Below are 72089 nucleotides of genomic sequence, written 5' to 3' on the forward strand. Positions count from 1 at the left end.
TCATCTTTATACTTGATGATTTTTTATAAAAAGCGACCTTGTAAACATTTCTTGGAATATTATTTCCACGCATGTAGTATGGAAACTTCTTTGAACAGCTTCTCAACGTATCAACAAAGTTGTTCAAAATTTCTTGTCGAGATACACCACTTGTTATCGTCGGGTCTTTGCATGATTCGCATACTTCTATCCATGAAGCAAACTCTACAGTGGAACTGCATAATCCTTGGCACAATTGTGTGGCGATTTTGGTCGGAAAAGAGAAGAGTATGCGTTACCAAGTTTCCACGAGCACGTTTTCACCCAACATGGTGAGAATAAGTTCTCTTTATCTCTGAAATTACAAACTGGGAATCACTGCAATAACTAAATTTTCCGAACGGTGATCTCCTCCTAAACTTTTATACTATTATCTGTCTAGATGGGCGGAAGTTACTTGTTAATGACAGGCTAAGAAGTAATTAGTCGTGGTAGTAAATTCTTATCTTTCAGTTATTAAGGATGATCACTCGTTTTCGAGTTTTTTTGGGTGGTTTATTGGGAGAAGCAAACCGAGATATAGGAATACCCTATAAAATCCTTTCGTTGGTACATCATGATATTTCTCTAACGGGAAATCAAAAAGCATTATCGTACTTGAATTATTAGCGGTATATGAGAACTCATAATACACTGGACGAGAATATGCTTTGATTAGATAAGCTTTTGCAAATGGAATAAAAGCTCAGTCTGGTCAATGTATTCATTTCAATGTAAAACTCGTTATTTCCGTGGTGAAGCAATAAATTCTTCCGAGGAATATTCATCAATCGACCCCTGTAACTATCTCCCACTATGTCTTAGATATTTCTTTTGGTCGTCATATACCGCTTGTCTTCTCTGTTATGAAATAGAAACAAGGGAGTATGATCGATATAAGTAGTCATAAGGGTAAGAACAAGGGAAAGAAAAATAGGTTGAGGCATGCACGAGTTCTTAAGAAGCAGTGATGGCTTGCATGAGGGTGAAAAGAGAACTTGGATATACGGCTGTCAAAATGAACCATCTGCGTACTGTCATCGCCTGAAATATGTCTTTAAGCTATGAAACTACAGAGCTTGAGTTATTGGGAAAATGTGGCAAGGCGTAATGAAAAAATACTGTCACAGGTATCGAAATATGCGGGGCTGTTGTCAGAAGCCCTTCCGCTAAATAAATTTATCAACGAAAACAGTCGCAAACTGATAAATGTATTTTATAAAATTCCTTTGGTAATAAACAATTCTCATATAATGAAGAATTATTAACCAAGTATTTTTTTATTTCCAAGGCTCGCTATTTATTATTATTTTTTTTTAAATAGAAATCTATATTTTATATGTGCATAATACAGAAGTATTGTTACTTACTTTAACAAGAGTTTTATGTACATCAACAGGATTCCTGTGAGCATTGTTTCTCAGTCACTTTTGTCTATTACAAAAGCTGAAAGGTCTTTCATTGATTATAGTTGTTAATTAACTAACATTAAGTTTCAGTATATTTCTCGGTGGACGCCGAAGATCAGCTTTTAGCATGATGTTATGTTTTCTGTTTCGAATTCGCTTCATTTAATATTTAATTTACAGACTTTAAACACTATTCACTGATATTTAATGATGTACTATTTACAATTAGTAAAATCGTTTGTAATCTTTAACATAACTAGAGCGCATTATATTTTAAAATTATTTCTCTACTAATGAAAGCGAATTTTTTTAATTATGTTCTAAAGGATTTTTTTATAAAAATATTTCGAATGAAGCTACATTAATTTCGCACCACAAACCCTCTAAATGACAACTATATTTACAGAATCGAGTTAGTATATCCACTTATGCAGGCCACACAATCTTTACAATCTGGACCAACGTTCAAATTTTGTACAGGAAAGCCACAGGCGTACATTAGCTGGTTCTTTTGTAAAAGATATTAATAAAATAGCGTGTTTGGCTGTAATTCATATTGTGCGTGTCTCTTTGTTAGTATCACAACAATGTCGAATATCTGCTTTTGTAGAGAAATAAAAAGAACGTAGGAAATAATATATTTACAGACCAAAGAAGGTGTGCCCTACAAGATTATCCATTGAGTGGTAAGAATTGCATTTTAATATCCATTATTGATCTTATTCACGTGCAGTCTTAAGTGCACTGGACACGCGGTCTAGTGTAAAAAGAGTTTTATTATAAGAGGACAAGTGGTAGATAATGTTTTATTTAAAATTGATAACATCGTTCTTTTCAATCAATTTAATATTGAAATGAAAGCTTTTGTAAAAATTACTACGAATGAAAATTAGTAATATTATTCAAATATTAATGGATATAAAGTCTTTATAGCAGTTTTGTAGACGAATTCTAAACATTTCTTTCCGTTTATTAAAATACTATATTTTTTTATGGTGTTCAATATTATAAATACTAAGGTGTTGAATCAATAAACACTTAAAGAATTTTATTACTAAACACTTTAACTTTTTTGGATTCATAGTGAATGAAATGACAAAAATGAAATAAAGCAATTTACTTGATTAAAAGCTTTTAGAAAGAGCTTTTTGACTTGAAATAAAATTTCTCATGAATAGACTGACCACATTTGTAAGTTGCGATTTATCCTCAGGTAGAGGTCGATAGCGTCGTTAAGGATAAAAAAAATGTCTATTAATTTCAAAGTGACAGTGAGCATTCAATTATCGTCAGTGTGGCCGTTTTAGCATGAGAGGCATCGCTGGGTAGTGGTGCATGGACGAATGAGATCGCGTTCGTGATGTCCATGTACTCGCGTATTTCAAATGTAGGCGTGGCTCTTTACCATTGATTGTATTTAGTAAATCGCAGGGGTTGTTCGATAGAGGGGTGACACGCGGTTGCTCAGACAAAGGGACAAGATAGATAAAGAGGTATATTTTTTCAGATTGGATGTCACACGGAAAACGACCAACATCATCATCTTCCATTTGAATTGGTGATATTGTTTTTTATTGTGGGGTCTAGATGAATCAATTACCTCTTATATTGCCATTATTTTATAATCGTTTTTTCTCGAAATCTTTATGCTTAAATAAATAGCAAGCATTTTTTATATTTTCCCCCACAATTCTAAACAAAAATATTCATCATAAAAGTTGTAAATTTTATTATATTCATCAGAGCTTCAAATGAAAAATAATTGTTATGAGTTGGCTTTAATAATGCAGCTTATTCCCTAGTTTCTCTGTCGAAAGAGCTTATTAGCAAGCGTCTTAATTGGAAAATTTACAAAGCAGTCTATTGTAGTATAGACAAACAAAGCAAACATAATCTGGCTCAAAATCATTATATTTATTATTTTTAAATCATACAAATGCTTTCATTTTCAGTTTAATTCACTACTTATTGACTTTTATTATTAATTTATCAATAAAAATGATGAAAGCTTTATTTTTTCATATGCAAGTAGATGAATGTTATCAGGATTAGATTGCATTTCTACTCGACAAAGTGAGTTAGAGATTCAATGGACATGTGTAAAAGCCAATAGGAAGAGCTAGAATTACATGTGAAGAAAATATTACCAGCATAGCATTGTAACTATAGGACAGTATTGGCAAAGCCGGCCATTCCATCTAGCAGGATGGACGTGGAACAATACTAATCGCATCAAACCACTCTCTGAAGCGTATACATCGTCGTGATTTACTAGCACAGGCCGCCTATTTAATCTAGATCAAGGGATATATGCTATTCAATTTTTTACGTTAACGTTATTCGGAGACAACATCAGTGGTTCAAACAAATTTTACACAAAAATATCTAAAACCTTTGCATAGAGTTATTCTCTTTGGTACGTTTGCATTAAATTGACTCATTTAAAATTCACATAATTATTAATTAATCTCTTTGAATAATTTAGTGTGTATTCTTTAATAAGCTTTTACAAAGAAATAATTATTGTTTTTTCATGTCAACGTTAGTAATTGATTGTGAAATTTATCGATGTAAAAAATTATTCAGCGATGGAAAAATGTTTTATTATTATCAGCTAATTTATATACCCAGTAAATGTATTCAATGAATGCTATTGACAATAAAATTAATCAGAAATCAATGTTTGGAAAAAGAAGAAAAGGTCGTGCTGATATATAGTTGACAATTCTTTGAGAACTAATTTCGTGATCTCTGATGTCTACGATGAGTCGACAATCGACCAGAGTAATTGAGGACGCAAATAGGAATTGAAAAGTCGATTTACGACGAGTAGAAACCTTATTTCATGCGTTGATAAATATTTATTCATTGAAGGAAAAAAAAGCATACCCTTACGAGAATTTGATTGTTAAGTATACTTAACATAATTAACATATTATATTTTCTAATAGAATAATGTCAATAACTCGTCAAAATCATTTATTTCTTTTCTTGATAGCTGAATAATTGAGTAATTTAATCACTAAAGAATGCAATCACCAGCAATTTCTAATCATTCGCTTGTAGGTTTATTGTTGTTAATAGTAGCGATATTTTGGCTCTAGAGAAGTTGTACGCCTTCGCACCACTAAGCATAAGATAGCCCGAAGCGACAAAGATATTTCGAGATTCCGTACGATTCAAGAGTATGCGTAAATTAATATTATCGTGTATTGCACGTCAGTTCTTCCGGCGATACAGTAAGGTATGGTAGAAGAGAAGGAGGAACAAGAGTAGTGAGATAGAGGGTGCACGCCCACTCTAAAGATATGCATCAAGGCCTGTAGGCTCCCGCGCCTACTGTTGCCCCTGTATCCCTTCCCTTAATGCTACATACATGTGTATATGCACCGTAATTGCAGATCCGATCTTGAAATGCATACTGACCATGTCGAGGATGCGATCGACCGTTTCGAAACTGGGTTAGCCTTCGGCTCTCAACTACTCACTTGCTTCTCATCTACAGAGTCCGTAATGAGAGATAATTTCATTCTATGCTTTGATTTTTTCATCCGAGTAATCCAAGGATATTTCACTTCAATGTAATCTCATTTCGCTCCGATGATCTTATCGGGAGGTAAAAAATTACTACGTTTTATAGCTTTTTAAGCACTTGCATGATAAATTTTATCTTTATCATCTGCATTATGTATTTAGACAGCTGCAAGAATTTTTTAAAACACTCGGATGAGATATTGAAAATTATTAATAAGCCTAATCATTATTATTATTAACAAGTCAAATTTACTTTGTAATTTTTCTTGCAAATTTTAATAACTTGTTCTAGTAATACTCGTTTTTCATTACACATTTTAAAAATAACTTGTTACCACTATTTTGTGGATAAATATTAAAATAAATTTCTCTAATACAGGGAAACTCGGGACGAGACGGGTTGTTGGGGCAAAACAGTTTTTTGAATTTTAAGATAACTAATGCACATAATAACGTCCTTTGAGCAACAAGTATATTTTCATGTTAGTGCCAACTTTTGTATCAACAGCTTCATAGAATCTGTTTTACCTCATTAAGTAAATCAAAAAGATCCGTCTTGCCCCATGAATCCGTTTTGCCCCAAGTTCCTTTATTCCTGATAATACCTGACATGAATCAATAATGAGCGGATATAGCACATTGCCTAAAATACTGTGGGAAATATTTTAATTAGTAATTTCAGAAGAGTTAACTCTTTGAATTTTTTCTTTCATTCCCATTGGAACATGTGAATCTACAGTTTCTTGTAATTACACTGGCTTGGACCTAATTAATTGTTAATTGTAATAAAGAGATAAAAATACGAAAGAGTTAAAGATCACTTGGTGAGATTACACTCATGATATTTGTTTCAAACCAGACCCTATACATAAATACTAATGATAAAAATAAATTATAAACTAAACAAAAGTTATTAGATGAAATTTAATGTGATTTGGAAAAATCAATTCAATGTCAAGCAATTACAATGTCTCAACATTTGAAAGAAATTGGAAGAATAATTTTGAATAAAAAAGGTATCTCATACAATTCTCTGAATAACATCACAATTTCGAATAAAAATATTTTTTCCACTTTTGAATGTAGCAGTATTGGTGTCAGTTGTGCCAATTATGTGTGAAATTTGATTTTTATCTTAGTCTGCATGGAGTTTCGTGCGCGTCCAATACATCGCAGTGTTTTTTTTTACCAAGAACGTTTGCTAATTCTGTGTTTCACTGAAGATGTGGAATAAAAATAATAAATGATTGGAACTTTTTATAAGTCATTAATGGCAAAAAATAAGTTGAAAAGTGAAGAAAGATATAGTTTGGAGCATCATCATATAAGCAACAATATTTAATTAGCATAATTCACGCACGAACAACTTGAAGGGAACTAGAGCCGTTAACTCTCAAACGTGAAGCTGGCTTGTCCAAGCCCAGCGGGCTGCATTTCAACATAGCTCCGATATAAATCTCGAGGGTTCACTTCCTCCGGCAGACATTCAACGAACCAGAGAACAAAAATATTAGAAAACAATATTGGGTTCTGTGAATGGCCGTGCTTCATCGATGGGAGGTTATTGTGCTTCAAGTGGAGTGAGCTCGTCTATGAGGACCAATTATATCGTACCTATAGGTATGTAGTATACGATTCACCTCGTGACTAATGCCAAGCAATACTTGAGCATCCGTTGTACTCTCTTGCAAACACAAAAGAACATTTTATTCTTGTCTACCATCTTAGTAGGCATTTATCCCATTAAAAAATATAAAAACGTTATTCTTTACTCAATTCCTTAAGGAGCAAGAATATACAATGGCTAAATAATTAGTTAAGCAAAGCAAATACTTGAGACGTAAGAGAGTTAACCCCTCATTTCTGAGGTGAGTTTTGAACACGAGGTGGTAGTCACTACATACACAGAGAGGATAACGTCTTAGTCGGCAAATTGGTATGTGGACGAGTAAAGGTAGAAACTCCGTTTCCTCACTCCTTTATATTAGTTTACTCTTGCTGCAATTACACTCGATAGCACCCCAGGGATGACTAAAGTTGCCAGAAGCGCGACATGATTTCTCTCGAGGAATAAGCATAGCCAACACGCATACTCATACTGCATATAGAAGTGCGTTTTACATGCAACAGCCAAACACAGACTCGTTGGGTCTCTTGCGAATGCAAGGCTATTCCCTCTGTCTAGAACAAGTTGTAATGCACACGGTACCGGAAGTACTGTCGTAATTTTATTGGTGGCTCAATGTTTCCTGCACTCTCTCTTCCTCACTCTCTCAAGCACCTAGAAAATTATTTTATTCAGTTTACACTTGTTTTTCAAATAAAATGATATTCAACTAAAAATAAATTTTCTTCAAAGCTGTAGGTATATTCAGTTGCAAATTGAAATTCAGGATTAAAATATTTAAATAAAAACTCTTGATGAAAATTCTAAATAATTATTATGCTTAACTATTTTGATCAGAATTTATTATAATCACTTTTTCCACTATTTAGGTCTCATGGAACATTCATTAACCTTTCTCACATTGGGATGCATCTATTTATTCCACAAAAAACCCAACTACACGACCTAATTCCTGCTGTGAAAATAGGCAGAATTCTCTGCTATCTTCTTATCCCCTAGGTGTCTTTGGAGCTTCCAAAACTATTTCCTTATTTGGTAGAAATGTTCTTGGAGTAGATTTGAAAGCAGTAGTTATAAAGCCTAAATTCCATGAATGGTTAACCTTTGTTCATGCATCATACTACGTAATAGTTGCAATTTACTAGTTTGGATAGTTCTCAATACAATAGAGTAAGATAATTCTCGAATAAAACGGGTGGTACATATGTTTCATTTTCTTCATATTATTTAATTAATTTATACACTTTCTCTCTTTCCTTAGGAGTAATTTGAAAACACATGTTATTCATCGAAGTTTTCTTCAGCTTCTCTTTTATTTCCCTTTAATCAAATGATATTAAAAGAATATTTTTCTTGATTGAATTAAAAAGTATGGAAAAAATTTATTGCACTTTACGATAATAATTTTTAATTTACTTTTAGAATTGTACCTTTGCTGATTCTGCTCATTATTATCCCTAGATAATCGTCTTTGGCATTTCACGCTTGGGTGGTAACATTACGCTCCGTAACCATTGTACGAGCACACTTATTCTCGCGCTTCCAATTTCACAACTATCATAACATAATTTGCCGTAGGGGTAATACTCGCTAAGATTGCTGTAAATGTAAGGAAGTAAAACCAAGCATCTTTTCTTCTTCAAGACGTTCAAGATATTAGATTGTCAGTCAATTCCATAGGCGTTCTGCCTTCAGCTACCTGCAACTACTATTTTGCTTCTAACTTGAATCAGCACTAACACACCCGGTTATTGTCCATGCCAACATAGCTGCAACAAATGAAATTCCAATTGTTGTACCTGGAACATGAGATTGCTTGCAACTATTGGTAAGAAGAAGTTGCAAATTGCAATGTGCAGAAAATATTTTCATCCCTTTGGCGATTTATTTAATTGGCGATTGAATGTAATTACGGTGAGAGAATCAATTGTAAATGTAGCAGGATTACATTGATAAATGAGTATTTAAAGTAAAAATTTATTGAAAAATGTTCTAAAATAATTTTTTTTTAACGAAAAAGAAATCATGATATATTTCATATCTCTAATATAGATGTGGATAGTTTTTGTACGTTTTTTTTTAATATTTGAACAAACGAGATTTTGAGGACGACAAAAAAATTACACGAAGTTAGTTATCATGTATGTTATGTATACATAAATCGGCTTTCATCAAATTTAATAATGAATTTCAAATCTTATCAGGTTAAAAATTTCAGTTTTAATTTATCATTAGTGTATTTTAAAAAAACTGACTTCATCTTTTTAGCTAATGTTACATTAAAGTTAAAAAAGAAATAATCTTCCACTGATGCTCACATTATCGGAAAAACATCATAAATTTTTAATAATTGTTTTCAACTGCTGAAAACTCCTGAAGCACCTCCAATTATTGAGCAGTTAAGAAAATAACTGTGGAAACGATTGTTGAATAATAAAATATAAATGTAGCTTGAAGAAAATATCTATACAAGTTCAAACAGGAAAGTATCAGAATTTTCTTCCGAAGAGTTTGCGTGTGTTTATGAAACTTTTACATGGCATTTTCATTTAGAGGAGCTTAAAATGTGTAGCTAATGTAATGGCCACTTAAGTTCAAAGCCTCGCGGTTGCTTCATGGTCACAGACATGAACATAATAGTTAAGTAATTCCACTATGTAATACTTGTGTCATGACACCGCGTGAAAAGTCGTCTTACAGTTTTACTTGTGCTTTGATATGTACGAACAAAAGGGGAAGAAAGTGCTTACTGATGCTTTTAGCAGATTTTTTATCACATTATTATGTTCGTGTGGTTATTCTCAATTTACTTTATCTAAGAATTACATAACGCTTTCGATAACTCCTTTTATAGACGTTGAGACATATCATAAGTATGAAATAACACAAATAAAAAATGTTTTTTTTTCACAATTAATTTTAAGCTGATAAACGAATCATGTCGAGTTAATACCATTTAATTGCTCATTTTCTATCAAGCAAAAGGATTCTCCCAATTAGCATGATTTTCTAAGTTTCAAAGCGTGTTACAACTTCAAACGTACAAAACTTGATAGAATTTCTAGAGTTTAGCATTTAGTTTCATTGGTGAGCTAACAATGTCGTATGTACTGTAGTATGTGGTTGTGTACCAAACCTGAATTCGACCATTGCAAACTCAGCCCACTAATTTCCAAGCAATGGCTAGTTGAATCGTGGTGGTTGGCCACGTTAAGTGCAGTATACTGTGTCATTTGTCATGATATTGCGGAATGATAATTAATTATTAGGGGTCGTTTCGAATTATCAATATTATATGAAGCTTAACTCTGATCAGCCATATATCAAATTTTAATTGAGCTCGAAATTCAATCACCTTTTTTTGACTGTAATACTGGCAAATGAGGTGAAAGTAGATGTGCTGAATATATGCAGAAAATTGAGTTCAAATGCAGTGGGTTGCAGCAAAGCTTTAGAGTTTAATTTTTATCTGTATATTTAATGGAAGAATTGCTTTATTGTATTGTGCTGGATGATGATAAAAATGTAGGAAGTAGGTTACTCATAAATATTTGTTATTAGAAAAAGTATTATTAACAATTCATTATAAATTATTGCAATCAAATATAAACCTGAATTTTTTAAAATTAGGACTTGAATAAATTTCATCATTTGTGTAATATAAAATTAATAATCTTACCTGTAAAATAAAAACAATCTGAATAAATAAATAATTAAAATTAATAAATAAAAAAATTTCATTTTTCAGTTAGTAATAGAAGTGAAAAATTGATATCAACAATTGGTTAACAGAAAAAAATATTTTATTCGCTATCATATATTTTCACTTATAGACTATATAGACTATCTCCGAAAACTCTACAATTTAAATTCAACTACAGGTTTACACAATATTTTTATAGTGAGTTTAGTGCGATTATGATCAAGAAGTTTTCAACTTCTCAGTGAACTTTAACCCTCTATCTATACAGTGGCTGGAATGGAACGTGCACAAAGTACAAATCTCATACATCGTTGAGTATTTTTGCACACGTGTTACACATTTCACGTAAACATTTCACAAGTAGAAAAGTAAATGTAAAAGTTGGTACTCCTTGACTAGAGCTATCAATAAAATGACGAATCCATTGAGATGTCGTTTTAACGCACGTGTTACACGACGAATGAAATACGGCTTTAGAAACAGGCGATAGTGAATACAGGAAGAACAAAAAGTCTAGTAAAAACGATTGAGTTAGGAGACTACTAAAGGTGCAAAGGAGAATAAAAAGACGTGAATAAAGATAGAAAGCGAAAGAAAGCCAGATACGTTTTGCACGCGATTCACGTTCGAGAGGGCGACACCCCAATAACTGGCTTTGAGATTTGTGGTCCTTGTAAGAGGGAAAAACTTATCGATGATTTATTGACTTATTTATTTTTCTCACGATAGTACTGCCGATTTCGCTTATCCTGGAAAGGCTTGTTAAAAGTAACTTGAGGTACATTTAATATGTATTATTTCTCCACACCGATTTTTTCTCTCTAACGATCGAAAAATTAAAAACATCAAGAATCCACTTCAAGTACAATTTTTATTATCGAATATTTTTATTGTATGCTCAAGAATAATTTGTCATAAATTTTATTATATTTGATGATGAATTGAAAATTTATTGTCATAACTATTTCCAGAACTATAAGAAGCGATGCGTAAGTATTGTTCAGACAATAAATAAAAAATGTGATTCATAAATAAAAAACGTGAGAAGAATTAAAAGTTGCACGTCTCAGGAAGTATTTTTCCTTATTATCATTATGACCGACTGTACTTATAACGATGAAAATGCTAATTTATAAACCATGAACGAAGATGTATAAAATTCAAAAAAAAAAAGAAACTAGTAATTTTTTTATTACTCTTTTTTTCACGTTTAATTTATAAATAAAATATGGATAAGTTGGGTGGAAGAAGAAAACTTTAGCTTATTCATGTTGAGGAAAATTTTTTTTTCCTATACATTCAGTACCTTTTAATCTGCAATATATGGATGGGGATATTTGTATGAAAAAAAAGTGTCACAGAGTACAATCTGTTGCTTTAATGGCTAAACTTTGGTATCTTATTATTTTCTAAGTAGAATAAAAAACTATAAATGCAAGCTGTCTGAGAAAACTTGTATGAGAGGAAGTTGTGTTGTTGTTTGCTTCATTCCTTAGGCGTTTAAACTTTATCGTAGATGCCACCGTGTAAATGAGTGCTTCAGTTTCTCTGCTCGTAGACGCGTTTTTCTACTGTCTGCCTTCGCGAACTTTACTACTTACTACTAGACGTTATGCTGTTGGCGGATTACTTGAGGAGATGTTAAAGAACAAAAACCTTTGGGGAGTATTCCTTACCAACTACTATGAGTAGATCTTGACGAGGTACTTTGTAAAAATTTTGAATGTTTCTAGGAGAAAGTTGAAAAAGCCTTACGGCTATTTTTAACTACTCTGATGTGTTTTAATTATCAAACTTTAATGTGCCAATCATTGTGAATGTCAAACTTGCAAGTTTATCGTTCCAGTTTGATATTTGGTATTTTTATTTATATGAAGTAGCTGAATGAAATTTAATGTCTTGTTTATTTTTATATTAAGATAATGTATTCAGAAATTGTCAGAGGTAAGTTTATATTGAATAATGACTTTCTTAAGGTAAATCCGTTGTCAGGAAGATAAATCTATGTTTTTCTTAATTTTTTTTTAGTTATCTACAAGCTAGTGAAGACATATTTTTAAAAGTTCGGTATGCAGTAGCAAAAGAAAAATTCTTCAGAAATCCTCTAGTGAAATCTATCCGTAAATATAACTATACTCTGTCTTGTAGTTAGCTTAAGACAGTTTCCTTATCTCAAAAAAACTCTCTTCTTCCGTATATCTGTCAATTGTTCTAAAACTTGTCATTATATTGAATACGTATTAAATTTCAAGCAATGAATTATTCATGGATGATAGAGTATGAAATGAATTTATTAAATATTTTAAATTTTTAACGGATGATTTATTGGTCAGTCGAGTAGAAGTGAAGTCAAAATGCCAAGATTCATCTAAGGCAGTTTCGATCAACTTTTAACGTGATATACATATTGAATGGAAAACATTTTTATCTCCACCAAGGATAAGAATATTCTGTTCGCGCATCATTATATTCCACCCCATATATATATGAAGCTTCTCTGGGATTCTAGGAGATCAGCTAAATTCGACATTGATGCTGTCTGTCATCTTGGATTTTAATGATACCATGATGACTTTAGTACAATAATGGTATCACGTTGATGATTTATCTGTACGTGACATGTATGATATTTTCAGTATTCTTCTTCACTTAAAACCATTGTTACGTGTTCCAATGAATCTATAGTAATTCTATGCCATAATAAAGAGGCTGCGTGATAAACTACAAAAAACTTTCGCTTGGAAGAAAAATCACTCAATTGAATGAATGAATAGAGTTGAATTGATCAGTAAATTATAAAGTTGATGAAAATGAAAAAAGTAATTCATTTAAATTATTCATTTTTTACAATATTTTAATGATAAATTATTTTTTTAATCACGAAGTTACAGTTTTTATAGAGACGATTAATGAGTTTTAAAAAATTATGACAATATAGATAATAAAGAAAGTAATTATTCTTCCATTATAAAGATATTTTGTAACATTGCTTTTAATTAGATATTTTCGATAAAAAAGTTTTAATAAGTAAAAAATATTTTAGCATTTGAATGTTGCAACGTCAATATTAAAAATAATGTCCTCTAATCTACACGCTCTTCATTCACTGCTCTCTTTGGTATTCATCAATGATGATAAAGGTTTCCAGTAGAAATATAGAACATAATAATGAGAATTATTTAGGAAGAATGTATTCAAATTAAAAATATCTCTGACATGGCATAATTCAGAACTGAAATTTCAGAAATTAGGAAACTCTGTTTAGCGTCACGTAACGACGTAGCATCAGTTTTAGAAACCCACAAAATCAGATGAAAAACCACAGAGGGTGAAGTGACATTGTATGAGAGTGTGTGGTAGATTTTTCTGCTCAACAATATTACGTGCGTATTTTACATTTCCCAGATGCGTTTTATGACCTGGCTGTTGAGTTTCATAACCAGAGAGTACTATGATTAAATTTTAATCGAGATCCAGTATTTGCATATTATGAAATGAATACTTGCACGCACTGAAAATTGGAATGGTAACGTTCTCCTATATACTAGTAATTGTCACCATTATTTTACGAATTTTACTGAAGTTGTACCTTATTAACATTAATTGTTAAATATTTCTAAAAGCAGGCATGTAGATGATGCAGAACTTGCATCTATACGCTCTTGTCATAAGCAAAGTGAAAAACATATGAGTAAATGGTGAACAAAATTCTCATAGAGAAGCAGATCATTAAATATTCAGTAAGTTAAGAGAGGTAAAATTTAATTCAGGAACTTTGAGATTCATGCATAAAAGTTAAGCAACGGTCAAGCGTTTTTATAATCAAATGCATACGATTAAGTGAAATAATAATTTTTTTGCAGCATTATTATGTAGTCAAAGCTACCAGATTAAGAGAATTAGGGAAGAGGAAGAAAGAACGTTACGAAAAAAATTATACTTGTGGTCTATATTTTTTTTACTCAGGATAAGCGTCTCTGGGGTATCAATTTTTTATTTGCAATTCGCAAACTCAATTACAGTGAGGGTAGTTTCGGGCATGAGAGGACAACATGTTGATATGAATTGTTCATAAGATAGGTATAGCGAAGTTGCCTTGTAAATTGGACGGACGCTGAACACCAAATTTTCTCTTAGTTTATTTCTAAGAATATTATGTTTTGCGTATAATTTTATGCGAGTATGAACCCTGTGATCAACAAGAATTACTCGAGTTATTGAAAGATATCAACTCTGTGTACCGTACTTTATTTATTGTTGTAGAAGATCTTGTCAGATATTATTTTTAAAAATGCATAAATTATGTATTAACTATTTGTACGAGTTTTGAATAAATAGAAAATAATTACGCATAAATTCTTCTCACTGCGTTCTATAATATTGTTAAGGAAAATTAACATAAAATAATCTAATTCATTTCCGTTAAACATCACGATAATCATTTTAATCAATTAGTTTTATATCAAAAATTATGTACTAAAATAGAAAATTATTTTAAAATGACGACAATTTGAGTAAGTTTAATCTTCATTATTTCATGATACTTTGAGTTATTTCTATAATAATAATAATATAATTTGAGTCTATAGTACAATAACAAATTTTATCTCCTTAATTACAGTTATTCATTAATGTCCCATTGAAATATACTACACTAGCATGTTAAGGTTATCGATGATCACTGGCATATTTTCTTTTCCATCGAGGTTTTACATAAATAATGCATAGGAGACCCTCTTGAAGATTAAGGCCTCCCTTAACGTAATGCAGTGACTTTTCTGTCTCCTTTTAGGTACAGTAAGAGCTAGAGGGGTGTTCAGAAATAATTGATGTTATGTTTCTGCTGTGTAACAACACTGTATTGCATCTCTCAGACGAATCTCGAGAGTCACCTGTAACCCGAATGGATATTCCATAGTATTTGCATAGACGTGTTTATCTTGACTTTAGCGTTTATCTCTTAGAAGAGATTAAAACCTCGTCGTTGCATTCCAACTTTGAATGCACAACTCATTGCTCATTGACTCTAGTAGTTGATAATTGATGCATGCTTCTTCTCTTGCTTTTGCACATTTTTTATATTTTATAATTATTTCATATAACAGGAACAAAGATTTAGTATTTCTTTCATGATAGTTCAACTCTCATCAGCTAGTTTTTTCACAATTATATACTGATGTTTGATTAAAATGTTATTAAGTAACTAAATTTATCAAACTTGCAATAATTCGGAATTTTTACCACCCTTTTAAATGATTTATTTAAGTAATTAAATAAATTTTTTAAAAGTAGAATTTCTATATTGTCTACTCTATGAGTTCTGTTGCTAAGTAATAATTCGGCTTCGATGTTAATAAAATAAAATTTTTTTCAAAAAGCTTGCGATACTTTCAGTGGAATAAAAACACAAGGAAAAGGGGTAAATATAAATTTTTGGCCTGGATGTCAGCGACTCAGCTCAGTGTCACTCGTGTTTGATGCGTAACGAAACAAAGACAAGAGTTGATTGTGTACTGCTAGTCTTTCTCAACGGAGTATGATAAATTCAAATTTTTTGTCCGTTATATATAGAAAGATCAAAAGCCAGCGATGTTACTTCTCATTTATTTCAACAGATAAAAGCTATCTTTTAAGCACAAACATTTTTCTTTCTTGCTTGCTATAATTATTAATGTATTTTTAAGCAATAGCTATTTATAGTTTTTAATCCTACAAATGATCTAGTCCTTTAATTGGTCGAGAATTTATAGATTTAATAAATCAGAATCCCATTTGTACATCCTCGGATTAGGTAAGTGCAGAATAATCGCTGTGAAATGTCTTTATCAATAAGATCAATTATCTAGGTCATTGATGCTAAAGGTATCGGTTTGTCTTAGGATGACAAAGCAGATTGTGGGTTTGTCATGAATTTCAATGGAGATAATTAATTTCAATTTCAATAATATATGAAACAAAGAAATTGAGTAAAGGAATGAGATGAGGATTGAGAGATAAAATAAAAAATATTAGAGTAATTGAATTTTTGTGAAACAAAGTAACAAGGCAATTTAGTTGAATCTGCATAATACTGTCAAAATTAAGAAGTTACCTTTCAAAATGCTAAATAAGGCAAAGTAACTGCAGAGAAGAGGCAAATATTGAAGCCGAGAGATCTACCTATTATATCGACTAAACAGACTCAAGAGCAACAGCCGCGTTCTCTAATGTCTTATCCACCCTCTTGGAGTTCACGCCCTACTGTTTGCCCTATTGATTATACAGTTATGCTAAGCCAACGCTGCTGCTTCAGGGACTATACATGAGCAAGCATCTCTCCTGTGCCCTTGCTTGCTCTCTGTTGGTCTTGTTATTATATTGGTGCTTTGATTTTCGACACGATTGATCATCATAACTCGTTGACACTTGGCTCTGCTGATCTCGAATAAATGTCAATTCGTTTGTTGTATTGATAATGATATAATTGATGGTCGAATATAATTAGTATCATTGTGTTACGATGCCTAATACATTATTACAGAGAATTTTTAACTCTCATAATGAAAAAATTTACTTTCCTCAATATTTTTTTCTGTATCGTTGCATTTTTTAGTTATTTGCAGTAAATTTAAGTAATCCTTTTTGATATGCCTTTTTTCAAAATGATTCCACATTTTTAATTATCCGTTTGATATAAATCTCACTTGTTCTTTTTCAATTTCGTTAACAACCTTTATCTATCACTATTTACTTTTTAATGAATTTGAATTAATTAATACTTCTTTTTTACAATATTTGTAATTCTACATGCATTAGATTTAAAAAAATGTGAATTATTTAATTAAATTATTCTTTCGTATTTTTATGAATTAATTTTATTTTTTAATTCTCTTTATTCTGCAATTTTTTTTCAGTAATAAAATTAATTAAAAAATTTTCACTGTTCAAATGAAGTTGAAATTTATTGAATTTATTATTTAATGACATTTATTATTAAATTAATAATATCTTGATGATCGTATTACTAACGTCTGCACATTAATGTACATGGAATGAATTATATTAATTATCAAAACATACTTGTTTTGTATAATCATATGGAGCTATAAGAGCATAATCTGGGTATTTTGATAACATCGTCAAGCCTTTCTAAAAGAATGCCGACAAATTTTTCGATTGAAGTCATCAATGTCACGTTTTTTTAGACGATGACCCATGACGAAGCAGCTAATTCATAGGCGACGAATGAAAAAGTAACGACGATGAACGCTATTAAAACACTAAGTTGGCGCCATGTATCTTCTTTTACTTCACATAGCATGTGTACTCAAGTCTCAAATAGATTTTAAATGCTGTCGTTTGAACAATGCCAACTTGGCGCATGCTACAACAATTGCATCCTTTCTCGTGTTCTTATTAGTTGGCACTCGAATGCAGTTCACCTTTAGTCAGGATAGTTTCTTTACTTCGTATCAAATGCCAACAAAAAATTACTGCTCTAGTGAAACGATCAACTTTTGAGTCTCGGGCAACAAAATTTTATTTCAAAGTTGAAATGTACTTTATGAGATTTTTAAATTGAAAAATGTCGTTTAACTTATTTAGTATTTATAAGTAAAACAAATGAAATAATAAATATCATTGAGAATCAAATGATGGGTAACAGAAACATTTATTAATCTATCAAATATTCATTTACATTCAAAATAAATTTGCTCTTGTACAGTCTAATTGATTTTACTTCAAAAAGTATGAAATAATTCAAATATTTGTTTCATGGAAAAAAATTAATTTTTCAACAATATTTAGCAACAAAAAACTATCGACTTTTTATAAAAAAAAATAATCTAAAAATTTAGTACAAATAGGAAAACTAATGAATGCTGGGCTATGAGTTGGAATTTATTTATAAATATAAAATTAACTTAGTTTGAATGAGAATCATAGACTGTCATTAGCATAACTATAACCATTAGATACTGCACGAATAGCACATCAAATATAGGTGCATAGAGTTACAAGCCGGGTGCTTTACAAGTAACCCTCGTACATTGTGGTGAATGTGGTTACCGTGCACAGCTCAACCGCATCCACTAAAAGCCAGTGCAAGGATCCAAGTGACCTTCTATGCCAGGTGAATCGTAGTGGTTTCAAACGCATTGAGAAACGAAAGGACGAGAGAATGACGAACCGATATATACCAATTTGCCCGGGTTCATACAATTCCTTATTCGTTGAAAATAAAGCGAATCGATTCAACGGTAAAATAGGCACTGTATTCGTTGTGGTGTTATAGCATTGAAAAGCTTTTTTCTGTTCTCGATGTATCCAAAGATGATAGATGGGATACGTATCTTATCGAGATTCAATAAATCGATTTCACCACATATAAAATCGTGGTCATGCACATAGATATATCTACACAATTTGTAAATCTAGATTCGCAAAATCGGTTTTGTACTATTATATTTCACCAGCTTATGTAGAATGACATTTTCTAGCACAAAAGGAAATAAAATTCAAGCAACTTATGTATAAGATCTATTTTCATCCAATATGGATAGTTAATTCAATTACTCTTCGTACGAGATGTCAATTAATCCCTTTAATCAATCGCTTGTTACAAATGATATTAAGATTTTTTTTCAACGATAGAAAATTACATCTTGTTAAACCTTGACCTTTTTATTATCTAGTTATTCGTACTTCAATCTTTTTAACTGAATTCAAAAAATGTTTTTCAATGCATTATATTATAATTCTTATTTTTTCCGAAATTATTATTATACAATGCATAGCTTTTTCTCCATGAAATCTTGAAATATACTCTCCTTTATGGAATTTGATATAAATACATCATAGATTGTGATGCAACGATTTCAAATCCCTATCCAATTTCGACATGTTTTATTCCCAGACAAGCATAGGTGCCGAATATGAGATGACCATAAGTTAGTAAAAAATGGTCTGACTATAGGATTTGGCACGCGAATCGCAATTCCCATCCATTCCATCGCACGTTATCAGTTGCAGGTCAGTCTATTACAATCCGTAAGCCTCCTGCATCAAGAGGTAGAGAGGAGTATATCGTTTTACACACCATGTATGTTTATGATTATGGTTATCGTCGTGTTACCAATGCAGCAGTCGTCCTCAAAACTGCGGTAGAAAGATAACCGTATATTATCTGCTTTTTCAAGTCATCTTTTAGTCACTACTCTTAAGATAATCCAACGACTTGTTATAGATCATCAAGTATAGGCAGTTTGGTGCTATCAGCTTTTTCATTACTGGTCTCAAGATATTTAAGGTGTTTTCATTTACTTCATCCCGTTTAACGATATCCTACTGCTACAGATTTGACATCAACTTGTGAAGATTTATAAAATTATCTACTGTATCATGTTATTTAAGGTCTTGTTGAAAAAATTGTAGCACTTTACTGCTACAGTTACGGAAGAATTAACATCTGAAAATAAATTAGTGAGTATTGACGATTAACAATGGTATTTACGTATTTATTTTTAACAAATTACCATACCAGCTTGGATAAATTGGGAGTAAATTATGAGTTTTGATAAAATTTTAGATAATTATCGTTCTAAAATTTTTCTAAATGTAAATAATTATAGCTACAAAACAGAACATATTAAAGTTATCCTGAATGAGAGCCACTGGTACTAAAACAAAGATCGTTAAACGATGGGGGAGCGAAGAATCTCGTAATATATATGGATTCCGAGGATCCCCAGCATCCCCGCACTTTCGTTTGGAGGGCTAGAGTAACTGAGGGGGATGTAATTTCGGTAGTTACCTCGGTAAAGTTAGGAACACAATGTTACGTGAAAGTACTACCAGATGGAAGATGCCTTCAGGGTGAGAAGAAAGTATCTGCCGAAGAACCATAGAATAACTTGAGCTTCAGCAAAACTGCCATATCATTGCTATCCCATAGATTGGTGAAAATGGTATCTATAGGGTAGAGTAATGGACAAAAGTAATGATGGTGAGCTGTTTAATTCATCTGGGTATTTTACTTCCATATTTTTCATTAAAAGTAATTTACTCATAGCCGAGTAGTAAAGCTACTTTATAACTTTTCAATTCTTGTCTTTTTTTCTTACAATTCTTGAAATTCCACTAATGAAAACGAGAAATTTTCATCTTTTATTCTCCATAGACTGTCATCATACATCTTCGTCTTACTTTACAACGTAATAAATGTAGAACTGAAATTTAACGCGTTAGGATGAACGTAAATTTCCTAGAGTGTTCTGTAATTTAATACGCATCACATAGTTAGCAGTCGTTTCAATTCTAAAAAATGCGCTAAAAAACATCTAACTGCTAAATAATTCCAGTAATAAGAGTAGATACTTTATAATTTATATTATGTCACCTAATTACTTTCTCACTCATTTTAAGTGCCTCATCAAGCTTCGTATGTTTACTCTCGTTTTATTATTTGTCATTACCGTATACATCAGAAATTGAGATGATTTTTTTTTTATTGCAAATAATAAGTATTAGAGTTTTTTTCCTTTCGTTACCAAGTAATAAATTAGTTGTGATCACTATAATGATAAATTCTCGTTTATCATGTGGTTTTTACATCACATCCTAGTCATAAAAGAAGGAAAAAATCTTGAAATCGATCAATTTTTGAAATATTCGTCAATTAAAATAATAACATTCAAAGTGATTATTAAAAATTTATTTATTTTTAACTTTTTAACAGTTTTAAATATTTCTGTTGTTAAATTAATAATATATATTGATAGAATGACATTGACATAACTGTTTATTTCTTGGTAAACATTTTTTTTTTGCAATGTTTTAGTTTTTTGTTATTTACATTGAATGTTACAATGACCTTGTCAACCACATTTATTTTTAGATACATCCAGCAGTGATATAAATTGAATATCGAATGTGGACAAGGTGTATAATATCTTTTGCAAGAAAAAAAAAATAATAAGTTGTTGGCAATTGCAAAACTCGAAATTTATTCTTTTCTTTTATTCAGTAACGTCCGAAAAGAATTGCAATTAGATTAAACTCACTTACTTTTGTTTATGTTCAATTAAGTTTTTTAATTAGTTCAAAAGAAATCAACCTAATGATAATAAAACAGTAGTAAAATACTTGTGAACTGTAAATAATTGAAAATAACATGATATTTTATTCTACACAAATTCAGACTATTAATAAACGCTACTCAAACTGTCCAACATATTTTAGTATTTTTGAATCAACATCTTTTTGAAACAAATCTTCGTTATCATCAGAATCACATGATAAATTTAGTAACAAAATCAACGAAGCTTCTCAGTGTTTATCAGAAACGGATGTGAGTTAATGCATAGCATTTGCTATCCGGAATTTCGGTGTAAAATTTAGACGGTGACTTTATACGTATGATATACCTTGCTAAATGGATTATGAATCTCTAGCTTTGTGGATATATGTATATATAATACTAAAGCAACGAACTAATCGTGGTAATTTGTCACGCTTAGTTCAACGCCCATCATCATAATGCAAGGCTGAAATGTACATATAATATCGGTGAATTTGCATATTGTAGTTGTCATGAAGCCACGATTATTCAGTTGATAGCAAGTTAGCCATTCTTTCATTTTGTCAAATCATGGTACTGATCTCTGTGACTAATATCACTGAGATGCTATTGACAATCATCGAAGATCGGAAAAAAATTAATGGAATAATCAAGTATTGAAGGTGTTTTCAATTCATTCAATCACAATAAAATTTGCTAAAAATACACAATATTCACGGTAAAGCTTAAATGACTCCAAATATTATCCTTCGATATATAATACTCCTACATTTATTATTATTTTATTTCTTAAGGATAAAATTTTTAAAGAAAACAAAATTTAAGTTACTAGTTTTTTCTTTACCCACCACTGAAACGAGGTATAAATTATTAACTATCATTGGTGAAATGTTCCTTGATAACTCAGAACGATAGATCAGTTATCAGACTATTGTCTAATATGACAGCATAGCTGTGTAGCCGCTGGGCATTAAACTAACTGATATGCATTTGACATTAAGTTCGTGAGTAGAGTAATAATATTGATAATAAATTTTTACTATCAGTATGCTACAATTATACACGCAGAGAAATGTATAGTAAAAATTACCCTAAATTTTATGGTAATTTGGTGACACTGCAGGGTGACGGTAAAAATTACTATACACATTGTAAAAATTACTGTGCACATTGTTGAATTTACTAAACTGCATAGTAATTTTTAGGGTGAAATTAGAGTAAAAATAACTATGCAGTTTAGTAAATTCAACAATGTGCACAGTAATTTTTACAATGTGTATAGTAATTTTTACCGTCACCCTGCAATGTCACCAAATTACCATAAAATTTAGGATAATTTTTACTATACATTTCTCTGCATGTACATAACAAGTTGTCACTCGAGCTTTAATTTCATATTATCATTACTCATTACATGGTGTATAATTTTTTAACGTTGCTAATGTGAATGCATTAAATGATTCATAATTGTAAATGAATACTCTAAAAAACGATACATTAGCCTTCACTAATCCTTTTTCTGTGTACCATGCTATTGTAAATATTTTCGCAGCATCACGACGTCAACAGTAATCAAAAGACAATAAACAAATGTGAGTTCTCACGAGAATAAAACATATTTTTGTAAAATTATGACATTTTGAATAAAATGATACCAACTCGTTATTCATTGTCAGTAGTTTCAACTAATAGCCACGATAAATCATGCGCGCGCGCATCCGTGAACTGGCGTTACCAAGGCGAGCATTGTGTGACGAGATGCAGCGTAGACTATGCGTGTGACCGCATGGACCACAGCAGTCGCGCCGCGATGCAACGCTCTCTTGTCCTGGGGCTCCGCTAATTCCCATTAATTTGGAGGACTCGACGAACACTATAATCATTTTAATGTTTCGAATGCCGATCGGCGCACGGCCGTGATTATTATTCCTGACGTTGTACGCTCCGGTCTCTTGTAGCTTGTTACCCCGACCCCCACGCACAGGATTTTGCATTCGTTATGTTAACGTGTAAATTGGTCGGGTGATTGCACTGCATTACATATCAGAATACATCATATACGACGGTTGAATATATTACAATTATGTTCGTTTCTACTTTTGAATTACATTTCGTTGCTTTGGAGTCTATTGTTTCCAAGAGATACATTTATGCCAAAAGTCTATCAATTTTTTGTTACTTGTCTAATATTTTTTATAGTTAATTTACTTTACTAACTCTTAGAAATAATAAATAAATGATGATTTATGACAAACGACGCTTTTAAATAATTGATAAGACTTGTTTTGAGTAAATAAACATTTTAATGTAAATGTTGAGAAAATATTTGATAAGAGATAGCAGAATAAATTGAAAATAATTAAAACATAAGTAGCAAAGACATTTATTGTGGCTAGACCGAGATTCATAATTTAGTTAAAAGGTACATATATGACAGTAGAAAATTATGCATCCTTAAGTGCACTCAAGTTCTATAGATGTTATAAAGGTGTAGCGATGCAGAGAATTAATTGCTAAATTATCGTCGAACCGACACAGCCTCTTAGCATGACGTGGCTTCTTCCTTTAGATATCAAATATCTTGACAAAGTTAAATACTGTCTCTTCTATCTGCTTGCACGCCTTAGGCCACAACGATACATTATTTGTAGCTGTGTTTTTCTGCAAACTCATCCTTTTATTCGATTATCTTGATTGTATTCATATGAGTTGAAGAATTTACAGAATGCTCTCCAAACAATACAATGATTTACCATTCAAGTAGTAAACGTCATTCAGATTTAGTATTCCTTAAAAATATACAGAAATATTCATCCTCATCTTCATCTTTATCATTATGATTATCAGAAGTTAATGTTTAAATTAATCAACTCATTTAACTTGGCCAGAACTTTTATTTGATTAAGCTGGTGCTTGTTCTGATCTCGATTGTATGAAAAAACAATATTTCATGTATTTTTACACAACTAAGTTTGAATTACATAAAAAAAGCTAGACTTGAAAATTGATGTTGCTTTTTACTATATGAAAGAGTGTTTTACTTTAAAGACCATGTAATTTTTTCACCATGCCATATAACACCGACGCGTTTAGTGTTCTGGAACGTAGTTCTGATCAGAGAACGTGACTTCAACGAGTTTGCAAACGACCTTCGTATTTTATAGCCTCAATTCAGGAAGCAAAAAAGTTCAAGTACGCCTGGACGGTTCTTTTTAATAACTCTATCATCGATCAGTTGTTTATTTTTCTCTGAAAAATATCTTGCAGTATTTTATATTCAATCTTAATAAAATAGTTATTTTCACTTTATGATTCGTCACCCATTTTGATGACACCAATTATCAGTTCATTAATTAAGACTATTCGCAGAGGTAAAAAAGCCTCATCTATTATTGATCAGATAAGATATAATTGGCAAAAAGAGGTGGTAATAAAATATAGGTAATATCGTTCTTCAGCAAAATTATTAACATCATGTATTACGATATTATTTTGCTGTCATCATACATAGAAGTGAAGTACCAGAATGTAAAACTATAAGTGGTCATGACTGTAATAAAATTTGTAATTAGTTACCCAAGTATGATAGAGCTATAAATGAAGCTTGTTTGTTATTGAAGATCCTAGGTCGTGTAAACGGTTTGCTTTGGTGAAGCTTCTCGCACTTTCGGTGACCATAGAAGAAACAGCAGTTTAATGTGTAAAGGTAAAAAATGGGGTGTAAAGTATAATTTACTTCTCTCTGATTTTATAGCGTAACCTTTCACTCGTTGATGCTTTCTTCAGTTTTCCAGGATCTTTACTGTCATTAATTTCTTTTCTTATTTTTTTTAGTTTCCTTTAAAAACTCTTCTCCTCTACACGAAACATTAAGAGAAAGTTATTATGCTCAGCACACTGAAAAAGACCATTAAATTTTTATTTTGTTACTAATTAAGGATAAAAGACAATTTCTTATGGTTTATTACAAGTTTGCAGTCACGCTGAATATTGTCATGAAAAAACCAGTTGAGTATTTCTATATTAATTGTAAATTATTTCGATTAGTTTATTTGAGACTTTAGGAGGAATAAATTATTTCATGATCAAGATAAATATTTCAACTCGTAATGGTATATTTAATTTTTGCAGAAAAAAATTTTACTATTCAATAAAAATAAAGAGTAATATGTGTTCAAAAATAGAATCTATATACGATACCATGAAAAAATGCATTTTTCATTTTATTTATATATGATTCCATTTGAAAAATATTTTTATTTTATGAAATATTATTCGTTGTTGAGAATTTTCTCGAAACAATGCCGTTGATAAATTCAAGACAATACCTTTGTGTTTACAATTTCATCTTTGAATTTCGATATTTGTGCAAGTATACAACAAAAAACGATAAAAGTGCGGATGAAGTAACAGCAGCATAAAGCAAAGAGAGTGAGAGCAGCTCATACATTCGAGCGTGATATTGGAATTTTTCTAGCATTTCTGTGTAAAATTCTATCGGGTTAACACTACAACGCGGGATTGCCTCTGGGAATTCAAATCGCATCTAGATAAAAGCCTGCGAAACGTCGACGGGGCTGCGGAAATCATAATGTTCATTCATAATTCATTGTTTTCTCACTCTTGTATCCGCTGAAAAAAACTACGTAAATTCACTTCACTTCTGATAATATAAAGACTTTTGCAAGAATTTATACAAAATTAATTGAGTAGTTTTGGATTGAGTCTTATAGCAATAACTTCATCTACTGGATTTCATCAAGTCATTATTCTAATTTTCTTTTGTCTCATTTCAAGTTAACTCCTCATTAAAAACATTTTCTTAAAACAATTAACTGCTGTCAAAAATTTATTAATAATTTTACTTATAAGTAAAATAGAGAATACAAATTTTCAAAGAAATTGCAAATATTTAATTTTAGTTGGACAACTTTTTTTTAATAATAGTTTTATGAATATAATTTATTTAAAATGTAATTGAAAGTAAATGAGCTTTGAATGTGTTAACAATACAAATAATTGATTTTATATTGCATGGCTAATTTTATTTGAATTTTTATGAAATTAACATAAATTATGTTACTATTAAATAAAATAAATATTTCATCCATTGGAATTTTTAATTTTATGGCATAGTTAATTTCAAACAATTTTTTTTTATCTATTCGACACTTGAGAGTATTTCTATAACAAACCATAAAATGTGTCAATTTGTTCACACTTAAGTTTGTATCAAATGAATAAAATATATTTACAGGTTAAATAAAAAATAAACTATTTGAAATATTGTATTTTCAAGTGTAATAACAAAGACATCAATGTAAATTTTTATGGCTTTAAATACTTATCATAAAGCGTGAAATAATTAAGTAAGAAAATGATGCATAAATATTCAATCAAAAGTACTATGAAATACAGTAAATAATTTGTAATAACTATTTCTTTGCATAAAGTGTCGCTAATAGGAACATTTAGATTTACATAGCAGCATTAAAGTTTGAAAGAAAAATCCGCAAAGGTGACGATAAATTTTTACCCCTGACAGAAACTTCAATAAAATAAAATCGAGAATAAATATTTTGAATTCCTTTTAAATTTTTTCTCACCCACTACAAGTTATCGAATCAGCTATAAGGCTATTTCCTTATATCGCTAGTTGGAAAATATTGACGACGAGCAAAGCAAGAGAAATACTAGTAGCCACATCGTACGGCTTTTATTTCTACGAGTGAATATATACGATCGAAATTTCCATAAGACAGCAGTTACAGTTCAACGAGCAAATAAGCAAAAAGAAAAATGGTTAAGCGATTCGTGTGGATAAGGGTAAGTAACGGGCATGAACTGAAGGTTCAACTTTAACACAGGAGGGCAACACGTTTAACCCTAGACTATCGCGCACGGTCAGTAGATTGTCTTTTATGTGCACATCAATAGCGATTTCATTTCGGTAGTGGCCATTGATAGTTACAAAGAGGACTGAGTGTCTGACCTATTCCTCGTTGTCGAAGATTTATCGGAAACTGTCCTTCTCCCTGGAGACTAGTATAATACCCTTATAAATTTATAGAAGGATACTCTGGACTATTTGTATTCACTGGTCCTTTGCAAAAATTGAGAAGGAACGGCCTTGTTCTCTCGATTTGCCGGAACAAACGGACTGACATTTGTTGTGACATAAAAAGACGTCATGACGTCTCTATTGGACTCAATATTTGGCAAAAGCTATAAAAAGTCTACAGGATCTAAAAAAAATTCAAATACGTTTACAGCAACAAATTTGTTTCACATGTTTACTTGTTTATATTAATTTATTTATTGATGTAGGGTTGACAAAACCTTTTTTTTCTTTTTCGGTTAGCTTCACAGAGGAGAAAAGATAATAGATAAATTTGTATTAAAGGAAGTAAATAACAATTTTTTTGATCGTGAGAAGTTTTCTTAGGTGAATTTCACAGCATGATCAGTATACTGTCTTTATAGTAAAGACATGTACAATATGATATGGTTTCCTGGAACAGTGCCAGCGGGGTTCCAACCCGCACACGCACTGCTAAGTAGAAAAATCCAAGTATATAGTTCTCTAAAACATCATCTTATTTTGTGGCTGAAAATTTATAGGTACATTTAGTGTCTACAGTCTTGTTTTCGCTACAATCTAGTGGAGATAACAACCACCTAAGTATATTTGGTACAAGACATATGTTCAATATTAGAGAATAAAAAAGCAGTGGCTTCTACTGCTAAGTTGATTCAAGTCTGAGTGATTAAAACACTAAGAGCAGTGCTGTTTAACGCATCGTTAATTCAAGTCAAACTACCCTGCTAACTGGTATTACTCAGTGGTTTCTAATCCATTAATCCGTTCATTAATTACTAATGTTTTATTGAGAATTATTCTCTATCTCTGTCGAAGGAGTCTTTCAGAATTGCGCTGTGTTGTTTAGTGGTCACTGTTCTCAACATTTTAGTTTATCACGTGCACTAGACACTCTGCCAACTTCTTCTGTAATGATTGAATGCTTATTCGTGTTATAAACTCTGATGGTTATTTGGACACCTAGTGTAACTATTTGCCATGTATTAATGGCGTAAAATAACGATGACATGAGATTTTACCCTAGAACTCTAATTTACGTAGCATCGATATTCCACCAGCTGTGGATTATATTAAACAATCTTGGGTAATGACTGAAGGAACACCAAACTGTTGGAGCCCAACATTAAGACAGTAGAACAGTAATTATGTCATAGGAGGAAGTTTAGACACTCATCGTAGCCAAATATTGCGTATATCATATATGTATCCTGGACGAGTCATAAAAACATACTTTAGCTATGAAAATTTAGTTTCAATCATTATTAACACTATTTTTTTATTCAATTATTAATTTTTCTTAGTATTCCTTACAAAAAATTCAATTTATTATAACATAAATTGTAAAAGAGAGTGTTTTAAAAATGCTACCAAGTCTTTTATGATGAAAACAATTTTCAAGTACATTTGAGGTAATTTTTTATTTTTCAAGTAATCGTTTGATGATTGAAAAGTACAAAAAAATATCATAATCATATAAAGAAAATTTTCCATCTTTAATTGTGTAGTTTCTTATTTGATTGTTAGCACAAAGTAAACTTTGGGTGTAATGAGGGATTTAAGGTGTTGGAGAGAAGATGGAACTTTTTCTTTAAGCGAAGAGAGTGTGGTAAATGGTTGGTTGGAGCGAGTAATGATTTTAATTAAGGGCTAAGGGTTTGAAATCACCCGTACCTAAGAGTATTCGTTTAGGGTCTAACAAGTGTCTTCCAACCCAATTCATCAGGCAATATACAAAGAGATTCGTTATTCCTAACTGGTTAAAAAATAATTGTTCTTTACTATTTACTACCATTTATTGCTTCTAAATGTTATTCACCTTCACCCAGTTTACAATTAATAAATAAACTGTTTATCAGAAATGTTCGAGATTCATTTAAGTCGTATATTTGTATCAACAGATATTTAATAAAATTTATTTCATGGATATGTCAAATGTCAAAGTAAACTATACGAGATTAAGAACCATTTCAGCAAGTAGATAGCTTATACTACAGACAGAACTCAATAAAATATAGTGAATACCAGGAGAAACTGAGGGAACTTGAAAGCAAAGAAAAAGCAACGAGGGTGAAATCCTGAATTTGATGTACACGATTTGGGCGTCATTCTCTCGGTCAACCATCAGCTTCTTCACAGCTTGACGAAGAGTCTTGTGCTCAAAAGTACTCAATAGTGGAACTAGAGCAAGACAAACTGTTGCCAAGAACGGTACTTTATATAGTCAAAGCTCATCTCCAGTTTGCCATCAACTATAGACAATCTTAGAAATCTCTGTTGATGATACTAAATACCAAAACTACGCGCAAGTAAAAGGAATAGAACCAATGAAACAAGACTTACAAAGCTACACAGCTGTGGTACGACCCAGTTCTCTTCGTGTAAGCAACAACTTGCTTTTGCTTGGCTAAGCAACTTACTGACGTTAGCTTATAAACCCAACTTCAAAACTCTACTGCTGTAGCAAATGTATTTTCAACTTGGATTTTATATCGCTTCAATATTTTTTGAACTTTATTTAATGAGTGGAAAAATGGAAAGTAGTTTCAACAATTTAAGATAATTATTTACTACATTTCTTTACTGAAAAAATATTTGTTGAATTTTTTGGAAATTTAGCCAACTTCACTAATAAATTGTTTAATAAAAAGTTTATTACCTAAAGAATATTTTATTAAAAAGTTTAATGAAATTTATTAGTAAAATATCAGTGCTCTGCAGTGGTCTGGGTGCGACCCGAAAGGTCCACACGACCAACTTCCCAGTGGAAAAAATGAAAAAACAATTCGAATAGAACCCGTTTCCATTCTTTATAACAAATGGAATTGTTTTAAACGAAATGAGTCTGTTTTTATTCATTTGATATGGTTAGTTACTTTATTTCAGTAAAAGAAAAAATTGTGCGTTAGAAGAATTCGAATATACCTCATAGATCCTTTTTTTCATTATTTACAACAAAAGTTCATTATTATACACGAGAAAAGTATGTTTTCATTTATGTCATACGGTTGGTAACATTTTTTTAGTGAAAGAAAAAATTATGCGTTAAAAGTACTCATATATATAGAAAGGGTCCCTATTTTTAACTTCCCATTAGGAAGTTATTGTAATGGTCCGATTTGGCGACGCTGGAATTTTGACAGATCTCGATGTTTTAACATGTGAGGAGTTCATATCGATAGTTTTTAAGAAGATGTATGTATGTACGTACGTATGTACGTATGTGCGTTCGGGTTGCAAGTTATTTCTTTCGTTCACGGTTTCTCAAAAACTAATCAAGATATCCACTTCGGATCAATTGCATTCGATAAAGAATGTGACAAAGAACAGGTGAAAAGATTTTAAATAAAATTGGTCGATTAGTTTTTTTTTATGGGCAAAAAAAGAATTACAATACAAAACTGGCGAAGGTTTCAAACTTATATCTCGAGAACGGTTGGTCCTACAACAAAAAACTAAAGTATTCTTTGTAGAGAATTTTCTTGCGAATATTTTATGTCCTATGTTTTTTTTCAGGGGACCTACCATTTCAAAGTTATTCAAGGTTAAAGATCCCAAAAAAGGGAGGTATTGTACAAACAATAAAACGGTTGGTCCTAAAAATTGAAAAAACTTTTTTATTAATAATTTCGCACAGTTTACTATGATTATTTTAATTTGCTACGAGAAAATTATTATGATCGTTTGATTTTACAATTTCTGGATTTCAACATATTTCGACATTTTAACGTGTGGAATTCATATAAAAAAAATGAAATATCATAATGTCTCCAAAACAGTTATTTTTATGACGAAATCGATAACGATTATTTTATAGTACATTATTTTTTAAACATTTTCTGGTAATTTCCAAAATGTTTTTGAATTTTTGGTGTCGATTGTCACTAGGTAGCGTAAAGCTTAAACAAGTTTGACTTACAAATGAACATTGTTGCTGATACCTATTGTACGATAATGTTCATAAATTTCAGGAAAGCCAATTTGTAATCGAAATCGTCTAATGGGAAGTTCCTCGTGTGGGCGCCCCGAATTTATTATTTAAATATTACTATGATCAATGATCACTTGTTAGTAACAATGTTCAATTGTTATGAACACAATTCCATATTATTGACAATTATAGCGTCTTTAATGCTGTTTTCTCAATCCTGACACGAGTTTAAAATTCTTTCATTGCTAATTTTGTTTTTTAAAATTTTTTTTTTGATGAAATATTGTCATCATATTTTCTTACAAGTATTTTGATCATTTAATATTTATATTTTTTTAAAGATTTCGAAATTTTGTCTAAAAAATGGTATAATCTATAAATTGAGAAATTCAGATCATTTTCCATTTTTGCTAGTTTTTTAGTTCTGCAAAAAAAATGGCTGGACCGATTTTGCTGAAAATCTAATCAATTCTAAGTTACACAATTACGCGTCGAATGCAATTTGGTCCCACATCGATATCATTTTTTGTTCTCGAGATAATCGAGGCGAAAAATAATTCCGAACGCACATACGTACATACGCACATACACACACACAGACGTCCACTAGAAAACGATCGTATTCGACTCTGGGGACCTTAAAACGTGGAGATATGTCAAAATTCGGGATTCGCAAAATCGGACCCATTACTATAACTTCCCACTGGGAAGTTCAAAATTTCAAAAGAAAATAAAAGTCATACAGACACTAATTTCAAAGAAAATTCCACATAATTTTTCATCTTCACTCGCTTGGCACTGCAATCTCTTTAATTATAGTCTAGAGTACAATACCTCACAACGTTCAATCCTTGGCACATGGTCATAAAGAAGGTTTTTATTGAGAAACAGCGTATCGACAAAGTCATAAAAAAAAGAAATAAAAATCAGGAACAAGGAACATGAAAAGAGAGAAGTCTTATATACGTGTTGTGAATATCAAATCATGCCAAATCGAATAACGATAAACGAGGCGATTGAAAGTCTTTGGAGGTTTTAGTAGAAGGACTCTACACCATTTCGCGTATTCTCTTTTCTAACATTAGAACGCGAGGATACCGATAATCCATTCGTATTTCTATCGAGAACTGTCGTAAGGCCAATGATAATGCCAAGTTAGGTGACGTGACCAATGCCGAAAGACCATTGTGAGCACATTTTATAAGCGGTTTAAGATACAGACCTAAAGAAAGTTCCACCATCATATTGCATTTTTATGCTATATAATTTTTACTATATTATTCTTTCAACGTTTCCCACCACGCCTTACATCGATTGGGTTGCATCAAAGAGGTTACAACAGATTCAGCTGGTTCTATCGTTAGGTTCTTTTAGGATTCAAGAAATACTTCATTTTATCACTTATTTTTTTCTTATAGATTGATACAGTTTGGAATAATAAAAGCGTATAATATAAATCAGTAGGTATCTTGAAAGAGAAAACAAAATAACTTTGTCTCCTTGCTTGATTCAGCGTATCTTAAACCTCACAAGGAATATCGTGGGATGTTCTAGAAGACCGTGGTCTCACTTTTCTTTTATTCAGAACGTCACTAAATTTAAATTCGAAGGCGTGTAGCCACGGAATTTGATTTGACGATGCGGTTCAACTCAGTTGAAGGGGACTTGGTAAGCTCAGTATAAAGATATTGGCGTACTCAGGTTTGTGAGATAAAAGAAAATTTTCTTCGCTGCGAGTAAAGTCAAGTTTCATGCACCCGATTATCCAGAAGAGATAGCAACTTTTACAATAACAATCTCAGCCTTGTCGTACTTCTGCAATCGACAGTATCACTATGAAGAAATATATTGTAAGACCATGATTCAGGCACATAGAAGACCACGTTCAACTTGTGGCAGTCGAGAGCAATCTTGATTTACTAGTGTAGGGAATGAAAGAAATGGTTCATGGAGATCTTTCTAGATGGGGTACTGAGTATTATTGGAGGATAGCATCGACCTTTGACTTACATAAAAAGATAACTCTAAGGATCACGTCAAAGTTCTGTCGCTTTTTCTATTTTTTTACTCCCTCAGCATTAGATGTGTACTTTCTTTTCAAACTTTGACCAATTGGGAGAGAATAATACTTTTATTTGCAAACTTTGCGAATAACAAAAAAATTTTTTAGTATTTTGAACATGCAATTGGGAACAAATTAATGACTCGTTAAAAAAGAATTAATTTTTAATAATATTGAAAATTAACTACTAATGTAAAAAAATTTCATTTGTCATTACAATTGAAGATAAAACAAATTCATAATGTTTCGAGACTGATTTGTTTTTTTTCTAGTAATATTTAAAACAGTCTTTCCATTTCTCTTCTTTTCACAACTTGCATTTTATTTTTCTTTCTCTGATGGAAACATTTTAGCTAGATTTTTTCAAATACTTTTTGATAATAAAAATAATATTTTAGATAATTTAAATAACAATGAGTTTTTTATTCATAAAAAATATATATATATGTATTTTTTATTTCATTCAGAATTGAAAGGGATGAATTTATGTTAAAGTAAGATAAATATTAAAAATTTAAAACATTAAATAAATAAATAAAATGTGTTGTCATAAAATCATAAACCTGTTCTAGTAAAAAGTTTCTATAACATAATTAATCGTAATTAAATATATAATTCAATAGAAACTACAAATAAATTATTATATTTTTTTAATAGATGCTGATTGATCATATTTGATGATGATCACAGTAAATATGTTGGAGTAAATAATTTTATCGATAGTCTCAATGCATATTTATTGACATTGTAACGTTCTGTTGATTCATTCACTATATTAGAATTAATGATCGACTGAATAAATATCACCAAAGTGATAAAAATACAATCCACAACTCACGTTATTGAGTAAAAAAAAATTCAATACCATCATATTAAGTATTAAATTAACCAACATCGTGGCTTAAGTGGTAACGTGCCAGCCTGGCACACTATGGGTAGCGGGTTCGATTCCCGGCCGAGACAAGACCCATTTATAATACAGTCTTTTCTCTGACCACGATGAGCGGGGGAGGCCTTTCAGAGGGCAGTCAAAGGCGTAGCTATCGTGCTGATGACTGAATAGTACAAAAAGTGCTATTGCCGCCATGATGCCCTTGGGGAACCAGGCGACACCCCTGTAGTGTACAGCCTTGCTGATGCTGAGTCTGAAACCAGGACCCTTGAGGTAACCGGTAGAATCTCCGAGGGTAGGACGCTTTCTTGTGGCAATTGGGGCGACCCAGGGTGTTGCACCAGGCCTATATAGATCTTGCCTACCTAAGGCTGAGGAAAACCGGGGAACCCATGGGGCTTTAGCGGAATCTCCAAAAGCAGAAGTAACGTTCTTTCGTACACCATATATAATATTATATTGGAAATCGACAGGAGCTATTTCGGGGCTCAGAAGGGAACCAAGGCAAACTTGGGAACCAGGGAACCTGCAGGCCTAAGACATAGACGACCGCCTTTACTGTGCAAACAGACCCTGTACAATGGCCCCGTGGCTAAGTGTAGGGGAAGGCGGGACATTCTAAGACACCTTCCAATTTAAAAACAAAAAAATAAAAAAAAAAGTATTAAATTACAAAAAAAAAAACATTATTTCCAAGCTTTTAACATTATTCCAAGATTTTGTGCTCATCCACTGAAATTAATTTAATTACCATTCTATGCATAGAAAACAAAATTATACTTTAAAGTATATGTAAGATTTTCTAAGTGAAATAAATCATTGTGTTTCAGGCGAACTTGCAGTACTACGTCATACACCTTCAGCAATCCTTATATGGACTTATCGATAAAGTTTTTATCAAATAATTTAAATCATTGACGCGGAAAATCTGCTTTTGCTGAAATTTTTTGGCAACAAGAGAACAAAAAAAAATATCGAGAACGGAATCTTATACATTTACCTGTATGTGGTTTGCACGTGTGATTTTATTCGTGCAATGCACATCAGCTCTTGGCATTCTTGCATGCAGCTCGCGTTGTGTTCTGGGTGAATTATTCTTTCGGTTCGTTGTCTCACCATTGTGTTATAGAGACGTAGATGCCCTCTCGTTGACTATCTTATGCAGCGCATGTTGAACACTGATGAAGTACGATTTTGGTAAAGTTTTTAGCTTGCGATATAACAAATTTATTCATCGAAAATAAGAATACAAATTTATGGAAAAATGAAAAGTATTGCATTATATTCCGTATAAGAAAGCAAATATACGCACGAATGAGTAGAATAGAAAATAGCGAGTGGGGAAATAAGAAGATTAAAGAACGAATAGTATGTGTGTGTGTTTGTGCGTGTGGGTATTATAAAAGTAAGATGTTGTGAGTTTTAGGAGTCTATTCATATTCTTTAATTAGAGACCCTTATTGTCGACTTAACGTAACTCCCTAGTGAATTGGCAATTGTAAGATCTTATGACCCTCTTTGTTTTTTCCTGAAGCTATTCGCTTATATAATTATAATCGATTTCTTGGGATTCCCGAGTATTAACAAAAGTTGGATGATGTTACTGCTGTGTGAGTCATTGCTGTCAGTTTTATGTGAATAATAAAAAGAAGTTTTCTTATAATTTATTCTGTACAACAACAATCGAACTATAATTGAGATAAGTGCCAATAGAGATAAATGATATTGTAAAATAAACATAAGTTTCCATAATCCTGTAAGTTAGTACTTAGAATGTCATTTATTTTACTTTATAATCTTATTTCATTCTGAATTGAACAGTTTTACGCCGTCTGTAGAGAGGATGTTTCACTGGCTCCTCCCTGAATATCCATGCTTGTAATGGTCCAAATAAATCTAAATGTGGCTCCTTCTCGTTTTTCAGTAACGAAAAACAGAATAAGGTAGGACAAATTTAGATACCAATAGCAATCTTTTCTTATTCAAATGAAAATTTATGAGGTGCATAATTGAGACAGTCAACTTTCTACGTAGACTATTTTTTTTCTTGCTTTATACTCTATGGACACTATTAAGTCATTCGAGACATTTTACTTTTACTTTGCTTGCAAGGAATTTAAATCTGCCATCACAATCTGGAGGCTAATTAATAATTATATGCTATAAAATATCATGATAATATCTTCTTCTATACGATTTATTCAATTAATTAATGAACCTTGAGTTCAAAAGAAAAAAGTAAAAAGTTTATTATTAAAAATTCAATTGAATTAAATTACACAGTTTTCTTTTATTTTTATATAAACTGTAAGTTATACATCTTCCATAAGTTTGAGTATTCGTTGCACGAATTTCTCCGTGAGACATACAAGAAGACAATGCCTTATCTTAGGACATATAAATGGTGGCAATATTCCTTTTGTAGTTACGAAACGACCCGCGTCCAATGGCATATGGTTTGATGTCTATCATGTTCACCCTCAAACGTGGCTAAGAAGGGCCGTGTAATGAGAAAAGTCATCTTGAGGGCAAAAGATGCTATGCAACACACCCTTATATTAGGATATTCGTGACCCACTAACAACTATTTTTAAAAGCCGTAAAATGTTTGTGCTGAAAGTTGAAAAATTTCTTGGACTTTGAAAGAAAAAATTTTCTAAATTTCCCAAAAGCCATAGTGGATCGCTGGAATGAAGAAATTCTATGTGGAAGATCAATTGTCTAGCTTTTTCTTCTGGTTATGAATATTAAGAGGGAGAAAATATGAGCTTCCGTCAGCCGGAAAGTCTAACTACTTTAATTTTCCGCTAGCTCCTTAGAAGCTAAGGCATTACATTAACGCTAGCGTGGTCTTTGTGAGTGATAAAATCTCCATATCACAAAGACTTTATGCATACACTTAGAAAGATGAAAAAAATAAAATCAACAACAAATTTATTTGAAAACAAAAATATAAATTTATTTATTTATTTTAATGAAAGATCCATTAATAATATTTCGATTTAATAGATTACAACACTGGGATACGATTTACAACTAAAAGTTGACAACAGACTCAATCCTTATGTTTGCAGTAGTGGAATTGAAGTCGTAGCGTAATCCGATTTTTTCGTTGATTCGATTTTAAATTTTCTTTTCGTCATCCTTGAAGCTATAAAGCACAAGCCACGAATTACTTTTCCCTCACATTGTCGTTCTTTCTACCCTCTTATGATCAAACATTATATTACCTCCAGACTATCTTATATATGGAAAGTTGTTTATTTATAAATTCAATTAGTTGCAGATTCTACATATTGCCATTAAGTTTTTCTTTATCACAAAAAATAAAACCATTGCAAATCGTAGTGTTTTAAAATGATGTCATCTATTTGATTAACATTGTAGTCACTTCTAATGCACTTGGAAGTATTTGAAAAGTAACTACAATGTTAATCAAATGGGTGACGTCACTTTAAAACATTTCCAAATTTGAGATTTGCTGTAACAATAACAATTAAAATTGTTATTCATTTCGTTTTAAATGGAATTTATAAAATTAAATTAATATTTAAAGTTGAGCAAAAGACAAAATGTAGTTAATAATGAATGGCAATATTCTATTGACCTTAAAATTACATTAGTTATTTTATTGCAGAAAGTAAACATTAGAATTGAAGTCAAAATTAGCATATGTCAACAACATTTACTGACTTGACATTCTTATAGCTTTCATGTGATTATTAAAAGATCGATAATTTTATTGATGAAATTTATGAATACTCAAATCAATTTTTAGTAATAACAATAAATGTTACATATGCATACAGAAATGCTGCAGGCATTCCAATATTGCCTCGTAACCTCTAGTAACTTAGTTAAAGAGTCTATTTGAAGTAATTACATCTATTTCCGAGCTGGGAATTGCTGAGTTCCAGGTCAGTTTCAATTCTGTCTATTGAGCAGCAGATATAGGCATAGCAACAAGGACAACGACATTTTCAAATCAACAATTAATACTTCTATTAAACTCTAATAAAATATTTATTTTTTTTTTATAAATGCTTTTAGCTACATCTCCTCTAAAACAAGCTGAACACTTCGTTAAGGTATTTCTTAAACAGTCGTAAGCTTGTATCATTCGTTGCCTTGGCACGATAACGATAAGCATAAGAATAAGTTGTAGTATCCTTACAAACTTGAGAAACCACAGACTTGGAAATACAGCTGATAGTGCACCTGATAACCAAGATGCATTCATAATGAGGTAGAGCTTCAAGTAAACAATATACCTCTTTTTTGCCTTCTTCACTTTGCTTCTATTTTTATTCAAAATCTTTTCATCTCTTTGGATTTTAATTATCTTATATGTCGTGTCGAAAAAAAGACATGTATTGGTCAGTAACATAACTACTGGTAGAAATAAAGTATAAAATAAAATAGCTATATTATGTTGACCATGAAAATCAGAGAAGTTGGGTCTCAACGATGACTCGTGGGGCAATACGCTATTGAATTCCATTACTGCTGCAATGATTGTTGGTACTGTTGATGCAAACCAAGTAGCAGCAGCATATTTTCTAAACTCATTTCTACCATCACGTCTATCTAAATAAATTGGTATCCAGTGGAATCTAGTAATCGCCAAAGTCATATCAAAACAAATGATAAACAACCACAAACAGCAAGCTTGAATAAAATACACGATTATCAATCCTAGAATTCCATACGTTGTGTTTGTCAATTCTATGTGACACAGTTCAAAATATCCACTAAAAATAATCAAAGTATTCAGGACAATGTAGGAAACATTGAAAGAAATGACAGATCTGTCATAAGCAGAATTCTGGTTTTTTGGTAGAAAGCAGTAAACAATAACAACTATGACATAAGAAATTGTGTAGAGAATTGTTGCAAGTACCACCATCGAAGCTCCCCAAAAATTTAAAACTGTTACTATACTATCACACTGATTGTTAATAGTCTCATTATCAGTTCCTAGACACAAGAGGATTACTGAGGATCCATTATCAAACTTATCCATGCATAAACTATTATTTGCATAGTCTTTAAAATTTGACAACATTTCTAATTTATCTGAAAAATATAAAGAAGTAATTAAAAATAATTATATCACGAATAAAAAAACTAACAAATTTCTTTAAATAGATTTTGATAAATATATATTGAGAATAAGTCAAAACTCACTGATTGAACAGATGCTAGTAATTGTTATTCCAACATCGTTACTCAGCTCGGGAATCATTTTTCCGTTACTACTATTCTTTATGCAGTTTAAACTATTGTCAAGTATATATCTATTATCACAGCACTTGAGTAACATTGTGGTCGAGTTTACGAAACTCACAACAAGTGAAATCACTCTAAGAGTTGCTAGCATGGCAGCAGTTTGCAGCCAGTCTATCCTTCAGTGAATTAGAGTGAAGTGACTGATTAAAACTTGTGTTGGTTTCTCATTCTCCCAGAGGTTAAACATCACCAACAACTTTATGTATAATATTTTCAACGGATCCTACCACAAGTGAGATTGAGTATGGCTGGACGTTGTCCAAGCAGTCGAGGCGAGTCTTGAAAACCACCAACTGTTAATGTTAGTGTGCATGCTTAGTTAAAATACGCAATATTCACAAGGCTATTTTTTATAGTCGTAAATAAAATGTCAATACATAGCATGAATGCAACATGAGGCATATTTTTACCTGGTAATAATTTCGTTAAATTAACGTTCAATAGGGGTAATAGTTTCAAAGGTTTGTGAACAAGTGAACAAATAAGCTTGCATTGTAATTATGTATTTATTTACTAAATTTATTAAAATTTTCAGCTTGCGTGTTCAGTTATATATAATTATTGTTATTTTATGCTGACGTCGGAAGTTTTCCCAGCTTAACACTGGGTTTATTATGATGAGAATTCTTGTGAAAAACTGGGTAAAAATTACATCATTATGCAGCTGTATATTTTTTAATCAATAATAAAGGATTAAATTATTTATTTGCACGTCTATATTACTTCAAGTCATTTCTCCTTTATTCACTCGAATTAATTGGTAATTTGATTTGAGATGTAACATTTATTCACTCCAACTTCTCAGAGAGGATCAACATTAATTTCATTTACGAGGAAGTCTCGCAGTGGAAATTCTATTAGATACTAATAATTCATACGTGAACAAGATTTGAATACTACATGTTTCCTATTAAATTATTATTATCATTAATATGTTTCTTTTTTTCTTATTAATTTTCTCCAACTATAAATAAATGTTAATGTTCAGGTGTTTTTAATCGCATGTAGTACATTGTCTCTAAGAAAAGTTAGTGATTTATAGACTTATAATAATGATTGAACAACAAAAAAATAAATTAGTAATACTTTAGGTAATTTTTTTTCTAAAAGATAACACAAGTATTATCTGAAGAAAATGTCGGGTGCTGATATGTCTACCTCAAGAAAATAATTTTTCCTCTATTTATGATGTCACTTGATGACGAATATGCAACGATAAACCTGGAAGTGTGGGGAAAACTAAGGAAAACATTAGTGGTTAGTAGATAATACATATTATTTTAACAATGGAGCAATATTGAATCAAGTTCAGTATAACATAGTTCATCAATCAAGATGCACATACGACTTAATATTCGTAGGATTTTTCTCTTGTTTTTGTTGCAAATATTACTAACCTCTGTTAGTCATAGTAAACATCTCTATCTAATGCACTCACCACCACGCAAGTGTTGTGCTAGTGGATATCTTTTCAATGAACAATTAACCTGTGTGAATCAAACTTTAAGAGAATCTAATTTAAATTCAATCAAGTCAACAGGAATAACAACAAAGGAAGCATTTATGTGCAATCACAATGACTCACTGATTTATGATACAAATTTTAAAAGTGAAAGCATCATGTACGTGACTCTTCACATACCGAATAATTTTTGCATTGATGATGTCACTAACGGAACAAAAATTCTTGCCAAGTGTCCTGATGTCCTGTCACACATTCTAGGCTTGGATGCAGTAATAATGTGGGGTGCTAAAACGTATATGTCTACAAACATTGCTCATGTTATTTTGTGTATCGTCGTAGTGACCATCTACTTATCAGTTCCAAGACTAAGACGTGGACTCTATAATCGAGCAGTAGTTAGACACAACATTTGCCTCATGATGCATGGAGTCATTCTGCAACTGTTAGGTTTCTGCGAACTAGGAAACTGCCAATTTAATGACCATTTAATGATATTCTTTTGGTTGTGGATTCAATATTTTACAATATCAACTGTTTTTTGGCTCAATGTAATTTGCTTTGACATGACGTTAGTAATTACTAGGTTCCATTGGGTAGCAGACAACGGAACTAGAAGTGAGGCTGCTGACAACCGCAAATTATTTTTTTATGGAATATTTGCATGGGGTGGTTCCTTTTTACCAGTATTAATGGCTGGACTTTGTGATTATATTCCCGGTATACCTGATGACTTTGTGTTAAAACCAAATTACATAAACTTCCGCAAAGGACCAAGTTTTATTATCAATGCTTATTTTTTTTTTGTGCCAACATTTACACTTGTGTTAAATAATATACTCTTTGTGTTTACAACTTATAAGATATTCAAGATTCAGAGGAGTACAGAAATGGCAACACGTAACCAGAAAAATATGATGAAAAAAAGATATTTTTTATTCCTACGATTATATTTATTAATGGGTGCTCCATGGTTTTTTGGAATGCTCTTTGCTTCCTTCAATAACCTCGTTATTTTAAAGACTTGTCGCTTAGCTCAACCTTCACTCTGGTTGTTCATTACTGCTACTCATCCAGCAGTCATTGGTAAAATCAAAGGTTTATGTTCAAAGTATAGACGTCCACAGACAACAGTAGCAACAATTAGTATTTGAACAATAATTGAAAATACTCACTATGTAATTTTTTTAATTTTTCTAATAATCAAAAGAATATATTACTATTGTAGTCTTTTTAATGACTCAACATCAACATAAAAAGTCATTCTAAGTTCGCTAAAATTGCATAAAATAACAGTGTTATGTTTTAGAATAAATGCAAAAAAATACAGATAAAATTGATATTAGAAAAAACGGAAAAAAGACGGAAGATTATAAATTGGCATGCACACGCATTGCAGTTTTTATATTTAATACTTGGAAACCCATAGAATGTTTATAAAACGTGTAGGCGAACACCATTGTGACTACGATATTGCGGTTAAAACTTCCGTTATGTAACAGATGTTCTGTGGAATCCCAGTAAAGGAAATTCTTGCTTCATTACGCAAAAAAAGAATTATTGCTAATTGTGTAGTTACATATTGATTCATAGCTCACATTTAAAATGAAATGTTTGATCTCTAATTCTTTATTTTATCATAAACAATCAAATCATTATCTCAAACAAACTCTGAATAGATACATTTTAAAATAACAAGTAATTAGCCAGTAGAAGGAGAATTATTTTTATTTATATTAATTTTATTATTGTAATTAATGTAAGTCCTATAATATTTTACAAGAAAATGATCTGTGATATGCTGAATTAAAAAACACTATATTTAATGTATTAATTAATTAAATTACTATGCTAGTAAATTGGCAAGATGTACCATGTCAGTGATTTAATTTGTAACGAGTTTCATGTTTAAATAAATTACGGAATGGATTAATTTCACATGTTCTATGTACAGGCTTATATGTGCGTTTGGTTTATTATCCTTGTCTTCTGGCATTTTTTATTAGTCTATTGGTGATGGATTGTCACTAGTGTTACATTCTATGTTCAATCAATCAAAGGATAAGCGGATTAATTTGATTACGCTTTCCATCAACTGCAAACAACTAACCAGGATTAAGAATATTGTTTGATCAATTTGTTTTCTGCCATATGAATTTAATTTTTGGTAAAAATTGCAAGACTTTCATTATTCAGTAAAGAAGTTATTTCAATCCTTGATATTAATAACCGTTCACAAGTAACATTTTACAGATAAAAATAAAAAGTTTTGCTACATCTTAACATATTTTTTTTTTCAAATTAAAAAAATGTTGAAGTTCTATTGTTCTTAAAAATTTTACAAGGTTATTCAAGACTCGAAGATAAAAGAAGAATGATAAAAAAAATTTATGCTTTTATCTGGAATAATTCTTTTTGAGTAAAAGAAATGAAACGAAAGAAGTAAAGAATAGAAGAAAAATTCTTACAACCTTAACACACTCTTTTGTTCTAATTCTCAAAAACTTTAAATTTATCTTTGTTACAAATTTTATCAGATGTTCCAACTTTCAGCTAAAAAAATTCTTATCTAGAATAAATTTAGAGAAATAAAATATCCAAAATCATATTTTATACAAAAATATGCATCAACTTTTGCAAGATAAATGAATCAAATTTACGATATATTTTACCACTAATAAAAATAAGATAACGTTTTGTACATAGGAGAAAATCGTTGGCGTGTTCGAAAACATTTCAATAAATACGAGTGAGGTAAATTCTTGTACCGTGGCATCCATGGACAGAGTATTTCTGATTCGTTGAATACTAGTACGACGCTGAAGCTGCGAATGAATATTCAAGTGAATGCAAAGCATTGAAAATGAACTTCCTCAGAAGCATTGATTTGCCTTGGTTGAGGAACAAAAGAGTTGGCTTTAGGTCAAACTTGCACCGGTAAGAACCAAGTATGTAAGTGATGAGTTTCAGACTTTGGAATACATACCCATGAGCACTATCAGATGCATATTGTGATAGTAATACTTAACAAATGCTTGTTCAACCAGAATCTAGAATCATTTAAGAGTCAGCTGATTTAATAATTACAGATCTGCTTGATTTGGTTTTATACTTGAAATAACAAGTGATCTTATATTGTCATGAATTCCTTAAAAAACGTCACCATCGTAAGTAAAATCGTTTTATACCTATAGCCACTTGTGGCCTCTACCTAATGGATGAAACGCGTTTTCTATGTGATACCTGAGCAGTCTCGTTGTGCACTCTAATTAAATTCCTTTTCCCTCTTGCCATAGCTTTAGAGCGAACCCTTTGCGACATTTTAGGAGGAATTCCCATTTATAATGAGCGAAGCAAGCAACTTTCAACGAAGCATGCAATATAAATACAAGGTTAAGTCCAATAAATCAGATGATAGCTCCTGAAATTGCTTAAATTAAAGCAAACTGTTTAAAAATTATTTTTTTTAATCAACGAGAAATCATTAAATTAATTTATGTAATACAAATAGAGGTAGAGAGGTAGAGACATGTATATCCATCGCTAATTTGCACTTCCATATAAAGAGGGTTGTATTGGAGATACACAGGTATCGTAGGTGGAGAAAATTGTTCGGCAGAAGGTGAGGCACATTGTAGTTTTGCATTATAATTTAATTACGATTTATGGAGTCTGGTTTTATGTACATTATACCTACCCTAATTTTGCATTTCCTTTGGACGCTTTTTTCATATCAAATTACCTGAAATTCTATACATATATGTAAGTTAACAACTTTGCATTTACTTTTCAAAAAACTGTCTTTTTTTTATTTCAGCATCATCATTCATGAAGTTGAAGAGTCTTGACTTCTTTTAAATCTTACTAATTCATATTATCAATTAATAATAAAAATTATTCACAAGTACTTATCATCAAGAGCTTTCAGAGTGATTTTTTTCAGCTCCATGAAGTTGAATTTCTTTAATGATATTTTCTGATGAAACTTGAGTTGATATGATAGTTATTCATTTTTTAGATGTTACTGCACGAGACTTGGATGACGAAAGAGAGAGAAATCAGCAATGTGGATGAGCAAAGCAGCAAGCAAGGTAGATAATAGAAGTACGAAGTATATTGAGACGAGACAGAACAAGTTGACTGTGTAGAAGGATAATGAGAGCAATCTGCTCATCTGCTAGCCTGCGATGTCTCAAGTTTGCTTCCTTCAAGCATCACGATGAATCTCGTGGGGATCTTGTGCAGGTTTGTGTCAATGAGGCGTAGCTGCTATAATTTCAACACTTACTCTTGTAATTTCCAAGTTAGATCTTGTAAATTGTTTGTGCTTGTAGAAATAATGTATACTAAGAAAAAAGCAATATAAATAAAAAAAAACTGATGAACCGTTCGATTGAGTCATTCTACGGAAAAATATGTTTATTCAAAGTGACAGTCGTTCAACATCATAAATTAAATTTTTTATTCATATAACTAATGCAAACGTGTTCTTAATATATAAAGCCGTATACAGTTTAAATACAGTCTGATAGTGTTTTGCCTAAGAAGCATTTGCACGCAATTTTGCCATTCATATAGTTAGAAACATTACCCACCAACGAACGATGCCGACCATCCATTATCTCGTCTGGTTACTCGATTGCCCACATAACATATAGCTTCATCTTCATCTTTACTCGCACATCACGTAGTGCATAGCAAACTGGTGTAAACATAAATATTCATTTCCTTGTTGATAAAACGTAGTTAATCAGGGATTGTTGCAAAAATATTTTCCTGATTTTCTGTGGACTATGTTTGACTATTAGAATTATTTGTACAAGTTAGAAAATATTTATTTTTATTATAAACAAATATTTTATTTTGTAATCAAAGCTTTAGTTTATTATTTTTTGAAAAATTACCGTTTATCAAATACTAGAAAAATTCATTCAATCAATCAATGCAGAAAAGTCATATTTTATCAAATATTTAAATAAATTTTTCAACAAGTTTAAAAATAATGATTCATAAAAGTTAATTAATAATCATAAATTAAATACAAGTTATAGAACAGATTGAATTTACTTCTGAATTGAACTTCTTTCATTCTTTTTACTTTTATAACATTACAAATCTACTTAATTAAATTCATTTATTGCCATAGACATAATTAAATGAATTCAATTCCATTGAATGGAATGAGTAATACACTGATACTTTTTATATTTGCTTACACCTGTGACAATAGTAACTGAAGAAGAGCTACTTCAAAACATCTCATTTATTTGGAATATTCGGTACAGTCAACTTTATCTCACGTCTTCTTGCTGTCTCATAACGCGATTGTCGGTCTCGAAATCTTAAGACTCGATCAGATTAACGAAGGATAATACTTAGCGTGATAAAATCGGAGATGGATATAAAAGGGAGGAACAAGCTGAGTGAAGAGCAAAAAGGAAACAAGTGAGGTGAGTCTGGTTGATCTTAATTCAAGAGATAAAGACAGACATAAGAATCTTCTCGTTAACTCTTAATAAAGAAATTCTATGAAAACAAACATAAAAATATCGTTTGAAATGTAATATGACTTACAGGAAGTATATTAGAAGAGTGTTGGAGACTTTCGGAAATCTGTGCTCCATAGAGTAAGTTAATACACCAACTTCGTAGCAAATATCACCCTGTAATTATTTTAATTTTTACTAGCCACCGGAGTCGTTGAAAGAAATATTGTTGCAAACCTTTAGAGTCTGACACAACTGAATAGTATCTGAACGTTAAATATGCCAAATGTACAAACGATAACCATATTTATTTCGTTTCAATATTTAGAAGCTCTGTTTCTTGGCCAGTCACACTCTAAACACATAATCGTGCTAGACACATGTTCCGAACATGAAAACATTGCAAAGCTAATTATGAATCACTCTCCATTGAAAAAAAAGTATTTTCTCTTAAAATACTTTTTTCAAAGTTTTATCTCTGTTTTATGAATTAGAGTTTAATTAATGAGATTTCAAAGAATGTAATTTAAAACATGCGTATAAATTATCAGATTCATATTTTATCAGCAGCTAATAGTATTCATTTTTTGAATAATTATCCAAGCAATTAATGATTATTCAAAGTTAAGCAAAAGTTTGTAAGTAAAATGGTGAAATGACTTTCTCTCTCAAGTAATTTACTGACAGCATAATGAATCGGAGGTGACATGAATCATTCTTCCGCTTCTTGTAGTATCGAGACATACTAGTAGATGTCTTGACGAAGCATCATTGAAGATAAACTTGCACAAAAGACGCGTATAAGCCACGAACGTCGATTCCTGTATATACTAACAGGGTCACCCTTTAGCGAGTATTTGAATCCCTTGACTGTTATCGTTCCCCTTTTCATCAATGGTATTGAGGATGGGTGGAGGTGTTCGTTAGAGGCATGGTTAAAACTGCCGTCAGATCGTTTGACATTAATGACACAGACAACAGCCATGGCTTAGTTGAACGGGTATGAAATTGTTGACAAAAACCTGTCGAGACGCTATTACCTAAGGGCACAATGGAAATGATTCCCTAAGTGCCGATGGTGATGCCATTATTGCAGACTGTTGATGGATTGTATTGTAGAGATCCAAAGTTTTTATTGTATAAACTGTTACATCAGCATGTTGCTAATGGGTATAAAATATCTAACTTAGTTGACCGTACACCAAGCAATGATTATTGACTCTCTCTATGGACAGGCTAACAGGCGCGTCTAAGACAGACGGCGATTTGCATATTCAAAGGTCGTGAATCCTGTAGATCGGAAGGTAGCTGTGGTAGAAGCTGGTATAGTAGTTAGAGGTAGTTTGTTAGGCAGCCAATTTCTAAATGTTCATTAACTTGAAGGAGCAGTAGTGCACTACCCTTTCTCACTGTTGCAAGTTGGCAAATAAACTACTGAAATTCAGTGGTTTATCGAATGAGGTCTATTTTAATTTACCATTTGACAACTGTAGGTTGTACTTGAGAAAGTTGATCCAAGAGTAGGCGAAATTGATGTCGAAAAAAATTGTCAAACTGTCTTGACGACATCTAGATGGATAATGCATAAAGTCAGCCGTGGACGGAGGAGATATTCATTATGCAAGACAGTCACGGGTTGGTTCGAATTACGCCCGACGAAGGAACCATTTTGACACGAAACTTTCGTCCAGCAAACCGTCCGGAACGAATACATTAAAACACTGTAGAGCACACAAACATGCGACAGTCGTTGCGGCAGTTTAGTACGCCTAGTTGCACTTCGGCCCATGTACTCAATATATAGGGTGCACAGAATAGTTATATATATATATATTTATACTCTAATAGTTTCTTCCTGAATAATGCATCAGTCGGCATATTTGCATCAAACTTCAAGCAGTTGCCCGGTACCGTCTCTAACACTCTATTCTGCGCTTCTCCTTTTCGCTGTGCCCTGTCTCATTCGCACACACTTTCGTCTGCCCTTGCTGTTCTCCCTTTGCCGTCGAATAAATGATAATTTTATTGCCAGCCCAAGGCACTGAGACATCGAGGGAGCTTCTCAGCCTTAAAAATGCTATTTAACCTTTCCACAGGACGTGGACCTGAAATAACAATGTATTATTTCAGACCTCCTACATTCACAAGTCTAGACTATGTGGAAAATCAAAACTTTTTTTCTCTCAAGAACACTATGTCCACGATAATGATATTGGTGATGACGAGTTTGCTAAATTTTGCAACAGTGATGATGAAACTTTTTAATTTTCGACCTTATTAGTTTTCAAAGACCAGCTGCGTCAAAGTTTAACTCTCCTTGTTTACGTGTACAAAAAAGTGTGCAGATGCTAGTGTTTGGATTTTTGCTTCACTTGATTGCTTGGGAGGGTTGAAAAATTTTGAGTTATCTTCTTGAATTCGTTAAAATTCTTATTAAAACTAAAACTGACAACCAGAAAAAATTTAAAGCTCACCATTCTTTCATTTTATCTAATTGTCGATAAGTCACTTAATCCTATACATCATCAAAGTACTTACTAAGTAATTATAATTTAATAATTACTATTCTAGCTTACACCATTATTAATATTATAAATTTATATTTGATACAAACTAATGTGGTTTTAACTGTCAAAGGGATAATTGTAATTCAGTATAAATCCGAATAATCGGTCATATTAAATTTAATATTCATAACCGGTTGATGAAGTAAATCAATAAATCTAAGACGTGCAACTTTTATTTGTGATGATTGATTTCATTGGTATGATTGAATATAAACGAGAAATATATAGATTATGTCAATAAACTATTAAGTATAATTAGCAAAAAATGTAAGGTTGAAAAAAAGTTATGAATGAATTTATGAGCTAGTCTTAACAAGGTCAGCCAACATATTTGAGCGATGGACAAGTTGATTTAAAAGCAAGTGCAATCGAAATGCCAAGAAAAAGTAATATGTTTGTTTGCGTGTTACATGATAGGCAGTCCAAGTCACGACGAACCAAGGCAAAACGTTTATCACTGAGATCGCGTGACTTTACATTAGCTCATCAAAAGACCCTCGTCTGCAACGATATAAGAAGGAGACAGAGTGAAAGAGAAGTGCGTTTATTTTCAATCTTAAACTCTTGATGAGCCACAAACTTTCGTTTTATTCAGACGTCTAAAAGAAATGATTTAAAGTAGACATTATCATTATGTGATTTGATATATACATCGTATTGACTAGAATTTTTTTCGTCGTTCTGTGCTATCAGCTTGAGGCGCCAAATTGTCCCACGAGGAAATCATTAGCGTCGTCCTACGAAAATTAATTATGTGAGGCTGACTTGAAAATCTAACATGATGGTCTTTAGAAACGTCACTCTAGGTTCCCACGATCTGGCATAGAAATTATACTTTAATGACAATACAGACTTCATTTTCGCATGGCGAATGAGTTTTTGCAGACGATGAAGTCTACGGCCCACACTTTTGTGCGTTTATCATTCGTAGGCTGCGAGCATTGCTTCCAGGAATATCGGTTATCTTTTGTCTTCTCGGTTATTAAGCGTAAAAAATTTTTATAATGTCTTTGAATAAATTTTCCGATTTTTTACATCTATTTTCTTACATTAATTAAACTTTTATTTAATTAATAGTCTACATGACATCACTATGATAAATTGCAGGAGAAATAATTTTTTTGTAGTTCAGACTCTATTAAATAGGAATAGAAGTATCGTAGTTAAATACTTTTATTGATATTGTTAAATTCAATTATAATAATGAAAGTATTATATAATTATTTTCAAGAATATTTTGAACGAATTCTAATTAAAAATTATGCTCAAAATTTTTCAAGTAAATATGATGATGATGGTAGATACTGAGTAAAGTTTTTACTGAGTTTAAATTACTTAAAGTTAGCTTTAATATTTTCTGGGTACTTTTTATAACTTTCATAGCAAAAATTACAATACTTAATTTGCGAGCTGTTCAAAATTGTTCTTTTTTCTAAAAAAAATAATTTTTTAAACTCACAATTAATAAAAAAATGACTGTCAAAAAATTACCAAAGTTGAAATAAATGCATTAGAATTAACAATTCTTAATCTCCCAATCCCTACAACCATACTTCTACGTTAAACGACCTTTAAAATCAAAGTTGAATTTGCCCTGAACAACTTTAATCACATAATCGTATTTGCAGATACTTCAATCCGCTCGGAAGGTAACAAAATCTGTAGGTGAAAGCATATAAATTATAATGTGGTGTAAAAGCCCAGCAGCAGCGGCTTATAAACTAGGAAAACATGGTGAATATTTTTTTTTTGTTCTAAAAAGTTGTACATATATTACTCTAGCGAACTTGGCGTTGAGATGAATCTGGCGTGAACGCATCGTGTAAGCCCGAAGCAGTAAAAGCAAGGATCGTCTGTCTGTGTTTCCCCGACAACGTATATATGCAACGATAAAAAGAGATTTTTGCATATGCAGTTGTATTGCGTGTCAGTCGTGTTGCACATTGCTGTTTAAAAGCGCTAACACATGCCTTGAAGCTCTCATGGAACACCCATCTTTTGCCAACATCCTCTTTTGCATTTCTGAAAATATTACATACCGCTATTTTGTTACTAAAATGATAACGATTTGCAACCACAAATTTCCGGTAGTTGTGAAAGAAAATTTCCATCGGCATAAAAAGGCTGAGTTAAGATAATTAATCATCTTTTTTTCATCATCTAAAGCTTACCATCAAAAATCTCTTTGAACATTTTTTTCAGACTCTTATCTTATTACCGTTATTTTTTTCTTACTCGCTCAGTAGATTTTATTATATCCAGAAAAATAAGCGATTTACAACATAAACTAGTCTGGACAAAGCAGAAAAAAAGATCATATTTATTCGCTAACCACATGCTGCGTTATAACTAGTTGTTCTGACAATTTATTTAGTGAAATGTCAGTAATTGTAGATTAGAGAAAGTTTTTGAATCATAATACAAAAATCTTTCAACGTTATTTTTAATTCTTCTTTAACAAAAAAAATTTTTTATTTTCTCATTATTTTTCAAATAAACTCCTACACACATGTAGTAAAAAATGTTTAGGTTTCTATTCATAACCATAAATTGTTATAAACTCGAGCAAAAAAAGTACTACCATGAAAAAAATTAATTTCTTTCTGTTTCCTACTTTTTCACAATTTTTTACATGTCCAGATAGTAGCCTCAAACTTTTGGAACATTTTCAACTGGCAATGTCTGATCCTTTTGGTGTATGGCAAGAACGTGCTAGTGATAGCTCACTGGCAAAGTATCGATCTGTCATATTATAAGTATTATTTTATTTGGGTTGAGTTAACAATGCAAATAGATTTCCTTGAGTTCAATTTAACTCGAAAAACAAACATGATCAATAACAAAAAATTTCCTATTTTTTCTTTTTTATAAACTAGAATTCTAAGAAATCAATTTTTCAAAAATTAAAAATTATCGTCACAAAAAGAATGAACTTCTTAAAAACATTTAATTGTTGACTAAAATTACATATTTAACAACAAAATTTGAACGCTTCATAAATGTTTGTACTTCCTTGGGAATCATGATTACAACGAGGAGATCGTCGAGACGAATAGACACAGGAGTGGAATTTCCCAAGGGGTTTGCAATTAGTGTAGATGTTGGTTATCTCAACCAGTATGACGATTTCCGTATTTGTAGGGAAATAGTCAAGGAACAAACGTTGGTGCTGTTTTAGTAGCATAACAAAACAATACAATCCCTTTATTGTTCATCCCCCTTTTTTTGTTTGGTCTCTAAGCTGCGAGTTTGTGGGAAAATAGTACGATAAAGGAGAACTAATCTCTTGAAACTCTGTTAAGTTTTCGCCACGTAAGAGGAATATGGTTACCCTTTCTTCTCCAACCTTGGATAAAAATGAAGAGTAATAATACGTTGAGATTTGAAAGCTTCAATATGCGCTTGCTTCGATTAGTCTAGCCAAGTGCTGTTTGGTCTTGTTGAATGTACACGTCGACGGTTCGTTATAAAATAATGTAATTTAATGTACCATTTGGTTTCCAGACGTTGAAAAGAACAGCAGAAATTCTAAAAGCTCTTTCAAATAATAAATCTAAACGAAATTGTACTTTTTTGCTATCACTAAATTAAGTCAGTGTTTATCCAGTTTAAAAAGTATTGCACTATGAGGATCAAGTATTTAACGAGCTTTACCACTTAAAGCTGCTTGTACAAGTATGCGACTTTTAATAATAATTATTTTCATTATGATGCTTCATTTACTGCTAACTTAAAACTCTGTGATAACTGACCTGTAAGAGTGAATTCTTTGTAATTAATTTATTCAAAGTCTCAATGATGTTGTAGTAGAGTGCAATTCATCAACTATTTTTCATTGCAAACGGACAAATGTCATGCATTATTAATGTTTGCGTCATGAGTATATGTTTCAAAATAAAGGAGAGCTCAGGTATACCCGTTATCACAACCCTCGTCGCACGGGTATACAGATAATGCATATGAAGTATCATTCACCTGTCTTGACATCTATTCTTTCTGACAATCGCAAAGTCTCATTTGTATAAATTTAGTTTAACAACAATGTATGTCCGCACTATACTGTTTCGATCAATTTAGACATCGGTCATAACTGAATTTAAGTGGGCTCTCTTATGTCTAGGCTTTTAGAGAATTGATAGCAGTCTGGAAATAATTTTTAAAAAAATCATTAGTTTAAAAAATCATCAAATATTTTTATAAATTTATAACAGGAGAGTAAATATTTATAAGCCTACTTTGATCTAAAACGACAATGTTTAAATATTGAATATATGAATTCTGATATTAACAAATATAAGCTTTAGAAATAAATATTGAATTATTAATAAATATGATGGATCAGAGTAAAAAAAAAATTAAATTAATTATTTCTAGTCTTCTCAGCTGATTTTTATATTTAAAAAAAAAATTTGTTAAAATTAAAATAAAAATTATTACTTCGAAGATTGATTGTTAATAGTTAATGAATATTTTATCATTTGAATAATAAATCTTGAATTAATTGAAAATCAGTAAAGGTTTGAATAAAACGAATAATTTTTTCAATGTACACTTTGATAATATTATCAACTATCTATTTTATAACATAAAGTGAATTTTTACTGCTTCAAATGAAAAGCTCCACGAGCGTTGGATACAAAGATTATTTTATCATCAAAAAGAGGACCTAGAGGAAAACAATAAGATCATAATTCTAGAGGATCAGCGTGAAATTCGTAATAAATATTTGTTGATGCTTGCAACGTTTCAAGAAAAATGCTGTTCTACATTATCTTGTAGGAATAAATATCTCAGTTCACTGTTCTTCTAACGCCATTTCGATATGAATTCACGGCCTCTTTTGCTTTTATGGCTGCATCATATCCGAGAAGTTGCTACGTCAATATACGGAGTCATGAAAAACGAGAGAGGGTGTAAAATATATAAATGTGTATAAGAAAAGAAATAATAAATAAAAAAAGAAAATAATTTTCCGAGTAAACTGATGATCATCGCTCACGTCTTACTATTTTTGAGATGTGCAGGAGTAATCTGTTGCCATCAGAAACATACCATGGAGTAAAGTAGAGAAGCAAAAAGATGTTTGTCGTTATGATGTATCTAGCAAAACTCCATCGAAGGGGTTTGTAATCTAATTGTTTACAATAAAATAATTACATTCTCTCTTCCTGCATCTTCACCCTCGATTGACAATTTTCAGCAGGAAATTTCACCGTTGATATTTCATTTTCATTACACTTGACTCATTATTTGTAACATTGAAAATATAATTAAAAGCTAGACAAAAAAAAGGCTGGAATGAAAAATAAAAAATAGTCAGCATTTTTAGTCCATTGTTGTGAGTGCCTTTTCCTGCAACGTTGTTTTATTTCACGAGGATAATCCTCTGTTCAGAGCATACACGTGGTGTGTAGGTAGTAAAGTAGGGAGGCCATTTAGTAAGGGAGCGACAAATGTACTAGCAGTGTACATGAACGTCGTTGTTTTGCGGACATAACATGGTTCGGGTACCATTGTATCGGTCCGTTGGACACAGCTTCGTGGTCCGCGAGTTCAAGCTTCGATCCTCAGTGCGTGGTGATTTGTGTGTACGTGTATAGAGTATTAAGTAGAAGGGTATACGTGCATGTAACAGTGGAACTATAGGGGATGATTTTCTATCCTACTCGATGCTGATGCAGAACGTGAAGATCGAAACCGCAGAAAGGTACGAGGACGTAGAGAGGCACGGACGGTACTTGACTCATCTAGGGAGAGCGAATGCCGAGACATAGGGCGAATGTTCTCTCTTCTGGCATATCTGCTATCAATAGTGAGGCCGTAGGGAATGTTTGCAGACGCCGAGTAAAGCGAGGGACACACCAACTACGTACGAAATTCTTGAAGCCAGTAACCACTCTCGTCTTTCTCCCCTCATCTATTCAGCCAAGGCGTTCGCAAGATTCTCTGCATTTCCGTTACCGACACTCCTTCCTATAGAAATTTGAATGAACGCGATCACGAACAAGAAATTATTTAGCATCCCTCCCTGCATGATAGAATTAATTTATTCTCTTAGCTTCCTATATCGATCCGTATGTCCAATTCGAAAATACACTGCAGCTTTTTAAAATTTTTATCGCTATATTCCCTGGCGATTACTTTTACAACTTATGTTTCGACCCCTTGAGAGTATTGATCCTTTGGATTTATGCCACAGAATACTCAGAACAAGCATAAAGTAAAGACAACTTATACCTCTGGCGTAGGGATATGCTTTGCTTGACGGATGGTGTTTTTTTACTTCACTCATACAGCCTCTACTCGAAATCTTCAGCTCCAGACTTTTTCTTGTCAGTTTTTCTTATTATTAAAGCCTCGAGACCTTTACCTAAAGACAGTATATATGTCAACCGCTTTTTTTTGTATTCTTATATCAAAAACACCACGATCCATCACCTTTTCGAAATATGTCGAACATTTTATTTATAATTTGACAATTCAAAGTATTTTCAGAATATTAACAATACAACATTCGATCATTAAATTAGAGACGTACAGCTCAATCTATAATCACATACAATAGAAATCACCGAGAAAAATCAGCGATAAAATTAAGTTAGATTAATAATAAACGACAATTTATAGAATCTTTCTTATGTCCTAGCTATTCATCTTCTTATTTTCGATACTTCATTGTTCGTTATTTATAATATTATATGTCACATTCTTAATATTTATATTTTTAATCAAACTTAAGTTATTTAAAATAGATATAAAAGTTTAATTTTCAACCACACAAATCCTAAAAACTTGTTATCGTTTATAGTAACTATAAAGTGATTATCTCAACAATTGTTGAGATTCTTGAGAATCCACCGTAAATAATTCATCATCGATGAGGAAATATTTATCAACCATCAAAAAGTTTTAATTAAAAGCAAAGAACCTATAAATGAATAGTTAATCAAAAGAGTTATTATCAATAAAAAAAGTGTTTTGAATGTAATAGTAAATATAGTTAGATACAAAGAATGTATAATCGAAAATTATCAAAGATAGAGTACATTAATGCACGTGGCACTAGCGAAACTGTCCATGCACTCTGGCCAGCTATAGAGAGAGGTCTATTAAGGCTTGGGATTGTCAGGACATTATAGGCTACTATATCTGCCTTATCAGCGAATCTAATGCTTGGAGCCCGCATCCAAAATGGATTGACCCTCGGACTACGTAGCCATATCAAACCCTGTAACAGTGATCAATGGCGACCTTACAGACCTCACAAAGGACGCATGAAAGAGGCGTTTATTAGTCGAATATTATATCAAAATGTCACTTGGATTTCCTCGAGATCACCTTGGAAACAATAGATTTCAATTTATTCAATTACTGTTTATTTTCATGAATTTAGAATAATAAATTGAGTGCATTTTAATGCAACATTTGTTTAGCGAATTAAGAGCTTTAAAGCTTTTTACAGTTGTTACCATTTAAACTATTACCATCAGTATCGAAAACAAAATAGAGTTACAAGAACTCTTGCGACGAATTGCTCTTGCCAAGTAATGAGTACAACGACCGACAACAAGAGAAAAATATTTAGTTAATGGATATAATCCTACCACGTACGACAATAAGTTAAGTAGCCGACAGTAACACTCGACTGCCCGTCACCAACAGTCACTCTTTGCCACCCCACTTTTCTCTTTTCTGTTAGTATAGGATAACAAATGTACAAATTTTGTTTTCTCTTTTTCTATTGTGCTCCTTTCTCTATTTTTTATCGCACTTCTCACTTTTTCCATATGTGAGTCTTTTCTTGTGTTGTTTTTCTGCTCTAATATCATTGGAAGGAGATATATCTCTGATGTAATTAGTTATTTTGGAAAAGAAATTAGAAAAGAAAAATATTTGATCCAAGAGTTTTTATATTTTCTTTCAAGACTGAGGGTAAATTGATAACTGAAGAATCCATTAATATTAAACAAAAAAAAAAGGAGCTGGTCAATTAAAGCCTATACTATGATAAAATGAATCTTCTGACTAGCTATAAGTAAATCATTGTCATAATTGTCTATCTTCATAAAGTTTATTTCTGTCATTAATTTACATAGTTCTAGTCACAATATGATCATCAAAATAATTTATTATTATTATTATACTATAAATTATTTACAATTCTCTATTAATTTATTCTTCATTTAGGTCTCTTATTTCCAGTTGATTAAAAATAAATGTACAATTTAAGAAATAATCAAAGCTAATCTAATTTCTTATTATTCATTAACCTTCTTAGTTTTTAATTTAACACATAATAAATAGATTCAGTTCAAAAGTGTATTGTACAGTTGCTACAAATTAGTATTAATTTAATATTTTTTATAATACAATACAAATTATTCCATTATGCGAACAATCTCTGTTATATGAACATAAAAAAAATAACTAAATGTCCAGCTGGGAGAGAAGAATTGAAATGAAAAAAAGATAAGATGATAGCATTAAGAAGCTAAACTTTGCTTTTCCAGACGGTGCACATACAATTCTATCGTATCGCTTGGCCTATCACAACCAATTTGTAACTCATGCCAAGTACATCAGAGGTACCAGGATACGTATTAAGGAGTAATTTCAGTTTCAGCTGTATTCATAGTCCTTGCTCCTCTCTTCTGGTAAGCAACTTAATCTGCGCAGAGTTGAGTAATTAGGAGCTAAGTAGAAGTCTCTGGTGTGTGTCAGTTTCCTCATAGTTAACTTGTGAGATTGTAATTTAATAATAATTTTGTGTACATCGAGTTATTTTGGTGGCTTTGAATATAATTGTGTTTTATTTTATCCTAATGTAATAGTTATTAATCGATTTGCGTATAATGTGTATAACTTTATTTAATCTATAATTATCCTAACCCTTTGAGTTTAATAATAAATATTAAACTTTCAAAAACTTTATTAGTAAAAAAAATTATGTTTATATTTAAATATACATTTCTATTCTTCAATCAATAAATATAACAATTTAATTGAAGTGATGAATAATAAGTGATGGTCATAGAGTAAATTTAATATTGATCAAAACACATCATTCTATAGATAAACCAAATAAAAATACATAAAGTTTTTCAATAAAAATTAAGTTCAATTCAAAATGATCTAAAAATATGATATCATTTATTCAGTAGTAGAAATGTATATCTACAAGTGTCGTCCAAAGTTTGGTGAAACAAGTAGAATAATCGATGCCAGCTTTTAGATATATTTGTACAGTTCATAATAGCTGTAGAATTTATACCATAAAATGTTTTGTACGCAAATGGTTACAAAGAGAATTTCGCCACGTTTTAGAAAGATGACTAGTAATTACAGCAAGTAATTAAGACTCACGATTAGTAACGACTGGAACGTGTGAACGTAGAACATGAAGTTAGAACGTGCTACTGATATTATCTTCTTCAGATATCAAATTAATATCATACCGAGATAAACTAATTGTTTAATGTTGATTCCGTAGTTTCTAAGTTTATAATGAAATTAGATAGGTAACAATAAGCTTCTATTATCTGAAGCACTGATAAAATCGTGAACAGCAAACAAACTTCACAGCAAAAAAAAAAAATAAAATTCAATAGAAATGCAAACTAAAGCAAACAAGGAATCGATCCATCAAAGTTTTCAAACTGATACACAAAAGAATAGTAACAGAGCACATATAAAAAGGGTTTTGTATATGGTTGACCGTACAAATCGTAAACAATGGGTCATCAGGTATAATCCATCACTAAGGTCCAAGAAGGGTTAATTTGAGAACCCCCAGTCACACCCAAATTAAAGGGAACTGATGCAGCTGGCACGCGTAGTGCTGATTACGCGCGAGTATATAAGTATAGATTATATAAGCTGTAACTCTATATCATTCTTCGTGAGAGGTAAAAAAGGGATGATCGAGTCAAAGAGTAGGCGTGGAAAATTAGGCACTTTGCAAAGACATTTTATTAAAGAGGTACGCCCATTTGATTTTCTCGAGAATCTAGAACTCAATGTGTCCCAAACAATTTGGTAGCTGTCTAAATCTTCAAGCTATTAATTATCAAATTCCTCCGTTTCTCCAGGGTGATTTTAGAGCTACTTTTTCCAAGCTTTTTGTAGGACATTGTGAAAGCAAACGAATATATCTTGCCCTAATACATTTCAAGTTTAAGTTCAGTTTTCAGGCATTACTGAAAGCTTTAATTCAACCAGTTTTCCTACAACGAGTGGAATAAGATGCGAAGAATGGTACAGTTAGTTATACAGCGTAAGCTTTGGCTGATGTATGGTGGCTTACCAGCAGAGCTCCGGGGAGTAGCAGTCGGAGAAAAGCTTCCTCAAAGTGGTAGATAGCTGGATACGCCAACAACTCTCTCTCTCTCTTCCGTGGACGAATAACGTACGGTCGTGGGTTTTCTTCCACTGTGATATTCACTAAATTAGGTTACTTTGGATTGCGAAGAGCCGACTTTACCCACTCCAGAAACATTTCATAGTCGTGAAACCTTCATATTTTTCGAGAAAGTACTGCTTCCCTCTACTTCTCTGCCACACTAGTTGGAGAAAACTCAACAGGGTCTTCCAATTTTGCACCTTGCGTTAGTCATAAAATTCCCAGGTGTACGTATTCCCTTAGGTTTCATGAACACTTATTATTCCTTTTTTGGACAATGAAAGTATTACTTTGGCACAATAATAATATGAATCAGACAAGCTGCTCGTAAAGCGGAAGTCATAGCGACCACTTTGTCTTCTTTGTTTTTCCTTCTTTCAAGACAAATTTCTCTTTATCTTCCCTTAATCCATATTCTCAAATTGTACAGAGATGTACGTTATATAGACATAGCCATTTCACATACGAATTACTACGAGCTTACATGCTCATTTTTACTAAAGTGTACTGGCATAGAGCCACCTACTCACCGACTGCTTTTAGGTCGAAACAAAATACGTTTCCTTGACATTTCATTTTTCGTATTTACCGTCTCGGCATTCAGTTTTGTGATAAAACTCGGAAATTCTCATATACTATACTTTATTATTCTGACATTCATTTAATTCCAATTTCAAGTCGATGATAACAATAGAAAGTTACTGAATCTCTCTGAAGTATTATGCTTTTTACACATGATCGTAAATAATTTAACGATAAGATAAAAATTTATTAAGATGTTTACTTTCAGCTGAAATTTTACAATAATGCATTGAAATGTTACTAAATGATATATTTAAAGCAAGAACTCTGCTTTTAGCATTGATATGACAACTAGAGGTTTCAAATTTTTATTTCATTTTCACGACCTATACATAGATTCCGTTCAATTGAATGAATTCTCCCCTTATTCTAGAAACCCAAACTCTCGTAAGTGCAAATAATGAATGGCATCTGCAAACGACAGACAGACAGATTGTCGTGACAAGGGATTGTAGGTTGTATGTGCGCAGGACTATCATCACTTGGTACAGCATAGGAATACATAAATTCATACACATTCATTTGTTTGAGCAATTAAAATAAATTTCTGAATACTCCAAGTCAACGGTATATGGTATGCTTTATTATCTGATAATATGTACAATCAAAAGCTTAATGAAGCTTTATCGAGTTTACCAATAGCTAAAAGTTGAATGAATGTTAAAAATTTGTAATCGATCTGATGGAGATTGCTTAATCCTCATTAACGTGAGGCAGACATTTGTGCAATTGTGGAAGATTTGATGGGTATGAATTTACGAGTCATAGCGGATAATCTCGTTTGGTAAATCCTGGAATAGGCGACGAAGGGATGCGCGAAATGAAAGGGTGCGTGTGGCACACGAATGATAACTCGGATTTTCCTATGCTTTATGAATATTTTGTCATCCATGGGTATATTCTATAATTGCAAAGATGCTTTGCGCACTGCGATAGACCTTCAGCGAATGCAATGAAATCCTACCGTGAATATTCTCTTCAAGTTTGTAGTACTTTAGTTATGAATATCACTGCTCTGATATCGAAATAATCAAGACATGAATACATACTTCGATTTGAATAATTCCATGAATGACTTATTCTCCCAGATACTCCTTTGGGAGAAAATAATTAAATTTCCATTGCGGAAAGTGGTTCCTCTAGAATTTCTCTTTCCTAGAAATTGACATCTGAAGAGAATAATTGAATATTTCCCGCAGGAGTAGGATGTAAGATCTTCGAGGGGAATAGTCACGCCTGACAATTTCTTTAAACTTATCATTAGGTCGATATAAACTTTTTAGGGTCAACTCTATCATCTTACAGTTTAGTCAATTTAATTTGTCAACTTAGTATCAATTGGAAATAAAATAAATTATTGTATCAACAAGCTAATCATCAATCATTTCCAACAAATTTTGATCAAAGAAGAAATATTTATTTCGTTGACAAAAATGAAAATTGATGCTTTGAAGTTTTAGAATAAGACAATGAATAGAAAAAATAGATGATACTTTTGTAGGCATCCGAAAAAGAAATATTAAATTTATTATTGATAAAGTGTTGCATTATTTGTAAAATATAGAGGACTATAAAAATAAAATAATGCATAAAAGAGTTGGAAATATTGAGAAGAATTTTTATACTTCCACATGTCCTGAGTGTTTTTTTCAATCAAAAAATTTTTGTAATCAAATCCTTTGAAATTTTAATTGAAGAGAAATATATTTCCATGAAAATAGCTCTATTGAAACTTTCCCCTGAATACCAGATGTAAAAATGCAGTTTATACAGGAAACTATCAGGTATAATTTCAGTTTTCCAAAGTACATTTTGACTCATTTAGTGAGAAGGAAATTTTATTGATCCCTCGACCTCTTACATATGCAAATTATCCATGGGAGTTGCGATTATTTCTGAATAGTCTCTCATTTAAAGTTTTCCATCCTTGGATTTGACTCACAACTGACACAAATGCTCTCATCTCTTAATCACTTTATCACTCCTCCATTTACTTGAAACAGTAGTCACTTTAAGCAGAGCAATTAATCATTTTAAGTAACAAAGACTTAACTATCATTTCATGAAATTGTCTTCACATAATTAGTATCTATATTCTCCATGTCTATATTATACTTATTTTTACCTAAAACTTTTCTAAATTTATAGATCCATATATAACTAAAATTACTACCTATAAGTTAAAGCCCTGATAGCTTTTATATCTGCAACTTTAAACTATTTTATCAAATTTTTTTTAAACCCTGACAGTAAGAAGGGTTGCTAGTAATTTCTAAACGAAGGTATTCGCTGGTAATAGAAAAAAAATAGGGGAGTATGAAAAGAAAAGAGAAAGCAACAAAGCAAAATGGTAAAAAAAGGCAGAAAAGGAAAATAAATAAAGAAACCAACGGCTGGGTTTAGCGAAGCAATATACTTTAATTCAGGAGTAAATCACGTAATCCCTCTTTTTAAAGTTGTAGACCTTATCGAAAATTGACCTGTCGTACAATCCAAAAATATTTTCAAAATGCTAACACATTTTTCATCGAACAACTCATTTATCCATCATAACCAAAATACCTAAGTGTTAGCAATTAATTTTATGCTGAAATGGTAAATTGTGGGAACTGCAAAAAACCTTTAAAGTCACCCTACATCTTATTTATCATCCATATGTATATATTATTATAGCCAGTATCTATTGCCAGGATTTTTGTAGGTTGACAACAGCTGTGTTACAAAATTGCATGCATTAAGGTTCAAAGGAAAACACAATACCGTTCTGATTTTAGTCCCTTGTCATATGATTCTGTACATCAGTCAGTAGATGTACGGCGATGTAACCTTTTCAAGTAACGGTTGTTGGTTGTTTTTATTCATCTGAGGGTTTGATTTAAAAAATGATGGGCGTGAATTAAAAGTAAAAAAAATAAATAAACAGGGAGAAAATTTACATCTTGAGTTCTCTTTGTTGATAATTATTCGCTTGTCAAGCTAGAGGAGACACATCATAAATCACCATCTTTGAATAAATTATTATCAAAGAAACGCCAACTTATCCAACTAACTGTTGAAATTGAAATTCAAGAAGAGCTCGTGGTTTTTCAAGTTCTGTTTGTCTTTCTAGCGACGACATAATGTATGTTTTGTGGAAGACTCTCAACACGTCGAGGCGAATACTAAATAGCATTGCAAGGGTCAAAGTGAAAGTTTTTTCTTAACTTACCGGTGTCATATTTTTATATGAAAACCAGTCAAGTAAATATGTAGCCAATAGACGAAAAAAATCTTGGAGATTTTAATAGAAGAAATAAAAATATAATATCTGCATTATTTGCAAATATTACAAATTAACCATTCATTATTTATGATAATTTTTATAATTGATTTTGCTATATTATCTAAATTTTATTATTTACAAGTTATATCAATGTATTAATATTCAATTCTTTTTATACCAATTTAGTAATTATGTTTGATTCTTAACTTACAAAAGCTGTATAATAACATGAAAATTTAAAGTCAAAACTTACTAGTTATGTCGTATAAACTATAAATATATAAAGTAATATTATTTTACACTAAATATAAACTTTATATAATCTACATCTTATTTCAATATAAAGAAAATTCATCCAAAAATTATTATTCTTTTATTTTATTACTAATGAAATATGTATCTATTATAAAACTCTTTTCACTCTAAAACATTTTTTAAACAATTAATTTATCCTGAATACAAACGACTAAAACGTTATGAAGATGAAACTCACTACATCTTAATACAAAATTAAATTGAGAAAATTGCTCTTAAATAGAGCAATCTCACATAATTAATTCTCAAACCTAGACTCTCAATTGTGTTAGCATGTAATTTTCGACGCACTATGCCGACCCGAAGGATTGATAGGCGAACTCGGATCTATTGCAATGTACTTACTAATGGGATTACGTAAAAAGTGAGGACGCAGTTGTTGCTTCAAGGGGAGCCTACATGGCAGTTTTGTTGGATAATAAGAAATTAGTGGCTAAGGAAATCGATTTCAGTATTTGGTAATACCCAAGTGGGTATAAGAACCTGTTCTAAATTGTCTTATTTTCATATTCTATTTTATTATATTGATCATTCTAGATTTCACTGAGTCAAATGGATTTGACAATTAAATATTCTATGATTCTAAAAATTAAGTCTGAAATTCTGAAATCGTTATTAAAATTAAATAATTAGGACGAAAATATCGTTAATTTAAAGGATACATGCTAATTGCCATCAATAAATATTTAGAGGTCTTGAATATATCTTGGAAGAAAAAGCTTACCGAATGGGGTAGAACATAATTGAATGTAAATATGATCAAAAGTTTGTCGAAAGTCACTGAAATATAAATGACCAGGGGAGTACAAATAATGCTTTATTTGCAGTTTTTACTTCTAAAAGGGAGTTTGATATCACTCACTCCAATATTCTTTAATTCAAGTCTCAACCTTTGATATCAAATCATGCTTCCTCCAAAAATCAATTGCGTAAATTCGAATTAGCAAGTTATAAAACTTCTTATCAAAGGGAAGAAAACTTTGTACTTTAGGTACAAAATTTATAAAGATTTTTTTATGCTTCAAATTTACGAGAAAAAATTTACTTTTTAGTGGTATCATTATGTGTGGATATGTCAATAAGAATTTTACATAAAAATAAAAATTCCACATCATATTATTTCTTTCACTATCTATCTAGAACATCTATTGATTGTTCCTAGTTCATAGTTATGGGACTGTTTAATTTCTTTGAATCAGTGTAATGTAGCATGAAATTATCTAAAAGTCTCTATTTCTTCTGAAATTGAGCGTAAAATTCTGCAGATTTCTTCGAGTCTTTTGTTTACCAAGATGGTGAATAGCTGGATAGCAATATGCTCGTCCTCTTTCTTGTGTTCTCTCATAGAACCAAAATCTGCAGAAATATAGTTATAATTCATAGCACTTGAAAGCTAACAGTTGTGCTTGATGATTACAATACCTTGCGGTGCCCCTTCAGTCAAAGTCTACAGGCTATTTACTTAGGATTATATGCTAATGTGATTTTGATCAATTAATTACAAACTAAACTCTATGGAAACCGTCATTACAAATATAATTATGATGAATAAATATCTTTCCATAGATGCAAATGAAAGAAAAATATTTTGTTTAATTGAAATCTAACGAATACATAAATAAGATCAATCTATGGCGTAAGTAATCACGTTAAATTTATAAATATTTTCCAATCAAAGCTATCCTTTTGTTTGATCTTTTCCATCATAAATTGGTTGATCGAAAATTATTTATTATATTTGTATATATAAATGTAAAATAATGAGTAAATAAAATAATATTCTTTCTCAAGTTGATATGTCATTTATTAGTTAATACAATTTCAAATAGAAAAATACATTTTTTCGATTTCATAAAATTTTAAGGAATTTCATTGATATGTGGTATTTAAAATGATTGAATTCGCCAATGCTACCTTTAGTATGATGAAAGTGTCAACAAAAACATTATAAAGTTTACATTTCATTAACGTGAAATGCATGAGTCTAGCGTTGTATTCTCAACACCTCACTGTTTACTTATTCTTCAAATGGTTCATTAAGGCTTCTTTAATCGGTATTAAAGCGTTTTGAAATGCAGGATGTTAACTCTTCTTCTCTTTTGTACACAATTGTCGTTTAATGGTCTTGTAGCGATTATTCGTATTCTCTGAACTCATTAAAAGCGAACTTTACGTAAATAATGAAAATACCACTGTGGAAAAAGACATTGTAATTAGAACAGTCTAAAAGAACTAAAATTTCTTTTAGTGTTGAATTAATCATATTCGCATAAATGAACATTCACATATCAGTGGATACATGAAGGACTTATCTAAAATAAATCCTGTCAAAAATCTTTAACTCGTCACAGAATTCCTTTCTTTCAAATGTCACCATTAATTTCGATTTAACAAATCCGACTTCGATATATGATATTTTTTTTTCTTCCAGTTCTGTAACTTCTGTAAAACTTGTAAGGCTTGATAGTCTAACTCAAGTTTGATGTTGGCAATCAGAGAACTAACTTCTCGTTGCAATCGAACTCAGTTCAAGTTCAGATAAGAAGATGTAAATTATACTCAACATCTATGCTGGTTTCTGTGAAAGAGGTTTATTGCTTCTACTAGCTTGCTAGTTCGTGATGGTGCTGGTGTCAAGTGAGTTATGTGCTTGAGACAGCTTAGTTTTTTTGAAGGCTTCAGGGTACTTGGAATATGTACTAACAAATTATATACATATATTTTGACGGGTAATTGCAAATAAAACAGAGATTATCTAGAAATTATTGAGTACTGCTGCACCTAGTAACATAAATGACATCAGACAGTAAAGTCGTTTTCAGTATATTTCTTAGGGCAGTGTATCAGTCGTTTTAATGGACCCATTTCTTTTTTCTTTCATTAGCAACTATATTTATGGTTCGCGAAACATCTTCATCCATATTTAAGCGCCGTTCTATAAATCATGATTCTACAACGCCAGTCAGAACCCGCCCAAGTCCGCAATTGATGAGACTGATTATTTTTTCTCCTTAACAGAGGTTACGATCTTCTTAAACCAGTCGATGAGTTTTCTGTACCTTGAAATTACTTGTGTCGTACATAATGGAAATTTAATTTACGTTAGGCATATTTGCTATAGAGTAGCCTTTCATATGATACATATTCTGTTGGTGAAAAAGCTGTTTTGTACAATAACTATCAATAACGTAATTTAATTATTCAGTTTACTATACACTCAGGTTATGAATTACGCCTTTTATGAACTCCATGGTAACTTATCTTACACCTTGATCAGCGTAATCAATATTTTTAATAATGTATCACTAAAAAATTCCTTAACATCGTGATCATAGAAATAATAACAAAGCATAAAATTATCTAGAATTACACTTTCTTTCTTTTACTTTAGTTTATCGAAAAATTATGAAAACCTTTATGAAAAAATGAGTAGAAAATAATAATTGTGATTCTGTCGTTACTGCTTTTCATTTATTTGAAAATATTTTTGTTATTAAGTGACAAATTCTTGTGTAAATAAAATTAACTTGAGCAGGTGAAGCTTTAATGAAAATTCCACCTTCATTATTTACGGTTCGAGTTTTACTGAAACTCCCTAAACAATTGGATCCCGCCCATTCGTAGTTTACACGCACGATAAAGTGTCATTGAATATTCAACAGTGTATGTACGATTTATAGACAACATTACTATTTAACGAATATTGTAATTGTAAAGTATTATTTTAAAAAAAGTTTTGTACATGTTTTAATTACTTTCGATCTAGATAGGCTTATTTGTATACATGTAAATCTTGAATTGTAAGCACAATCAATCCGTTGTTAAATAAGTCAATTAGTTTTAAAATTGCACTGATTCATCATTTTCATTTATGGTTTCAATTTTTTATCATGATTTCATTTAATAGAACAAAATAGTGGATGAAAATTTTTTTTGTATTTTTTGATTCAAAACTTGAGATTTACAGATGTAAACTATTACTCTGTTAAATGAGGGGAGTAAATTGTATTTACTTCTATGTTATGTTTGAGAAATCTCAATTATTACTCTTACGTTTCTAAATATCTGATGATCTAGATCTCTCACGTTGAGAACTTGAAGAGCAGCTTATTTTATTTTTATTAGATGAATAAGATATAGATGGACAAGGTTCATATACCGTATCATTTGAATCACTAGAATCCCGTCGAATTTTATATCGTTTTCGATCACTGAAACAATTAATCAATTGTATTTTTATTCAACATAATGATTAAAAAAATGTGTTAAATGATAACAAAGAATAAAAATGAAATGTCAAGTAATAATTGACGATACTTTTCATGGTTTTCATTACAAGTGAATCATGGAAAATGCTTACCTGCAGGTATGCATGCATTCGTTTCGTCTTTTTTGAAACCACGATTTAATTACAATTTCTGAGACCTCCATTTCTTTAGCTAGTTCTCTTCTTTCTGTATGAGTTAAATAGTTAGTTCTGTTGAATTTAGCAATTAATCGTTTTTCTTGATCCTTTGTTAATTTTTCAATTTTTACCTTTTCATTCCTGTAGATAGAAACGATATTTCTCAAGTCAGTAATCATAACTTTTTTATTTTATGTAAAGTATTTTCATAGTTATTGAAAAATATGGTACTTACTTTAAACTACAATCAAGTTTTTGTTCTGCATTGCTTTCTAATCTTATTTCTTTAACATTTTCTGTGTTATTTTGTCTATGAGTTATATTTTCAAAGATCACTGATACTTCATTCCGATCAGAATTTCTTTCACCAATTGTTTCAATAAGTGTCTTTAAATTTTTAATAAGATCCCCAGAATTGGATATCGTTTGTGATCGAGTCAATTCTTTAAGCTTATTTTGAATGTAGCTAGCTACTGCATTATGTTGATCAAGAAAAGCTTCCAAGCATTCTTCTTTCAAATACCCTACAAGAAATTTTATGTTTTAATTTTTTAAAAGGATAAAATAATTAACCCTTTCTCAATGTCGTGTTTCTGTAGGCATAGCTTCATGCGGTGACGAGTAAAATACTCACGCATCCACGCAACACGCCTCTCGGCCAACGGTTTGAAGTTCGTATATTTATCCGAAGTCACCCGAAGTTTAGCCGAATATCGAAATTCGTGCCTCCTTGTATAGTGCGGTGACGAGTAAAATACTCACAGCATTTTTTTAAATCACTATTTTGATTATTTTATATTAGAAAAATGGCCTTTTAATTAGTTGTATCTTGTAAAAAATCAAATTTTAGGAAGATACTCGAAGTATCAAAGGGTCGTTTCATTTGAAATTTTAAAAATATAGAAATTAGAAAATGAACGTGAGTAAAATACTCATAGCGACAATAAGAAAGGGTTAACGGAACAAAGTCAAAGTAAATTTAATTAAATTTTTTTACTTGCCCAAAACTAATCGTGCTATTTCCGATGGAAAGAGTGGTTCCATTATTGTAAATAATATTTCTGTAGTAGACTTTAATTTTTATGTTATTCTACTGCCATAAATGAGACAATAAAATCCATTTACTATACTGCGTTTCGACGATGTGTTTTTCACTGAGACGTTACATTTATTTCTTTATACGATATGTAAAAGATGTAAAAGACTTCGAAAAAAATCATACACATAATTTCTTTCTAGAACTGAAGTAACAAGAAGTTGAAGTATAGAAACACAGACTATATATGAGATATAAAAAAAAATCACGTTCAGAGTTAAGAGATTAGTGATAAGAGGCTTATCACTGTTTCGAGAAACCATGCTGTGTACGTGTGCACATAAATACATATACAAGATATACAATGTATGTATTTATACCAGAAAGCAAGGATATCAATGATTATCGATGTACTTCTGCATAATTTTTATAAAAATTTTTTAACTTCCCATTAGGAAGTTATTGTAATTGGGTCGATTGGTGAAATTTGAATTTTCATTAAATCTCCACGTTTCAAGATATTTGTAAGCATACTGACATATTTGCATGTATGTATGTATGTACGGACGTCAGCATTTTTTTCGTTTTCGATATCTTAAGAACGGATCAAGATATCAACTTGAACCAAAATTAATTCGAAAGAAGATCTGAAAGAAATTTGAACGAATTCGATCGAGCCGTTTTTTTTATAACAAAATAACTAAGAAAAAAAATGAAAAGATTAGCTATTTAAAATACTTTTAAGCCAAACAATTACATTTGAAAATTAAATCAATATTGACAAGACATTATTGTTCACAACCAAGTATGACTCTTAACAATCACGCATTGTTTATAACAATATGAATTTGTTATAAACAATTGAAAATTGGATGTATCGATTAACTGATGCGTATATCACATGAATTTGGATGTTTTCAACAAAATAATATTATTAATGATGAAATATGACTCGTAAAAATTACATATTGTTTATAATAATACGAATTTGTTATAAACAATTAAAAATTATATTTATTGAATAAGTAACGTGTATATCACATGTATTTGGATGTTTTCAACAAACATTGATCACAACTATTTAAATTTGTTATAAACAATTACTAATGGGGAGTTCGTCGTGTTAGCACAGACAAAGTGTGCTCAGACCTATTTTTATCAATAAATTTTTATACAATGATAAAGTTTAGTAAATAATATCTATGTATTTACCGAATTTTGTAGTTCTCATAATGCTATAATCGTTCGTATTTAATTTCTCTTCAACTAAGATTCGAATAATTATGTTCTCTTCCTTTCCTTAAGGACTTGCATTTACAAAATATTTTCTTTCTTTATAAATATGTGATGATTTATGCTACAGCAATAAGACCAATTGACCAAGTAGTAGTAAGCATTTAATGCAATGCATTAAAAATTAATTCTAATTGTTTTTTTTTACTTCATGGGTACAAATGGAATATGAGCATCGAAAGTGATAATGTAGTTAAACAAGATACATAATCTTAAGTATAAAAGTGAAATTTTTTTTCGTAGTTCTCGAATATTTCAAAAAAATTTTTATGGCAGAAACGTATTATCCTTCAAGTTGCTCTGCAAGTGCCTTCGAAATGGACGTTAGCTTGAAGCAGCAATAAGAAGAGGAAACTGAGACGATATATTGCTGAGGCGCCAGCTAGGCATAGATCCTGATTTATACATCCAGCACGTTCTCTTAGTAATAACAATACCTTACTCTTATACGTCAACATCAACAATATAGGAGACCGCCCACGTGTTACTTCAGTTTATCAGCATCATTTTGCAAAGTTGTGTGCTCTTAGGTTTTTAAATGCCTTTCTTAGAATTCAAAAATAGTATTAATTTTGAAACAATTTTATAGTTTTAATGAAACAGAATCAATAAAAATTTTTTTCTTGATCAATTAATCCATTATATTGATGATAAGAGTTTTATTAAAAAAACTTATGCAGATGAAAACTATGGAAATTGTACTTTCATTACTTACTATTTGTGTGAACTATTTTCTGATTTACAAATGTTAGTCACAATACTCTACTGTCCCATTATCTTTAGAAAAACCTTTAAAATTGGTTAACAGTCATCATAGTGTTATTATATCTTTTTTATGGATTACTTATTATTGCGCTCAATTCAACAGGATTCTGACAAATTGTACTTCGTGTTTTTGAGCGATCTCTGAAAAAATTTATTTATGACATTTAATTTGATTGTAATACTATGAAAATTAAATTCGATAATAACAAATAGTAAAGCCAAATTGAGACTAACAATAAATGACACTCTTTTTTGTAAAAGAGATTAGAAGCACATGACGAATACTTACTTTTCGTCATTTTGCTTTCTTTAAAACCACTGTTGAATTTACACTTCTTCAATTTTTGATTCTTTCGCTAATCCCTGCTTTTGTAGACCTCCTACATATTTATTCAGCTTATGTACTTCATTTCATATACTTTTTTGTTTAAATACCTGTTAACGGTATTTGTACAAATAAGGAGATGTAGCTACAAAACAGGCTACAGCATGAAGACATTCATCTTGCAAATATCCTAAAATCATTCTTAAGTTATTGATAATTATTTAAAAAGTTGAAATTTCATTAAAAACATTTTTAATGATAAACAGAAGTCAATGAAATTCAAGTATTTACTAGATTTTATAACTTCTACAATACTAAACACATATATTCTCAATTTGTCCTCAATCAAGGTTCAAATATTCTTCCCTTTTAAATCACATTTACTATGATACTTATAAGTATCATTAAATTTATATACATGTAAATGTCATCATTTCCTATAAATATATCATGGTTTGTACAACATTCCTATAACTAAATTTTTGTTTTTTAGAACTTCTGAAAACAATTGCACCACGAGTTTATAAATCCTGCTGATTTGTGCGAATTTCTATCATTTTTTTGGTTGTTA

The 72089-nt window shown here is 31.2% G+C and overlaps 3 protein-coding genes and 1 long non-coding RNA gene across 6 annotated transcripts; 2 read left to right on the plus strand and 2 right to left on the minus strand.

Annotated features, from left to right (window-relative positions):
* Positions 1-37334: 37334 nt before the first annotated feature.
* Positions 37335-40014, minus strand: LOC118071173 (uncharacterized). The gene is made up of 2 exons (XM_035090165.1): positions 39520-40014; positions 37335-39408 (listed from the first exon to the last, which is right to left on the minus strand). The coding sequence occupies exons 1-2, from the start codon at positions 39710-39712 to the stop codon at positions 38318-38320; spliced, it is 1284 nt and encodes a 427-aa protein (XP_034946056.1). The 5' UTR covers positions 39713-40014; the 3' UTR covers positions 37335-38317.
* LOC118071175 (uncharacterized) lies at positions 39645-40336 on the plus strand. Its single transcript, XR_004690858.1, has 2 exons — positions 39645-40082; positions 40157-40336. It is a non-coding gene; the product is annotated as an uncharacterized lncRNA (long non-coding RNA).
* A 615-nt stretch (positions 40337-40951) lies between these two features.
* LOC118071174 (uncharacterized) lies at positions 40952-43042 on the plus strand. Its single transcript, XM_035090166.1, has one exon. It carries the CDS (start codon positions 40957-40959, stop codon positions 42235-42237), a length of 1281 nt encoding a protein of 426 aa, XP_034946057.1. The 5' UTR covers positions 40952-40956; the 3' UTR covers positions 42238-43042.
* A 22537-nt stretch (positions 43043-65579) lies between these two features.
* LOC118071179 (homeobox protein HMX3-A-like) lies at positions 65580-69366 on the minus strand. Of its 3 annotated transcripts, XM_035090173.1 has the most exons (5): positions 69101-69366; positions 68335-68623; positions 68055-68240; positions 67748-67905; positions 65580-65886 (listed from the first exon to the last, which is right to left on the minus strand). In XM_035090173.1, the coding sequence occupies exons 1-4, from the start codon at positions 69141-69143 to the stop codon at positions 67752-67754; spliced, it is 672 nt and encodes a 223-aa protein (XP_034946064.1). In that variant the 5' UTR covers positions 69144-69366; the 3' UTR covers positions 65580-65886; positions 67748-67751. The 3 variants fall into 3 exon arrangements, with proteins under 3 accessions (XP_034946064.1, XP_034946063.1, XP_034946065.1); XM_035090172.1 differs by lacking the exon at positions 65580-65886 and having other exon boundaries at positions 67152-67905; XM_035090174.1 differs by lacking the exons at positions 65580-65886; positions 69101-69366 and adding an exon at positions 68734-68951 and having other exon boundaries at positions 67152-67905.
* Between the last annotated feature and the right edge of the window lie 2723 nt (positions 69367-72089).

This window comes from Chelonus insularis, unplaced genomic scaffold, assembly GCF_013357705.1.
Source record: "Chelonus insularis isolate UGA/USDA-ARS -01 unplaced genomic scaffold, ASM1335770v1 contig_75_pilon, whole genome shotgun sequence".
In the NCBI taxonomy this organism is placed as follows: Eukaryota; Metazoa; Arthropoda; class Insecta; order Hymenoptera; family Braconidae; genus Chelonus; species Chelonus insularis.

Excerpts from the sequence above, each read along its gene's own strand:
- LOC118071173 (XM_035090165.1), bottom strand. The coding sequence starts at position 39,712 with ATGCTAGCAACTCTTAGAGTGATTTCACTTGTTGTGAGTTTCGTAAAC. Across the intron at positions 39,409-39,519 it reads TACTAGCATCTGTTCAATCA|ATAAATTAGAAATGTTGTCA; the intron begins GTGAGTTTTGAC and ends TATATTTTTCAG.
- LOC118071174 (XM_035090166.1), top strand. The coding sequence starts at position 40,957 with ATGCACATACGACTTAATATTCGTAGGATTTTTCTCTTGTTTTTGTTG.
- LOC118071179 (XM_035090173.1), bottom strand. The coding sequence starts at position 69,143 with ATGGAACCACTCTTTCCATCGGAAATAGCACGATTAGTTTTGG. Across the intron at positions 68,241-68,334 it reads AAACTTGATTGTAGTTTAAA|GAATGAAAAGGTAAAAATTG; the intron begins GTAAGTACCATA and ends TTCTATCTACAG. Across the intron at positions 67,906-68,054 it reads GAATGCATGCATACCTGCAG|TGATCGAAAACGATATAAAA; the intron begins GTAAGCATTTTC and ends TAATTGTTTCAG.